Consider the following 72,089-nt stretch of genomic DNA (forward strand, 5'->3'; position numbering starts at 1 on the left):
ACAACCTACACTACCTTTCAAAAGTTTGGGGTCACTAAGAAATGTCCTTGTTTTTGAAAGAAAAGCTATTTTTCTGTCCATTAAAATGACATAAAATTGATCAGAAATACAATGTAGACATTGTTCATGTTGTAAATGACTGTTGTAGCTGGAAACGACAGATTTTTGATGGAATATCTATCAGCAACCATCACTCCTGTGTTCCAATGGCAAGTTGTGTTAGGTAATCCAAGTTTATTATTTGAAAAGACTAATTGATCATTAGTCAGAATAGAAAGAGGAGTGGGAGGACCCGGTGCACAACTGAGCAAGAGGACAAGTACATTAGAGTGTCTAGTTTGAGAAACAGATGCCTTACAAGTCCTCAACTGGCAGCTTCATTAAATAGTACCCGCAAAACACCAGTCTCAACTTCAACAGTGAAGAGGCGACTTCGTGATGCTGGCCTTCTAGGAAGAGTTGCTAATAAAAAGCCATATCTCAGACTGGCCAATAAAAATAACACATAAAGATGGGCAAAAGGACACAGACACTGGACAGAGGAACTCTGCCTAGAAGACCAGCATCCCGGAGTCACCTCTTCACTGTTGATGTTGAGACTGGTGTTTTTCAGGCACTATTTAATGAAACCTTTTTTAAATGATAAACTTAGATTAGCTAACACAATGTGCCATTGTAACAAAGGAGTGGTGGTTGCTGATAATGGGCCTCTGTACGCCTATGTAGATCTTCCATTAAAAATCGTCCGTTTCCAGCTACAATAGTCATTTACAACATTAACAATGTCTACACTGTATTTCTGTTATTTTAATGGACAAAAAATGTGCTTTTCTTTAAAAACAAGGACATTTCTAAGTGACCCCAAACTTGAATGGTAATGTATAATGCTGTCATCTGGATGATTCGGACATTGGCACTGGACATTTCTGTATTTAAGTGATAGATTTGTGGTCACTACAGCTGTACACATCTACTTAATCTGCTATCAGATCATATGGTTCTATTCGCATTTCCTATGGAGTTTGTGGAGGTTTGGGGGAAGGACAGGACCCCTGGCTCTCAAAGCTTGTCGCTCTTCCTGGCCACTGTGGACAAAACAGACAATTAGCAAGGGTTAGTTCAACAAGAGTTGGCTAGGTCTGCAAGGATGCTATTGGTTTGGGTTTTAATATCAATTTTCTAAAGTACCTGGATTGAAGAAAGCATTAACAATAGATTTGTATCCTACAGGTATTTTAGATTTAGAGGAACGCCATGTTATAGGTCGAGTATTCCTCCAGTTCTTGTTTCTTTGTACAAGCTAAATAGAACGACAAGGCTCTTTGTTTAATGCACAACCACAAGATGAAGTCTTTTCCCTATGCAACCGATGGGTCTAAATTCAACTACTCGTCTGTCAATAAGGATTTCTCCGGATAATAAAGATTGGAATGTTTCATGCATTTTTCAAGGATATCGTCTCGTGTTCATAGACTGTTTATAGATTGTGCTATTAAAACTTCCATTCTTTACTACTTCTGACGAGCAATGAAAAGGGATGGCCCACCACTATAATATGTGGTCCCCAGTTATGGGAACACAATGTAAATAATTAAAGCTAGTGCCCCCATCCAACCATCCTGGGTGGATATCAAGGCACCAACTCTCCAATTACTTTAAATGCTTCTAGTTCAAACTAGCCCTTAAGTTTCTAGAATCAAATTGGTCTTTGTTCCAGTACAGACAACATCCTTGCGTCTTTGTCATGCTGCACTATTACACATTTCTGTTGAAATTGACAGGGTTATTTCCACAAGCTCTATGATTGGCTGCAAAACCTCTGGCTTTATCTGCTCTCTCAGAAAACCAGAGTGATGCAGCGAAGCATTGTGGGAGCTCTGGAAAGTCCTGCAATTGACTTGCACCTCTTACTTTGAGGGAAAAAAACGAACAGTCCTCTACCTCTCCCAGGGCATGCCAGTGCGTAATGGGCTTGCGTGGGTAGGCCAGCATCTCGTTCCAGTGGTACCTCCCCAGGCCCTCAGCATCTGGCCCCGTCCGACACACACCTATCACCTCGTTGTGGCCCACCCTGTGGACATTACACACACACACACACACACACACAATATCTTGAGTGCACAAAAAATATATGACACCTAAAAGCTGAGTGCTAGTTTGATGAAATAATTCTAAACCTAGGCTTGGTAATTACAGTGAATTATGTGGCTCCTGAGCATTCTGGTAAGTGGTCATGATTATATTGTCTAGCGACGCTTGCAGGATTTGAGTGAAAAGTTCTGTTGACTCAAAGTTAGAACCTTACTCCTTCCTCCTTTGATGCAAATGTTTTTAAAAATGCTCTTGTTTGTTGACTATATACACGGAGTATACCAAACATTAAGAACACCTTCATATTGAGTCGCAACCCCCCTCGTTTGCACTCAGAACAGCCGCAATTCGTCAGGGCATGGACTCGACAAGGTGTCAAAAGCATTCACAGGCATGCTGGCCCATGTTCACTTCAATGTTTCTCACAGTTGTGTCAGGTTGGCTGGATGTCCTTTGGGTGGTGGACCATTCTTGATACACACAGGAAACTGTTGAGTGTGACAAACCCAGCAGCATTGCAGTTCTTGACACAAACCGGTGCGCCTGGCACCTACTACCATACCCTGTTCAAATGCACTTAAATATGTTGTCTTACCCATTCAGCCTCTGAATGGCACAATCCATGTCTCAATTGTCTCAAGGCTTAAAAATCCTTCTTTAACATGTCTCCTCCCCTTCATCTACATTGATTGAAGTGGATTTAACAAGTGACATCAATAAGAGATCATATATTTCACCTGGATTCACCTGATCAGTCTATGTGATGGAAAGACCAGGTGGTGTTAATGTTTTATATACTCAGTGTACGTGTGTACTGTACAAGCATGCTTATGACCACCATATGTGTTGAATTGTGGGTGTTGCGTTGTATGGTTTCACTCACCGGTCATAGTCCATCACCATGATGGACAGGCTGACCTGTTCCACATTCTCTGGGGGGATGTCAAAGATGATGGCCTCGTTGTACACCGGGTTCAGTGTGCTTTTCTTGGTGGTAGTTTTCCGCTTCTTCAGCCTCCGTCCGTCACAGAGCAGGGAAACCTTTACATAGGGATCTGTGTGCCACAAATAGCATCTCCATGAAGTCAGTCGTGTAGATTGCAGGAAATGGCAACCAGTGGGGTGTATTCATGGATGGCAAGGGAAGCCAGGCTTCCCCAAATATTTGACCAATAAATTTTATATATATATATATATTGTAACGACCATGGGTTTGTAAGCGCGGAAATCGACCCTGCCGCACGAGCATGCTTTTGCGGCACAGTCGATAGTGTGCCGGACCTCGGGCTAGGAGGTTGAGGGTTCGAGACCTGCTCCCTGCCTGTTTCATTACAATATATATATATACACTGCTCAAAAAAATAAAGGGAACACTAAAATAACACATCCTAGATCTGAATGAACCCACATGCTTCAAGAGGGCCACCATTGTTCCTGTTCCCAAGAAAGCTAAGGTAACTGAGCTAAACGACTACCGCCCCGTAGCACTCACATCCGTCATCATGAAGTGCTTTGAGAGACTAGTCAAGGACCATATCACCTCCACCCTACCTGACACCCTAGACCCACTCCAATTTGCTTACCGCCCAAATAGGTCCACAGACGATGCAATCTCAACCACACTGCACACTGCCCTAACCCATCTGGACAAGAGGAATACCTATGTGAGAATGCTGTTCATCGACTACAGCTCGGCATTCAACACCATAGTACCCTCCAAGCTCGTCATCAAGCTCGAGACCCTGGGTCTCGACCCCGCCCTGTGCAACTGGGTTCTGGACTTCCTGACGGGCCGCCCCCAGGTGGTGAGGGTAGGCAACAACATCTCCTCCCCGCTGATCCTCAACACTGGGGCCCCACAAGGGTGCGTTCTGAGCCCTCTCCTGTACTCCCTGTTCACCCACGACTGCGTGGCCATGCACGCCTCCAACTCAATCATCAAGTTTGCGGACGACACAACAGTGGTAGGCTTGATTACCAACAACGACGAGACGGCCTACAGGGAGGAGGTGAGGGCCCTCGGAGTGTGGTGTCAGGAAAATAACCTCACACTCAACGTCAACAAAACTAAGGAGATGATTGTGGACTTCAGGAAACAGCAGAGGGAACACCCCCATCCACATCGATGGAACAGTAGTGGAGAGGGTAGCAAGTTTTAAGTTCCTCGGCATACACATCACAGACAAACTGAATTGGTCCACTCACACAGACAGCATCGTGAGGAAGGCGCAGCAGCGCCTCTTCAACCTCAGGAGGCTGAAGAAATTCGGCTTGTCACCAAAAGCACTCACAAACTTCTACAGATGCACAATCGAGAGCATCCTGGCAGGCTGTATCACCGCCTGGTACGGCAACTGCACCGCCCTCAACCGTAAGGCTCTCCAGAGGGTAGTGAAGTCTGCACAACGCATCACCGGGGGCAAACTACCTGCCCTCCAGGACACCTACACCACCCGATGCTACAGGAAGGCCATAAAGATCATCAAGGACATCAACCACCCGAGCCACTGCCTGTTCACCCCGCTGTCATCCAGAAGGCGAGGTCAGTACAGGTGCATCAAAGCGCTGGGACCGAGAGACTGAAAAACAGCTTCTATCTCAAGGCCATCAGACTGTTAAACAGCCACCACTAACATTGAGTGGCTACTGCCAACACACTGTCAATGACACTGACTCTACTCCAGCCACTTTAATAATGGGAATTGATGGGAAATGATGTAAATATATCACTAGCCACTTTAAACAATGCTACCTTATATAATGTTACTTACCCTACATTATTCATCTCATATGCATACGTAGATACTGTACTCTATATCATCGACTGCATCCTTATGTAATACATGTATCACTAGCCACTTTAACTATGCCACTTGGTTTACATACTCATCTCATATGTATATACTGTACTCGATATCATCTACTGTATCTTGCCTATGCTGCTCTGTACCATCACTCATTCATATATCCTTATGTACATATTCTTTATCCCCTTACACTGTGTATAAGACAGTAGTTTTTTGGGGGGAATTGTTAGTTAGATTACTTGTTCGTTATTACTGCATTGTCGGAACTAGAAGCACAAGCATTTCGCTACACTCGCATTAACATCTGCTAACCATGTGTATGTGACAAATAAAATTTGATTTGATTTGATTTGAATGAAATATTCTTATTAAATACTTTTTTCTTTACATAGTTGAATGTGCTGACAACAAAATCACACAAAAATTATCAATGGAAATCAAATTTATCAACCCATGGAGGTCTAGATTTGGAGTCACACTCAAAATTAAAGTGGAAAACCACACTACAGGCTGATCCAACTTTGATGTAATGTCCTTAAAACAAGTCAAAATGAGGCTCAGTAGTGTGTGTGGCCTCCACGTGCCTGTATGACCTCCCTACAACGCCTGGGCATGCTCCTGATGAGGTGGCGGATGGTCTCCTGAGGGATCTTCTCCCAGACCTGGACTAAAGCATCCGCCAACTCCTGGACAGTCTGTGGTGCAACGTGGCGTTGGTGGATGGAGCGAGACATGATGTCGCTCCATCCACCAGTCCATAGCATCAATGCCTTCCAGTCCATAGCATCAATGACTTCCTCTTGCAGGAACTGCTGACACACTCCAGCCACATGAGGTCTAGCATTGTCTTGCATCTCGGTACCTAATGGCAGTCAGGCTACCTCTGGTGAGCACATGGAGGGCTGTGCAGCAGCCCAAAGAAATGCCACCCCACACCATGACTGACCCACCGCCAAACCGGTCATGCTGGAGGATGTTGCAGGCAGCAGAACGTTCTCCACGTCGTCTCCAGACTCTGTCACGTCTGTCACATGTGCTCAGTGTGAACCTGCTTTCATCTGTGAAGAGCACAGGGCGCCAGTGGCGAATTTGCCAATCTTGGTGTTCTCTGGCAAATGCCAAACGTCCTGCAAGGTGTTGGGCTGTAAGCACAACCCCCACCTGTGGACGTCGGGCCCTCATACCACCCTCATGGAGTCTGTTTCTGACCGTTTGAACAGACACATGCACATTTGTGGCCTGCTGGAGGTCATTTTGCAGGGCTCTGGCAGTGCTCCTCCTGCTCCTCCTTGCACAAAGGCTGAGGTAGCGGTCCTGCTGCTGGGTTGTTGCCCTACGGCCTCCTCCACGTCTCCTGATGTACTGGCCTGTCTCCTGGTAGTGCCTCCATGCTCCGGACACTACGCTGACAGACACAGCAAACCTTCTTGCCACAGCTCGCATTGATGTTCCATCCTGGATGAGCTGCACTACCTGAGCCACTTGTGTGGGTTGTAGACTCCGTCTCATGCTACCACTAGAGTGAAAGCACTGCCAGCATTCAAGTGACCAAAACATCAGCCAGGAAGCATAGGAACTGAGAAGTGGTCTGTGGTCACCACCTGCAGAACCACTCCTTTATTGGAGGTGTCTTGCTAATTGCCTATAATTTCCACCTGTTGTCTATTCCATTTGCACAACAGCATGTGAAATTTATTGTCAATCAGTGTTGCTTCCTAAGTGGACAGTTTGATTTCACAGAAGTGTGATAGACTTGGAGTTACATTGTGTTGTTTAAGTGTTCCCTTTATTTTTTTGAGCAGTGTATATATATTTTTTCTTCTTCCGTCTCTCTCTCTCTGTGTTTTCATATTTTTCTTTCAATTTGCAAGTGGCTGAATCTCACTGGAGAAATCATCCGAGATTGGAAAACAGCACCTCTCTGTCTCAGTATGTGTAGCCCATGTTTCTGATGCTGTCTGGACCAAAAGACTATAACATGTTGGGGAGATGGGGATTTGGACTCTGTACAGGCCACTGATTATGAAGGCGATTTTGATCTAACTATAAATGAGTATGTTGTGCCACTAACCTGATACTATTGAGTTCAATATGTAGCCTAGTAGGCTCCGGTTAACTAGCTAGCTAACTTAGCTGGTTCATTGCTGCCAATGCTAGGAAGTTAGGCTAGCAAACATTTTAGCTAGGTAGCTATGACAACAAAAATTAAAAGTTTACTTTATGACAGATCCATAGACCATTTTGCCAACATGAAAGAGAGGAGGATGGCATTGGAGTTAGGGTTGCATATTTTCGCTGTATTTTTCAAATGTTCCATCTTGAGAATAAATGTTCCATCCTTCAGGGGTAAATCTCAGTAACAGGGTTCCTGCCAATCAACCCTAATTGGCGTTCAACTAGTCTACAAGTAGGGTGAGTCAAAATGTTTTGTTTAACTTGCGCGCACATGCACGTACACACACACAGACAGAAATACATACCATGGACTGCCACATGATATTTAGAAACATTGATTGGACTAAATTGTTTTTGGTTTCTTTAAGTTTGTTTTCAGTATATTAAACTAAGCATATATAGCCTTGTTGATTGGATGATGTTTACATGTTTCAGTTGAAATGGTGCTGGAATATCGGAGGCAGGGCTCCCGTTGTTTTTGTGCTGACTTGCGGTAACTCCGTGGTTCTAAATCAGTAGTTGTTTCTTAACTGTCGAAAACATGAAATTGCTTGATCATGTTGTAGGTGATAACTGTTGGTTACATTCAATATGCTTTGTGGACTTCACCGGACAGATGTTGCTCTCCGGTTTTATGATGACACTAACATATGTGTAGTTTAATTTTTTCCGCCACTGTGTGACTGTTGTCACGGCCTTCTTGAATATCATGGCGGCGCATGAATGAATGGGTTATAGAGCAAACAATGCAATTATCACAACAGGTTGTAATATGGCTTTTTTTACTGGCTTGGCTTGCTCAGCGATTTTATCCTTGCACAGCTACTGATGGCAACATTCAATTATTCAGTTTGGCTAAATTCAGTGTTCTTTTTTTGACAAGGTATCTTCTATTACAATTTCACCACAAACAATGACAACACATGAAAGAAGTATCTCCCTGCCTACTCTTATCTAAGGCACAGCATGTTGCCTCACGCAACTATGCCTTCTGATTCGCTGCTTGCTCCTTTAGAGCTTTACAGTCGTCCCTCATTGTTATTCAGAGAACCATCGTGTTTTAAAGCCCAGCCTAAATGGCTGCGAGTTTTGTATTGTTGTTGTGGTTGTTACCTGAGGAGCCAGTGATGTCCATGGCTTTGAGGTTCCGGCACTTGATGACGGTCAGTGTCATCCGACCTGCTGTGGGCAGGTAGCATAGAGAGTACATGATCTCCCCCAGATCCACACTCTCCTGGAGAAAGACAAGGGGAACACTGCGTCAAGGAAAGGGCACTGTTGCTGTAGAATAACTCTTTTAGGAAAGCAATTAGCCCAAATTGCTTTCGACAAAGTATGAACACCCAGAGGTGTCCTCAACTGAGAGAGAACATATAGATTTTCTTACAATGGGTAATTCATCACGAAACTAGAACAAATCTAATTTGTAAGCATTACCAGCAGAGTGAATGTGTATTCAAAATGGTCGCCCTCGGCTAGTGATTTTGCAGGATGTACAAAATTTTGAGTAAAATGAGGACTGTGATTGGTCACATTCAGGGTTTTAAAGCGCTACCAATGCTAATTTTAATTTGGGAGCACCAGTGCGCCTAGAAAAAAATCTGCCAGATAATAATTGTTGTAATGATTAGGCTTCGTTGTTCCACTGTTTCCGAGTGCCCTAGATATTTGTGACCGTGTTCGTTGAACCATTACTACAGTGAAAACTGTTTGTCTAGCCCAAACCGTCCGAAAGTTTTGACCCATATTACCGGCGCTACATTCAATGATCTGGCATGCGTCGGCAACACCTGAGCAGATGAAAGGGCCCCATGTTGTGGGCCATTCTTAAACTACTCACGGGCTGTAAACACCTTGCTCAGTCATGTTACCTCATTAGCTAGCTAGCTAACAACCTGATACAAATGTCAAATATGTCAACAATTCTTCCTTCAAAGGACCAATTCTATGGATTACATTTAGTGAAAATCCAAAGTAATGGTATTGTTTGGTTCTAGTGTCGTGAGGAATCACATCAAAGTTTATTTGTCACGCGCGCCGAATACAACAGGTGTAGACCTTACAGTGAAATGCTTACTTACAGGCTCTAACTAATGGTGCAAAAAAAAGTTGTGTGTGTAGTTAAGTAAAGAAATATAACAGTAAAAAGACATTTGAAATAACAGTAGCAAGGCTATATACAGACATCTGTTAGTCAGGCGTATTGAGGTAGTATGTACATGTAGGAATCGTTAAAGTGACTATGCATATATGATGAACAGAGAGTAGCAGAAGTGTAAAAATCAAATCAAATCAAATTTTATTTGTCACATACACATGGTTAGCAGATGTTAATGCGAGTGTAGCGAAATGCTTGTGCTTCTAGTTCCGACAATGCAGTAATAATCCAACAAGTAATCTAACTAACAATTCCACAAAAAAAACTACTGTCTTATACACAGTGTAAGGGGATAAAGAATATGTACATAAAGATATATGAATGAGTGATGGTACAGAGCAGCTTAGGCAAGATACAGTAGATGGTATCGAGTACAGTATATACATATGAGATGAGTATGTAAACAAAGTGGCATAGTTAAAGTGGCTAGTGATACATGTATTACATAAGGATGCAGTAGATGACATAGAGTACATTATATACTTATACATATGAGATGAATAATGTAGGGTATGTAAACATTATATTAGGTAGCATTGTTTAAAGTGGCTAGTGATATATTTTACATAATTTCCCATCAATTCCCATTATTAAAGTGGCTGGAGTTGAGTCAGTGTGTTGGCAGCAGCCACTCAATGTTAGTGGTGGCTGTTTAACAGTCTGATGGCCTTGAGATAGAAGCTGTTTTTCAGTCTCTCGGTCCCAGCTTTGATGCACCTGTACTGACCTCGCCTTCTGGATGATAGCGGGGTGAACAGGCAGTGGCTCGAGTGGTTGTTGTCCATGATGATCTTTATGGCCTTCCTGTAACATCGGGTGGTGTAGGTGTCCTGGAGGGCAGGTAGTTTGCCACTGGTGATGCGTTGTGCAGACCTCACTACCCTCTGGAGAGCCTTACGGTTGTGGGCGGAGCAGTTGCCGTACCAGGCGGTGATACAGCCCGCCAGGATGCTCTCGATTGTGCATCTGTAGAAGTTTGTGAGTGCTTTTGGTGACAAGCCGAATTTCTTCAGCCTCCTGAGGTTGAAGAGGCGCTGCTGCGCCTTCTTCACGATGCTGTCTGTGTGAGTGGACCAATTCAGTTTGTCTGTGATGTGTATGCCGAGGAACTTAAAACTTACTACCCTCTCCACTACTGTTCCATCGATGTGGATAGGGGGGTGTTCCCTCTGCTGTTTCCTGAAGGCCACAATCATCTCCTTAGTTTTGTTGACGTTGAGTGTGAGGTTATTTTCCTGACACCACACTCCGAGGGCCCTCACCTCCTCCCTGTAGGCCGTCTCGTCGTTGTTGGTAATCAAGCCTACCACTGCTGTGTCGTCCGCAAACTTGATGATTGAGTTGGAGGCGTGCGTGGCCACGCAGTCGTGGGTGAACAGGGAGTACAGGAGAGGGCTCAGAACGCACCCCTGTGGGGCCCCAGTGTTGAGGATCAGCGGGGTGGAGATGTTGTTGCCTACCCTCACCACCTGGGGGCGGCCCGTCAGGAAGTCCAGTACCCAGTTGCACAGGGCGGGGTCGAGACCCAGGGTCTCGAGCTTGATGACGAGCTTGGAGGGTACTATGGTGTTGAATGCCGAGCTGTAGTCGATGAACAGCATTCTCACATAGGTATTCCTCTTGTCCAGATGGGTTAGGGCAGTGTGCAGTGTGGTTGAGATTGCATCGTCTGTGGACCTATTTGGGCGGTAAGCAAATTGGAGTGGGTCTAGGGTGTCAGGTAGGGTGGAGGTGATATGGTCCTTGACTAGTCTCTCAAAGCACTTCATGATGACGGAAGTGAGTGCTACGGGGCGGTAGTCGTTTAGCTCAGTTACCTTAGCTTTCTTGGGAACAGGAACAATGGTGGCCGTCTTGAAGCATGTGGGAACAGCAGACTGGTATAAGGATTGATTGAATATGTCCGTGAACACACCGGCCAGCTGGTCTGCGCATGCTCTGAGGGCGCGGCTGGGGATGCCGTCTGGGCCTGCAGCCTTGCGAGGGTTAACACGTTTAAATGTTTTACTCACCTCGGCTGCAGTGAAGGAGAGTTCGCATGTTTTCGTTGCAGGCCGTGTCAGTGGCACTGTATTGTCCTCAAAGCGGGCAAAAAAGTTATTTAGTCTGCCTGGGAGCAGGACATCCTGGTCCGTGACTGGGCTGGTTTTCTTTTTGTAGTCCGTGATTGACTGTAGACCCTGCCACATACCTCTTGCGTCTGAGCCGTTGAATTGAGATTCTACTTTGTCTCTATACTGACGCTTTGCTTGTTTGATAGCCTTGCGGAGGGAATAGCTGCACTGTTTGTATTCGGTCATGTTACCAGTCACCTTGCCCTGATTAAAAGCAGTGGTTCGAGCTTTCAGTTTCATGCGAATGCTGCCATCAATCCACGGTTTCTGGTTAGGGAATGTTTTAATCGTTGCTATGGGAACGACATCTTCAACACACGTTCTAATGAACTCGCACACCGAATCAGCGTATTCGTCAATGTTGTTATCTGACGCAATACGAAACATATCCCAGTCCACGTGATGGAAGCAGTCTTGGAGTGTGGAATCAGCTTGGTCGGACCAGCGTTGGACAGACCTCAGCGTGGGGGCTTCTTCTTTTAGTTTCTGTCTGTAGGCAGGGATCAGCAAAATGGAGTCGTGGTCAGCTTTTCCGAAAGGAGGGCGGGGCAGGGCCTTATATGCATCGCGGAAGTTAGAGTAACAATGGTCCAAGGTTTTTTCAGCCCTAGTTGCGCAATCGATATGCTGATACAATTTAGGGAGTCTTGTTTTCAGATTAGCCTTGTTAAAATCCCCAGCTACAATGAATGCAGCCTCAGGATGTAGAGATTCCAGTTTGCAAAGAGTCAAATAAAGTTATTTCAGAGCCATCGATGTGTCTGCTTGGGGGGGAATATATACGGCTGTGATTATAATCAAAGAGAATTCTCTTGGTAGATAATGCGGTCGACATTTGATTGTGAGGAATTCTAAATCAGGTGAACAGAAGGATTTTACTTCCTGTATATTTCTGTGATCACACCACGTCTCGTTAGCCATAAGGCATACGCCCCCGCCCCTCTTCTTACCAGAAAGATGTTTGTTTCTGTCGGCGCGATGCGTGGAGCAACCCGCTGGCTGCACCGCCTCCCATAGCGTCTCTCCAGTGAGCCATGTTTCCGTGAAGCAAAGAACGTTAGTCTCTGATGTCCCTCTGGAATGCTACCCTTGCTCGGATTTCATCAACCTTGTTATCAAGAGACTGGACATTGGCGAGAAGAATGCTAGGGAGTGGTGCACGATGTGCCCGTCTCCGGAGTCTGACCAGAAGACCGGTTGGCGGGTGGTTAGCCAATGTGCAGGAGGACTGGTTGTTCGGGCTAATTTAGGTAGTATGTACATGTATGTATAGTTAAAGTGACTATGCATATAAGATAAACAGAGAGTAGCAGCAGCGTAAGAGAGGCGTTGGGGGGGGGCACACAATGCAAATAGTACGGGTAACCATTTGGTTACCTGTTCATCTCCTTAGTCTTGGTTATGTTGAGGGATAGGTTGTTATTCTGGCACCACCCGGCCAGGTCTCTGACCTCCTCCCTATAGGCTGTCTCGTCGTTGTCGGTGATCAGGCCTACCACTGTTGTGTCGTCAGCAAACTTAATAATGGTGTTGGAGTCGTGCCTGGCCATGCAGTCGTGTGTGAACAGGGAGTACAGGAGAGGACTGAGCACGCACCCATAGGCAGCTCCAGTGTTGAGGATCAGCGTGGCAGATGTGTTGCTACCTACCCTCACCGCCTGGGGGTGGCCCGTCAGGAAGTCCAGGATCCAGTTGCAGAGGGAGGTGTTTAGTCCCAGGTTCCTTAGCTTGGTGATGAGCTTTGAGGGTACTATGGTGTTGAACGCTGAGCTGTAGTCAATGAACAGCATTCTCACATAGGTGTTAATTTTGTCCAGGTGGGAAAGGACAGTGTGGAGTGCAATAGAGATTGCATCATCTGTGGATCTGTTTGGGTGGAATGCAAATTGGAGTGTGTCTAGGGTTTCTGGGATAATGGTGTTGATGTGAGCCATTACCAGCCTTTCAAAGCACTTCATGGCTACGGACTTGAGTGCTACAGGTCTGTAGTCATTTATGCAGGTTGCCTTTGTGTTCTTGGGCACAGGGACTATGGTGGTCTGCTTGAAGCATGTTGGTATTACAGACTCAATCAGGGACATGTTGCCAGTTGGTCAGCACATGCCCGGAGCACACGTCCTGGTAATCCGTCTGGCCCCGCAGCCTTGTGTATGTTGACCTGTTTAAAGGTCTAACTCATGTCGGCTACGGAGAGCATGATCACACAGTCATCAGGACTGTGTGATCATAGTTTAAAGTGGCTAGTGATACATGTATTACATAAAGATGGCAAGATGCAGTAGATGACATAGAGTACAGTATATACATATACATATGAGATGAGTAATGTAGGGTATGTAAACATTATATTAAGTGGCATTGTTTAAAGTGGCTAGTGATAGATTTTTTTACATGAATTTCCATTATCAAAGTGAGCTGGAGTTGAGTCAGTATGTTGGCAGCAGCCACTCAATGTTAGTGGTGGCTGTTTAACAGTCTGATGGCCTTGAGATAGAAGCTGTTTTTCAGTCTCTCGGACCCTGCTTTAATGCACCTGTACTGACCTCTCCTTCTGCATGATAGCGGTGTGAACAGGCAGTGGCTCAGGTGGTTGTTGTCCTTGATGATCTTTATGGCCTTCCTGTGACATCGGGTGGTGTAGGTGTCCTGGAGGGCAGATAGTTTTCCCCCAGTGATGCGTTGTGCAGACCTCACTACCCTCTGGAGAGCCTTTCGGTTGTGGGCGGAGCAGTTGCCGTACCAGGCGGTGATACAGCCCGACAGGATGCTCTCGATTGTGCATCTGTAAAAGTTTGAGTGCTTTTGGTGACAAGCCAAATTTCTTCAGCCTCCTGGGAACAGGAACAATGGTGGCCCTCTTGAAGCATGTGGGAACAGCAGACTGGGATAAGGATTGATTGAATATGTCCGTAAACACACCAGCCAGCTGGTCTGCGCATGCTCTGAGGACGCGGCTGGGGATGCCGTCTGGGCCTGCAGCCTTGCGAGGGTTAACACGTTTAAATGTTTTACTCACGTCGGCTGCAGTGAAGGAGAGTCCGCAGGTTTTGATAGCGGGCCGTGTCAGTGGCACTGTATTGTCCTCAAAGCGAGCAAATAAGTTATTTAGTCTGTCTGGGAGCAAGACATCCTGGTCTGTGACGGGGCTGGTTTTCTTTTTGTAATCCGTGATTGACTGTAGACCCTGCCACATACCTCCTGCGTCTGAGCCGTTGAATTGAAACTCTATTTTGTCTCTATACTGACGCTTAGGTTGTTTGATTGCCTTGCGGAGGGAATAACTACACTGTTTGTATTCGGTCATGTTTCCGGTCACCTTGCCCTGGTTAAAAGCAGTGGTTCGCGCTTTCAGTTTCCCGCGAATGCTGCCATCAATCCACAGTTTCTGGTTTGGGAATGTTTTAATAGTTGCTGTGGGTACGACATCGCCGATGCACTTTCTAATGAACTCCCTCACCGAATCAGCGTATTCTTCAATGTTGTTGTTGAACGCAATGCGGAACATATCCCAATCCACGTGATCGAAGCAGTCTTTAAGCATGGAATCAGATTGGTCGGACCAGTGTTGAACAGACCTGAGCGCGGGAGCTTCTTGTTTTAATTTCTGTCTGTAGGTTGGAAGCAATAAAAGGGAGTCGTGGTCAGCTTTTCCAAAAGGAGGGCGGGGGAGGGCCTTATATGCGTCGCTGAAGTTAGAATAACAATGATCCAGGGTTTTACCAGCCCTGGTTGCACAATCGATATGCTGATAGAATTTAGGGAGTCTCGTTTTCAGATTAGTCTTGTTAAAATCCCAAGCTAGAATGAATTCAGCCTCAGGATATGTGGTTTCCAGTTACACAGAGTCAAATAAAGTTAGTTCAGGGCCATCGATGTGTCTGCTTGGGGGGGAATATATACGGCTGTGATTATAATCGAAGAGAATTCCCTTGGTAGATAATGCGGTCGACATTTGATTGTGAGGAATTCTAAGTCAGGTGAACAGAATGAACTTGAGTTCCTGTATGTTATGATCACACCACGTCTCGTTAATCATAAGGAATACCCCCATACAGCTCTACCCTTTAGCTCAGTGCGAATGTTGCCTGTAATCCATGGCTTCTGATTGGGGTATGTACGTACAGTCACTATGGGGACGACGTCCTCAATGCACTTATTGATAAAGCCAGTGATAGATGTGGTGTATTCCTCCATGTCATCGGAAGATTCCCGGAACATGTTCCAGTCTGTGATAGCAAAGCAGTCCTGTAGTTTAGCATCTGCTTCATCTGACCTTTTTTTTTTTATAGACCGAGTCACTGGTGCTTCCTGCTTTCATTTTTGCTTGTAAGCATGAATCAGGAGGATAGAGTTGTGGTCGGATTTACCAAATGGAGGGCGAGGGAGAGCTTTGTACTCGTCTCTGTGTGTGGAGTACAGGTGATCTAGAATTTTTTTCCCTCTGGTTGCACATTTAACATGTTGATAGAGATTTGGTAGAACTGATTTAAGTTTCCCTGCATTAAAGTCTCCGGCTACTAGGAGTGCCGCTTCTGGGAGAGTGGTTTCCTGTTTGCTTATTTCCTTATACAGCTGACTGAGTGCGGTCTTAGTGCCAGCATCTGTCTGTGGTGGTAAATAAACAGTCACGAAAAGTATAGCTGAGAACTCTCTAGGCAAGTAGTGTGGCCTGCAATGTATCACACTATACTCTACTTCAGGCGAGCAAAATCTAGAGACTTCCTTAGATTTCGTGCACCAGCTGTTGTTTACAAATATGCACAGAACGCCCCCCCCTCGTCTTACCGGAGTGTGCTGTTCTATCCTGCCGGTGCAGCGTGTATCCCGCTAGCTGAATATCCATGTCGTCATTCAGCCACGATTCCGTGAAGCATAGGATATTACAGTTTTTAATGTCCCGTTGGTAGGATATTCGTGATCGTACCTCGTCTAGTTTGTTGTCCAATGATTGCACGTTGGCGAGTAATATTGACGGTAACGGCAGCTTTGCTAGTTGCCTTCTGCGGGTCCGGACGAGGCATCCACCTCAATATAATGTGTTTATGGATCAGTTTAGACTGGAGCACTACTGTAGTCTGAGCAAAGAGCCTCAGATGGTCTGACTTGAAAGAGAAGAACATTACTCGATGTACTGACGTGGTGTGATTGTACTGATACCAAATCGGAGTCAATAAAAAGTCCCCTAAGGTGGCACTCCAGAGATAAGATTTGATTGGCCAACCAGCCAACCGGAGGACTGACTGGGAGGCATCTCACTAGTGCACAGATGTGTGTTTACATACACTCTTACAAAAAAGGGTTCCAAAGGGGTTCTTTGGCTGTCCCCATAGGACAACCCTTATTGGTTCCTGGTTGAACCCTATTTGGTTCTAGGTAAAACTATTTTGGGTTCCATGTAAAACTCTCCGGGGAAAGGGTTCTACATATAACCCAGTAGGGTTTGACCTGGAACAAAAAGGGTTCTACCTGGTACCAAAAAGGTTCTTCAAAGGGTTTATCCTATGGGGCCAGCCAAATAACTGTTTTAGGTTCTAGATAGAAAAAAAGGTGCTAAGACTGTAGTTAGTGCTAAGACTGCAGAATGTCACCATATAAAAATAGACTTAGAATAAGGGTGGCATAAGAGTTGCTCTCCATGGACAGAATCCTTACTTGAGATGTTTGCGCGAAGTCTTCCAGTGTCATCAATGTATTGACATGCAGGAGTTTCACAATAACAATGTAACATGTGAAACAGAGGATGTCTTCCCAGTCCTAGAAGCTCTCACATACAGGCAATAGGACTTCCCAAACCCAGCTCCTCTGGCCATTCAACAGATGTTCTGCTCATCATAACAGAGCATCAATACCCCCCCAGCCCTCCATCCATGGTGTGTTCCAAAGCACCACCCCCACCCACCTAACCATTGTGGGGTCCAACTGCCTTTGTGTCCCCTACTGTCAATCTCAGCATGAACACCCACACAAACAGCTGCAAGGCGGGAAAAACTCAACGTCTCATCAAACCGTGACCCTCATAGGCAGGTCACAGGTTGTTTTAGGCATTGACACCCCTCTCATTTCCCTGCCATGTTTCTACCCATCCTATTGACACAAAAGGCCACATGCATAAAAAGACATCAATCTAGCCCAGGGAAATTAGGTTCTGAAATACAATACATACTAATCTTCAGCTGAATGTAATGTCATTTGTTGTGGCAAATTACTTTCTTGCAATTTTGCTTCCACATTAAATAGAAAATTGCTTGAAGTGTAAATACAGAGGGTTTTTCGAATTAGGCTAATTTCTTGTGTTTTTTCTGTTCATATGTAGTTGCATACTTTTTTTTTTTGAGAATTCAAGGAAGGAGGCAACACAAAGTACACAGTACTTTGGTACACCAGAGCACATGATAGAGGTCTGTAACATCAGGAAAACAAGTTTCTCAAGAATAATCAGTTCATTGTTTGTCAGACAGTGATGAGTACAGTCACCGTAAATGATCATCTCCAAATACATTTCATAAAGGAAGACTCTTTTAAAAGGACTCTCATTAATGTAAATTAAAAAAGGTGGAATGAAACACTGTCAAAATAAAATGTATGGCAAACTGCATTTGCTATGAGTCATTATCCATTCAAACATCCTTATCCTCATTCCCCTCTGGACGGCAGTTCAGGCAATGTAATTGCCTAGGGACAGTATCAACAAAATCAATGCTGGAAGGTGAGAGAAAATTATCCCAAGATGGACATAAATAACAACCGAATACCAGACAAAAGATATGTCTAACAATCAACAACAATGTTGGGAGACAAAATAGATCCTTGAATATTTACAATAATTGCTTAATTTTTCTTCTATCCTGTCGGCAAGCTTAAAAGAAGTCTCACATTATATTCAATAGCCGTGTTCAATTGTAGCTCTCATGTTCAACACTATCAACAACAGTCAAAGTAGCAGTGAACTTGATGTCTGTATGGATGCTCAAGCTTTTGAACGTGTAATTTCCTCACAGCACACAGTAAACATTATGTAACTTTCCTAGTTCTCCTTCCTGGAGACAAACTACACGTTGAAGTAAACACCATGACTGTTGACATGGGCTAACTGCATTAATGCCCAGCCTGTCCCCCTCCAATGGCTAAGAACCCAGTCTTTAAACCCACCTGCCTTTCAAGTTAATCCACTCTTGTTCTGTTTTCCACAGTACACCGTTCAGAGATCAACTGATTAATTAACCATTAATCCATCTCCATGACCATCAGACACAATAAATACCACCCAAACAATAATATTCATAAACAGAAGCTGTTGAGTAAACAAACTGTGATAAAGCTACCGAGGCGTAAGAAGTGTGTGGGCCCAGATAAAACTGCACTATCATACCCAAGTATGTCAGTGAAGGGATAAAGGTGAAGAACAAAGGAGAATTGTGCCCATGGCTATATTTAGGTCTACAGTGTGTACTTCAGTTTTCGGAGGTGTTGTGTGGGTGCTTGGATTCTAAATTCACTGCTCCTGGCAATGGGGTTATTCAACACATGCAACTTACCAGTCATGTAATACAGTGCGGATGATTCCAGGACTTAAAACCTCATCCAATCAAATAATTCACAGACTTGAAAATGGAGAGATCATTGTCAAGTGTTTCCCTAAAAAAGTCAGACCATGTGCAGTGCACGACCCCTCAGAAATGATGCAAATGTTAACTATGGCAGACTGACCACAGCTCCACCCTGAAATCTACTCCACCATCATTGAGTCATTTTTGAGTCATTTAGCGGGTGCTTTTATCTAGAGCGACTAACAGTTACGACTTACAGAGCGATCAGTTGTTGAGATCACTGATCCAATGATCTCCACACATACTGATATCCTCCATGTACTACACCTATCTCAACTAGCTGAGGCCCAGCCCACTCACCGTAGTCGCAGCGTGAATGTCCTTCCACACCACTGCCTCCCTCGAGAGGTCGGAGAGCTCAAAGAGGTTGTCCACCACCACCTCGCCGATCATGTCGTGGCTGGTGAAGCGGTCAAAGTCGTAGACACTGAAGTGCAGTTTGCGGTTGCACAGCTGGTCGTACTCCACGGGGAAGCAGAAGGCTTCGTCGAACGTGGGGTTGAGCGTCTTGCGGTGGACACGCGTCTGGAACTTCTTCTGCCTCTCTGGCAGCAGGTAGATCTTGACGTAAGGGTCGGAGGTGCCAGTGAAGTCCTTGGCCGGCAGTTCCAGGGCCTTGAGGATCGTGACCACCAGCGCCTGTTCCTCGTAGTCATAGAGCAGGGAGAAGCTCAGCTTACCGCACGTCTCCACCGGCTCGTGGGTCCCGTCCTCGGAGTCCACAGACTTCTGCTTGTAGAGCTCGGGCTTGATGCGGCCGATGCTTACGGTGGACGACTGGCGGATGGGGATCGTGTCCATGCTGAAGTCCACACTTGTCACGTTCATCTGGCGAGGCAGATGGCGGCGGAATGAATTGTGCCTGTTGAAAAAGGACATCAGTCATCTATGGTTCCTGGTACCTTTCAATCGGCAGGTTTCCATTGACCCAGGGTTATTAGACAAAAGCAATGTTGCAACAAAAACAACAACATTGAGATGTGTAATGGAAACAACAGCTATGGAAATGTACTAAAGATTGGCAACATTTTTATCTGTTTGACAGGGTGGATTTTTCTTAACTTTATTGCGACAAATGATAATGGAAACTGTGTTTTTTGAATAAATGAAGGTATGTGCGGCACGTGATGTCATCACAGAACTTTAAAACTTCACTCCACATTTCATTGTAAATGCATACTGCTGGCTAAATCTACCTTCATATATTCAAATGTTTCTTTGCAAGGACAAGGATTGTTCTGACTTTCAAGAATTCCTGAATTGCGTTGCCTTGTTTTTCTGGTTGGCTGGATGGAAGTATCACCATCCAATTATCTACATGAGTGCAAATTTCACCATGGCATGGACTTTGGCGATACATTGGCAAATGAGAATACGGCAAATATTAGTAATTTCTTGCATTCTATTCATGCTTGCTTTTGCGGGCTACCTGAGACATGAAACAGAAAGGTGGGATGGCATACAAGCTGTCGGCAATTTTCCTAAATGGATCATTTGAACACTTAAACCACTATTTTTATATTCGCCATTCTGGGGGCGAATAAAACACAAAACATTTAAATGGAAACACACCGTAGCAGGCAATTGTCTCCTCTATTTTCTATACAAACTTTCTAAATGTAGACAAAAAAATCTAAGGAAACAGTTAAAGGAAACATAGCTAGTGATTCAGGAGAGAGAAGTTATTAAATCTTACTCTTATTGAAATGTTGGAAACCAACAGCTTCCATAAGACAAAAGATGCATGGTTGTGTGTGCGGCTGCAATTATTTTTTCATGTTGATGATACTAGTTTACTATTCTTCAGAAGTGTTTTTACAATTCCTTGTTTCTTCTTGTAGTTCTAGCATTACTGTTAATAGGAAAATGTTTGTTGTACATTTTTTTTATACTTTAAATGTTGTTAAGCTATTCTCTCAGCATTAACGAGAAAGATGTTACCGGCTTTGGGTTTAAAGTGATGGGAGTTACTTTATGATTGAACTCTTACGGAGCTACGTGACTGAGTGAGTTTTTCACAGGACTTCTTTTGGAAAATAACAGTACCTGAGATACCTTGAGCCCAGGTCCATCTACTGATAATAACTTACATACTTTTGAGCAAACCACTGCTCTGTACTTCTCCTGGTTGTCACCTAGCAACTGATAACACCCCCCTCCCCTACTGACGCCAATAAGAAGATCACAGTAATCCGACACGGTTAGTATTGGTACAAATTATACAAATCTGGGAAACACAACACATATGGGATATGAAAAAAAGATCACGTTATATTCAAACCTCATATGAAGAGGTGCCTTGCATGTTCTAACACATTTTCTGGGACATAATAAGACACAATGTTCTTTGTGAAGGATACTTTGGGAATCCTATTATTTCAGACAAGGGACATCAATTTACAACCTCCCATGATTCCTACAGAATTCAGCGAACGGCATCCAAGAGGATGAATAGTATACACTGGAAGAGTTGATAATGGAGGAGGCTGGCGGATTTCATCCACATTTGTCCACATATTCCTCCCTGTTGTGTCAGCCCTGACCCAGAATCAGTTTTAGCAGGCCTGCCATCCCAACTCCAGTAAAGGCATTCTCTCTTTCTCTACCTCTCCCTACATATACTTCTTCACCAGAGCCACATTCATTATTTTCTTCCATAAGATAACCAATTTTATATCCTCCACTTTCTCAATCTTACAGGATCAGGGATGGGCTCTCAGTCTCAATACTCACATTGAGCCTGTGTGGCTCAGTTGGTAGAGCATGGTGCTTGCAATGACAGGGTTGTGGGTTTGATTCCCAGGGGGGACTAGTATGAGGAATAAGTACAAGAATGTATCCATTCACTACTGTAAGTTGCTCTGGATAAGACAGTTAAGAACATGTTCTTATTTACAATGAAGGCCTACCCCAGCCAAACCCTAACCCGGACAGCGCCCTATAGGACTCCCAATCATGGCCAGTTGTGATACAGCCTGGAATCGAACCAGGGTCTGTAGTGACGCCTCTAGTGCTGAGATAGAGTGCCTGAGACCGCTGCACCACTCGGGAGCCCACCAAAATATGGTACTTCTCACATGTCTCAGAGATCTCTGTTTCCGCCCGTAAAAAAGGAACCAATGAAAATCTCTCATAGGGAAGAATGTTGTACAGTAATACAACAGCATGACAAATCTCTAATCTCATACCACCTGGCGCTGTGCATGGATGTAACATATGATGATGTGATGTACTGATATATACTGTTCTGTAGCATTTCATCAGAGATGATTGGTGGAGGTATGTCTGAAAATCACAATTAGAGTAGACTAGTACATTCTGTACAAGACTCTCTCTCTCTCTCTGACTTTGCCCTTGCCTTTGTTTAGAGTGTGTCTGCACAATGCATGAGCAGTGAATACTGATGTAGCTGTTGGAGAGGATCGATGTTAACAGAATGTATCTGTTGCTCTTCTCCATGGTAATCACCCGCTCTGCAAGTCACATGTTTGCAAAGCCTCATAGATTTGCCCCGAAGGCCAGAGTGACACCAAGCGTCTCCTCCCACCTCGTCTCGCATTAATACGTTGTCCACGTCTCCTAAAATGGATGCTTCATGCAGTGTATCATCATCAAATTATTCCTAATTACTTGGGTGTACTATAGATGCAGTCCTTACTTGTGTTGTGATTATGATGATTTGTATTGAAAATTTGTGCTTCAGATTCAGCCGAACTGATGCATATATATTTAGATATTCGTAGCCCTTTCCTGCAGTCAAATGACCTAGTGGCCTCATGGGTGGAATGTTATTACTATTTTTCATAATTTCATAATTAATAATCATTATTAAAAAAACAGCTGAAAATCTGGTGTTTCTATGTCAAACAGTTTATTTTTCAGTCTATATTTTCAGTTATATTTCAGTCTTCAACAATGTGTATATATTAAGTGTAATATTGGGATGCAAACTCCAAATTGTATACATTTCAACTCTATATCTGACATGGTACAGTTGTCTTTTTTTAAGCCTATAACCATGTGTGTGAGGTGTACACTTTTGTTTCAAAGTAGATTTGTATAAGACTACCAAAAAACACTGTGTCCCCGATTTAGCCCACTGCAGTAAAATGTTTTTAAGTGTCTTACTCAGAGCACTGGGAAACATACTTTCAAGAGATATAAACAGTAACATGATGATAGACCTGCCATCAACTCTACTGATCATACGTTTCAATCATATACAGTGCCTTGCAAAAGTATTCATCCTCCTTGGCGTTTTTCCTATTTTGTTGCATTACAACCTGTAATTTAAGTAGATTTTTATTTGGATTTCATGTAATGGACATACACAAAAGAGTACACATTTTTGAAGTGAAATAAAAAAATTACTTGTTTCAAAAAATTATAAAAAACTGAAAAGTGGTGTGTGCATATGTATTCACCCCCTTTGCTATGAAGCCCCAACATAAGATCTGGTGTAACCAATTACCTTCAGAAGTCACATAATTAGTTAAATAAAGTCCACCTGTGTGCAATCTGTCACATGATCTGCCACATGACCTCTATATATACACCTGTTCTGAAAGGCCCCAGAATCTGCAACACCACTAAGCAAGGGGCACCACCAAGAAAGCGGCACCATGAAGACCAAGTTGAGGGGACCAAGTTGTGGAGAAGTACAGATTAGGGTTGAGTTATAAAAAATATTTGAAACCTTGAGCACCATTTAAATCCATTATTAAAAATGGAAAGAATATGGCACTACAACAAACCTGCCAAGAGAGTGCCACCCAGCAAAACTCACGGACCAAGCAAGGAGGGCATTAATCAGAGAGGCAACAAAGAGACCAAAGATAACCCTGAAGGAGCTGCAAAGCACCACAGCGGAGATTGGAGTATCTGTCCAAAGGACCACTTTAAGCCGTACACTCCACAGAGCTGGGCTTTATTGAAGAGTGGCCAGAAAAAAGCCATTGCTTAAAAACAAAATAAGCAAACACGTTTGGTGTTTGACTAAAGGCATGTGGGAGGCTCCCCAAACATATAGTAGGAACACTGGTCAGATGAGAATAAAATGTAGCTTTTTGGCCATCAAGGAAATTGCTATGTCTGGCACAAACCCAACACCTATCATCACCGTGAGAACACCATCCCCACAGTGAAGCATGGTGGTGGCAGCATCATGCTGTGGGGATGTTTTTCATCAGCAGGGACTGGGAAACTGGTCAGAATGATGAAGGAATGATGGATGGCGGTAAATACAGGGAAATTCTTGAGGGAAACCTGTTTCAGTCTTCCAGAGATTTGAGACTGGGATGGCGGTTCACCTTCCAGCAGGACAATGGCCCTAAGCATACTGCTAAAGCAACACTCGAGTGGTTTAAGGGGAAACATTTAAATGTATTGGAATGGCCTAGCCAAAGCCCTGACCTGAATCCAATCGAGAATATGTTGTATGACTTAAAGATTGCTGTACAACAGCGGAACTCATCCATCTTGAAGGAGCAGTTTTGCCTTGAAAAATGGGCAAAAATCCAAGTGGCTAGATGAGCCAAGCTTACAGAGACATACCCCAAGAGACTTGCAGCTGTAATTTCTGCAAAAGGTGTCTCTACAAAGTATTGACTAAAGCAATGTTGCGATGTTCATAGTTGAAGTGTACCTATGATGAAAATTACTGGCCTCTCTCATCTTTTTAAGTGGGAGAACTTGCACAATTGGTGGGTGACTAAATACTTTTTTGCCCCAATGTATTTAATTAGCTCTGTCTGCCCCCTTCGTCAGTGTGTAATTCATGAAAAGTGCCAGGCTCGATAAATTGCATCAACGTTCCTAATGACAAACTAAAGCAAGTGTCAATAATGGCTTCCTGCAGGAGATGGAGTGCAGCTGCTCAGTGAGTCTCAGTAGGACGAGTGCCTCACAGCACGTCAGTTCTCAACCTGCGGTGGCGCTAATTACAGACGCGCTCGTTTAAACACAGTCCCCGAAAACAAAGAGACGAGGAGCTGATTGTTTCATTACCGGGGTCGCTTACCGCTGTTGCCATGGCAGCGTGACTCACGCCCGCCCAACACAAGACGTGGCCTGGGGTGATTACAGGGTTTTTGTGTGTGTGAGGAGCAAGGGGGCGTGCTGTCGCCCCGTTGATGAGCACCATGGGAGAACTGGACGCTACTGAGCGTCCAGTTCGCACGTGTTGTGCCATTTTAAGGTAATTCGTCACAAATTCTCCTGAACTGTCTTGACATTTGTCATGGCTATACTTGATGTGTACAGATCAAGTGTCATCATTTGCCACTTTATGCCACCTGTCACTTGCTTGAAAGCATCATGTACATAACCGTCACTCACAGGAGGTTGGTGGCACCTTAATTGGGGAGGACGGGTTTGTGGTAATGGCTGGAGTGGGATAAGTGGAATGGTATCAAATATATCAAACAAATGGTTTCCATGTGTTTGATGCCATTACATTTGCTCAGTTCCAGCCATTATTATGAGCCGTCCTCCCCTGAGCAGCCTACACTGCCTTCACTATAGGTGTGCACAGCTCTGTGCATGCCTATGACACAACATAACACAGAAATCCTTGGACCCAGTGCAACCAAAAATGTACACCAACAGAATGTTAAGACCTAGAGACAGGAAAGTGACAGGGACACTACTCTGGGAGAAGTCCAATAATGTTACCTGGAGGACGAGGTGGGGTCGGTGGTCTGCCTCTGAATCTTGGCCTGCTGGCCCAGCCTCTCCCTGAGAGCCGTCTGCACCTCAGCAGGGATGTCTGGGGATGTCTGGCTGATCTTCATGGCCGCCTCTAGCAGCTTCACAGAGCTGCAACGCCCGTTCACCTTCACCACTGGCACAGGCTTCATCTCCTCCTCCATTGGTGCCACCTTGTGGAGGGGTGTGTGGGGCAGGGGGGCTGGCGGAGGGGCCTCAGGGAGCCCGACACGGGGGCCATTGTCGACGTGGGACGAGAGGGCCTTGCTCCTCCAGATGGGCCAGCACAGCTTCCAAAAGACAAAGAGAGAGACTACCAACAGGGCGAGTCCACAGAAACCCACGACAACAGCAAGGAGACTGATAGAGATGTCTACGAGCGACCACAGGGATCAACAGTGACAGATAGAGGGAGAGAGAGGACGGGCAATTGATGGACGGAGCGTGACAGACAAACATGGAAGAGAAAAAAGAGAAGAGAAAAAGCAAGCTGTAAAAGAGGCTGCAAATGCCCTCGTTTGGTAAAGATCAGAGGAAGTTAGAAAGTCATACAGCGTCATTGCAAGACATTCACATGGACAGGAAAGACAAATAGCTCTTCATGGCCATATTTGATCAAGTTGACAAATCAACTTTCAGAAACCACAATCCCTTCTTCTGCAACTATATATAATGGTTCAAGGCTTTATGCACAAACCAAGATGTACCACAGGCTGTTACAAAATGCATTATGCATTCCATTGTGTGAATGTTACACAATTGTATGGTTTCTTATAAATAAAGTTGGACAGTATACGCCTGTGTGTGGATTGCAATGTGCAGGAGATATGTCCTTTCTCACTGATATCTCTGCATGATGTCATGTTCTTTGCTGTGTTCTGTCTCCGTGTTATTCCCTCTCCTGTTGCTCATTCACTCTCACAAGGACACTTATGCTTTGTGGTGCACCATCTCAAAGCCAAAGCCTACGTGAAAACAAGAATCCAGATCTATAGGCAACAATCAGTCCACTTAATATGACGTGACACTAAAACCATGTATTTCTTTTTCAGGCTAATAACTTTTAACAGGCATGCTAGACTGCTGAGATAGACTACAGTTCATTTGAATTTGTTAGCAAATGTAAGTGTAGTTCTGGAAATTACACAAGCTGGTAGGCCTAGGCAGTTATCACTTCAAGTAATATAAGACATTATGTAACTGTGTTGTAATTATCACGGATTTAACTCCATTTAGTTTAGAAGAGCAACAATCTACTGCAATAAATGCAATCTAGCTGAAAGATTGATTGACTGACAGACTGACTGACGGACCAATTGAATTTCCACCTGTTAGGCTTTTACTCAAAATCAGAGACATTATTGCATCAGAAACAACACTGCTACCTCACATCAACCCAGCGGGAATAATGACATGTTACGATATAGCTTATTATTTATGGTAAACTCTACAAAAAAACATATGTAGAATTTAGAACTGTTTCAACATCTTGTCCAAGCCTTACCATAAAATGAAAAGGCTACAACATAACTTTCGCCAAATCAATGAGAGAGACATTATCAAGCAAACAAATGGGTTTATTTGACAGAAGGGGATCTGTGTTTAGAACACGAACTGGTAGCCAACAGTATGACTAATTTCAGACATGCCGGTCAGTTGGCGCATGGTGGAGTGAATGAAGGCAAGATCACTGAGAACACATCTCCTCTTTCAACAAGCTATCAGTCACACACAATCAGACTATCACACCATCAGATTGCACACGCCAGAACCAAGCACAATGACATGGGAAAACGAGCATACACTGATGCTGCAACAGGTGCAGTCTATTCCCTTTGCAGACACAGATGTGTCACCTGTTGAGCGTAGCTCAAAGCGACATGAGGACACAGCACAACCTCCAGGATTATTAAACATTTTAAACATGTTTTCCCCTAGAAGTTATTCTAGTCCTATACTTAGTCGCGCATTTTATATGATTATATTGCAGCCCTTCAAGGGGAAAGTTGAGTAGGCTGAAGTTGAACTTAACACGCATTTTACTGTTCAACTCATCATTCTTACACAACCTTGTGCACCAGGTTGACGCCAGAGAAACCAAACCATGACACAATAGAGGGATGCAAGCTTTAAGGAGAGGGACAGGAAGAAAACGTTGCTTTTGACCTATTTACCTGCGCTCTCTTTACCTTGTATGTTGCTCTCCAAGGGAAATATAGCCGAGCATTTCTCCCCATCTACATGCCCCGCTAGACAGAGCTCCGTGACGATCTGAAGGGCCCTTTGGCACAAGCTGAAGTTGTCCTCCGTTCGGACACTCATGTCTCTTCTGTTAAGCCATTGCACGCTGGAGGAGCCGGGAGGGCGGTGATTCATTTGGCCACCTTGCGCGCCGCTGAGTGCAGCCTCTCCGCGCCAAAGATCAGAGCGCACGAGGCGTCCACATCCATATCCACTGCGCAATGCCGGGACTGATTTACAGCGCGCTTCTTGTGTTTGAACAAAAGATTCTTCAGCACTTAATGTCCACCAGCTACTGTCCAATAGGAATGAAGCACCGGTTAAGCAAGACCCTAGTGTTGGAATTACACGCTATTGCGCTGACAAATAGCCTTTTGACATCATTAGATTTGGACTAATACCAGTGAAGCTTGACATTACTTCTGTGAATGCCCACAATTTCAAGCAGAAGCCTGAATAGTCTTCCAAATATTATTCCGGTGCCTAAAGTTTACTATAATGACATCTACAAATACTATTTTAATTAACCTTGGTTGAATAACAAAGATTAGTTTCCTCAACCTACATTATACTACTCTTTTTTTTGAGAGGACAAATATTCCTTTCAGAAACACATAGTCATGTTAATATCAACCTAATACCAGAATCTTAATTAGCCAACTGAATTACCAAAAGAGCCCACAGATATTGAAAGGGCAAAGTAAGAACAGTATCAACAAAATAGTCACAGGGGACAACAGCTTGAAATCGAATATTACAGTACCAGTACAATTCAAAAATTTAAATATGTGAATTACATATGCAACAACGCAATCAGTTTCACAGCCACAGAGCCATGAAAAGGTCGGTTCTTTTCATGAATATTAATATATTTTGGGAACATGCATGGGGCAGTTTTCACTTATAAATGAATTTATGCAATTGCTAAAGTAGGATCCTTTGCCAAGAATCTATAATGCAACACAATGACAGCTCATGACCAGGAGGAGGTAAGGTGCCACTCAGGCAACGGCAGAGGCAGACAGTCTCCTAGACAACAGGACATTAATAACGAGCAGCTTCCTTGGGAAAAATTAACTTCCCCTATCAGTGTTTGCTGAAACTGTTGAGAGCAATGGTGTATGGGCAGAACTGGCCCCCACATTGTTCATTCATCTCTCTCTCTCTCTCTCTCTCTCTCTCAAACACACACACACACACACACCGTCTCTTGCAGTCTTGGTAGGCAAAGTGGCAAATATTTAAATATGGGTGATAAGGCAACTGTCAGGGACTAAGGGCTTGAATACTAATAGTGTAATCTAATATATTTTTATGGCAGTCACAGGGTACCATTCTCTGACAGATTTCCACTGGAACATTCTCTGAACATGTCCTTGACTGTGCCCAAAGGGTTGTGGAAGGACAACACTGACTTCTATTTGTGAGACTATTTTGTCTGTCTCTATCTTATGTCTTTCTCTGTATGGTCTGTCCCACTGACAGCTGCATTCATCACAACGTCCACTGTAGCCATATTCTACAGTCACATTTACATTCTACAGGCATATTCTAACAACTTGTCAAGTAGTCTAGGTGAATGGAATAAGGCAGAGTCAGGCGCAGGACACAAGTATGAGTAAAGCCACGATATTTACTAAAATTCAACAATAATCCAACTAGGATAAACATGAACAATTCAGATCACGTATACGGAACATCTTGACAAAAACAATCACGCACAAAACAACAGGGGAAGCCAGAGGGTTAAATAAGGAATGCTGATTATCGAATGAAAACCAGGTTAGTATAATGAAGACAAAACAAAAACGAAAATGAAACATGGATCGGTGGTGACGAGAAAGCCGGTGACGTCGACGGCCGAACGCCACCCGAACAAGGAGAGGGACCATCTTCGGCGGAAGTCGTGACACAACTATATTCTTTAAAGACGTCCTCCAGTGATTTTTGAACTATTACTGTTGAAAAGTTTTATCCCAAGTATAAATACAGTGAAGTACCACACTAAAGGGTACAAAATAAATATTTTTCAGGTAAATGTTGTTTTTTAGACACCTGCAAACTTCAAGGAGGCGGGCAGAGCATTCAAGGATCTGGTCTGATGGGAATCCATGATGTCATTAGCCTTCCCCCTTGATTGAGTAAATATAGAGGACAAAAGAGGAAAGGCCCATCCCCCCCACTTGTGCTGTCATGACATACCTGGACCACCTATTGCGATGTTACTTTTGTTAAGTAAACCAGGTGTTAAATGAGGTGAAGAGGAGACTGGAGTATCACTTTAAAATAGTTTGTTTTGATGGTGTCACGACTTCTGCCGAAGTGGGCTCCTCTCCTTGTTCGGGCGGCGTTCTGCGGTCAACGTCACTGGCTTTCTAGCCATTGCCGCTCCATTTGTCATGTATCCATTTGTTTTGTCTTGTTCCCTGTAAACCTGGTTTTCATTCCCCAATCAATCTACATCTATTTACTCCTCTGTTCCCCATCATGTCTTTGTGTAAGATTGTTTGTGTTACGTGTGTATTGTTGACGCGCCAGACTGGCTTGTTTTTTCCGTGTTATTTTCAAGAAGATGTTTGTTGTTAAACATAATTCTTGTGACTGTTTTGGGCGTTTTGCACTTTTGCCTAAATAAAGTGTGCGCCTGTTCACAAATCTCTGCTCTCCTGCACCTGACTTCGCTACCAGTACGCACACATCTGACAGATGGTGAAGACATTGAGCAATGAGATTTCAACCTTTATTCACCCACTCAAAAAGGCAACACTTATTTTATTTTATTTTGGTACTTCAGAGTTTGAAAACTATACTTGACCAGTAAATCAACTACATTTAGATATTGGAGCAGCGTTGAGAATGATCTGACTTGACCTAAACACTGATTTTGACCCCATAACTAATCTATGAAGTCGATAAGCTGTTTAGAAGCAGTTGCCATTTTGGGATGTAGGGTTCTTTACATTAAATAAGGATAAGAGCCTGAGCTAAGAATTGGAAAACAAACAGTATCAACTAGGAACTTTCTGATTTTGCACACTCTTGAAACGCACCCTGATGTGTATAAAACAATTCTACTCATGCTGCAAAATGTATCTTCTAGATTTAGGGTCTATATTACTGTAGGGTATAGTCATTCTGTGTTACACAGTTAGAGCTGTAGCTTTGAACAGCATTCTGTAAACCTTTGTCCTTGTAAAAACAAATGCAAAAAAAAAAAAGAGTCAAGAATGGTTGAAATGAAAAAGGATTGCACCACAAAATAGATGTAAAAGCCCTTTTTTTTTGAGGGACAAAAAAAATCTATTTCTGGAACAGGCTTCTGGAAACCAAAATGTGATATACAATAAATCAACAAAATGTACTGTCAGAACAGGCATTGATGCTTTAGCTTCTTAAGAACTCTCATTGGCCCACCCACTGGCCCCCTTGCGGTCAGGTGCATATTTCAGGCAGGTTGACATCGTCTGTAATATATCCTCCTCTGTCGCCTTTGACTCGCCAAGACATACCTGCTGTAAAGGGGGAAAACAAATATTAGCTCGACAAGGTATTCACATGTCATGTAAAAGGCCATGATTTGTACTCCACTGTACCTATAATGACACTGCAAATGTTGGAGTCCTCAAAGGCCCTCTTCCATTTGTTACCTTTCATAGTCATCGTTGACATGAGGCCATTTGTCAGGGTTCTGTATAGAACACAAGGCCATTTTTCAGGGTTCTGTATAGAACACAAGGCCATTTGTCAGAGTTCTGTATATAACACAAGGCCGCTGTCAGAGTTCTGTATAGAACACAAGGCCATTTTTCAGGGTTCTGTATAGAACACAAGGCCGTTTGTCAGGGTTCTGTATAGAACACAAGGCCATTTTTCAGGGTTCTGTATAGAATACAAGGCCATTTTTCAGGGTTCTGTATAGAACACAAGGCCATTTGTCAGAGTTCTGTATATAACACAAGGCCGTTTGTCAGAGTTCTGTATATAACACAAGGCCATTTGTCAGGGTTCTGTATATAACACAAGGCCATTTGTCAGGGTTCTGTATATAACACAAGGCCATTTGTCAGGGTTCTGTATATAACACAAGGCCATTTGTCAGGGTTCTGTATATAACACAAGGCCATTTGTCAGGGTTCTGTATATAACACAAGGCCATTTGTCAGGGTTCTGTATATAACACAAGGCCATTTGTCAGGGTTCTGTATATAACACAAGGCCATTTGTCAGGGTTCTGTATAGAACACAAGGCCATTTTTCAGGGTTCTGTATAGAACACAAGGCCATTTGTCAGGGTTCTGTATAGAACACAAGGCCATTTTCAGAGTTCTGTATATAACACAAGGCCGTTTGTCAGGGTTCTGTATAGAACACAAGGCCATTTTCAGGGTTCTGTATAGAACACAAGGCCATTTTTCAGAACACAAGGCCAGTTTGTCAGGCCGTTTGTCAGAGTTCTGTATAGAACACAAGGCCATTTGTCAGGGTTCTGTATAGAACACAAGGCCATTTGTCAGAGTTCTGTATAGAACACAAGGCCATTTGTCAGGGTTCTGTATAGAACACAAGGCCGTTTGTCAGAGTTCTGTATGGAACACAAAATATGTACTTTACATACGTACACACCACTACTTATTTTAAAAGTGAAACACATATGGTAATAGTTTACCAATGCATTGCTCTCTCCACCATGTCTGGGATGTCTTTAACCCCCAGCTTTGAGATCTAAGATATTTGTAATTTTACAAAAGGACACTAATGGATTTTTCCATCCAGTACTACATGACAATATGTCATTCAACTCATGCCAATTAAATATTTAATTTCTCACCATGCATTTTTGAAAGTCATTTTCCATTAGCTGCTCTTCCATCTTTAGTAAATCTTTCTCCGTCTCGTTCAGGTTGAAGTTGAATTTCTCAACCAGACTTGGGCGACTGTCCTTTAAAATGGTCACAGATCACACAAAGGAGATGTAGGACTCTTTTTTTTGAAATTCCGAAACAAAGTAGTTGTACATTTGTTCACTTCTAAACATAACAGCCTAATTTCAATGTCATAAAACATTTGCTTAAAAATAATTAATCATACTTGCGTCCAGGATAGGAAAAGGGTCTGAGCCTTTGCAGTGCTTTGGTGAGGGGGATCTCTCATCTGAAGAGGCAGGAGACCTCTGTCTCCCACATTACCTATCCCCGGAGCATGAAGGCTCAAGATTCACAGAAGTAAAATATTGGACAATATGGCAATTCTTGGTACAATTAGAATACATTTCCCAAATACATCAATCAAGAATGAGAATAAGGGGGTGACTGACGTTGTGAAGGGTCCTCACTATAATCGCTTGGTGGCTTGTATTTTAGTTTGCCATTTCCCCATCCCCACACTTGATGGCTTGAGTGGTATTTTAGTTTGCCATTTCCCCATCCCCACACTTGGTGGCTTGAGTGGTGTTTTAGTTTGCCATTTCCCCTCACCACCAATACTTGGTGGCTTGTGTTTTAGTTTGCCATTTCCCCTCACCACCAATACTTGGTGGCTTGTGTTTTAGTTTGCCATTTCCCCTCACCACCAATACTTGGTGGCTTGTGTTTTAGTTTGCCATTTCCCCTCACCACCAATACTTGGTGGCTTGCGTGGTGTTTTAGTTTGCCATTTCCCCTCACCACCAATACTTGGTGGCTTGTGTTTTAGTTTGCCATTTCCCCTCACCACCAATACTTGGTGGCTTGCGTGGTGTTTTAGTTTGCCATTTCCCCTCACCACCAATACTTGGTGGCTTGCGTGGTGTTTTAGTTTGCCATTTCCCCTCACCACCAATACTTGGTGGCTTGTGTTTTAGTTTGCCATTTCCCCTCACCACGGACACTTGGTGGCTTGTGTTTTAGTTTGCCATTTCCCCTCACCACGGACACTTGGTGGCTTGTGTTTTAGTTTGCCATTTCCCCTCACCACGGACACTTGGTGGCTTGTGTTTTAGTTTGCCATTTCCCCTCACCACCAATACTTGGTGGCTTGTGTTTTAGTTTGCCATTTCCCCTCACCACCAATACTTGGTGGCTTGCGTGGTGTTTTAGTTTGCCATTTCCCCTCACCACCAATACTTGGTGGCTTGCGTGGTGTTTTAGTTTGCCATTTCCCCTCACCACCAATACTTGGTGGCTTGCGTGGTGTTTTAGTTTGCCATTTCCCCTCACCACCAATACTTGGTGGCTTGTGTTTTAGTTTGCCATTTCCCCTCACCACCAATACTTGGTGGCTTGTGTTTTAGTTTGCCATTTCCCCTCACCACCAATACTTGGTGGCTTGCGTGGTGTTTTAGTTTGCCATTTCCCCTCACCACCAATACTTGGTGGCTTGCGTGGTGTTTTAGTTTGCCATTTCCCCTCACCACCAATACTTGGTGGCTTGCGTGGTGTTTTAGTTTGCCATTTCCCCTCACCACCAATACTTGGTGGCTTGCGTGGTGTTTCAGTTTGCCATTTCCCCTCACCACCAATACTTGGTGGCTTGCAGGGCGTTGTAGCCTTTTGCTTCTTAAGTCTTGTTCACATTGGCAGTTTGAAGTGACTCGATCCTATTTTTTTGCGTATCTTATTTGTATCCGTTCTTTTTCCTGCTGTCTGGACAGCCGAAAAGCACATGGAATTTGCTATTTCAAGCCACATTTCAAACCACTTTCATATATTGTTGCTTGCTAGCTAGTCTAGTTTGACAAGCACATGTCACATCTTATCCTTTGAGGCTTTAAAATTCTTCTGACAGTATGAAAACGTCCATGGAAAGCATTTTTGTCACCTTAGCTTGCTACATTCTGTAACTTCTAAGTGATAGGATGCTAGAGTACCACCAATCAGCCTACACCACTGTGCACACACCCATCGTTACTATGACAACTAGCTTAGGCATGTCAGCAAATGACTGCTGTCTGAACACACAAATCCTATGTGGTCACTTGTAACTTACAGTTTGGACAGTCAGTATTCCAGAACGGATTTGAAAATCAAACCTGATTTGAGCATTCACACCTACAGTGTGAACAAAGCTTTAATGGCACTGGTTTTCAGGCGCTTCAGAACAGATTTTAGTGGGGACTTGGGTAGGCCCAGAAAATGTACACACATTTGTAAGGCAATGTAAAAGGCAACCTAAACACAATCTAATTTCAACCAAACTTTAAACCAAAATGATAAATGGAGAGTTTCATACTTGCGTCACTGGAAAAAGGTCTGATCCTTTACAGCGATTTGGTGAGGAGATCCCTCAATTAAGAAGGTGACCGAACCCTCATTCTCCAGGATTCATCCATGTGAGAGAACAAGATGATTCTCTGCAATAAAAGATTGGACAACATAATGCCAATTGTTTATACAATTAGAATACCTTTCAATTTAAGTCATTTTCTACTTTTTTTTGTACTTTTTACTTTTTGCATTTTCAAGTATAATGTATCTGCTATTTATCTAATGTCAGTTTTATCCTCAGAAGTATGAAATTACTTCCATTTCAGAGAGGGTGTGGACCAATCTTTTATTGCTTTGTCCTATTGATTTGGGGGCCACCACACAGCTTGGTCTTTGATCCAGTGCTCTGGAATTACACCTTCCTTCTCATTTTCCATCCACTCTGCTCTGGCCCACATCCTCTGAGATGACAACCTGGGGAAATAGACAGTCAATATAATATAAGGCCTAATTGCAAACCCAACTATTCCAATAGATGTGATCTTCCTTGGCAAAACTGTGCAACAGAGAGATCACTGTGTATTGCCTATGATAGGGCAGACACTGCCTTGTTGTGATAAGGCCCTGGGGATAAATAATTGATCTTGCATTTGCAGATAATTGAGATACTTGCAATGTTGTCTTTGGAGTCTTTGGAGGCACATGGAAGTAGTTGTCAGTTTGAGTATGGTCAATGACATCACAGACAAGGTTTCCATCATCTCTTATTTCTTTGACAAATGCATATTGGTCCTGGAGGAGGAATCAACCATCTCATATGTTTTTCTTGATGCAAGGTTGGATGTTCTTGGCAGAATGTTTCACTTTGCTTGATTCAGACAGTCACTTATACCAATGGATTATGCCAGTGACCGAGGCTGTCGGGCAAATTGTTTTTGGTTTTCTGAGATGGAGACAGTCTGTATATTCTAGGGCCTCGTTCAAGGAAAATCAACATCCTCCTCACGACACCCAAGCACACCATATGCATAGAATCTAATGGAAACCCTGAAATACAAGAAACTTCAGCATCTATCAATGGAGATGTATATCTCTCCACAGTCCCCAGGTCCAGAACAGAGGCTGAGAAATGCACAGTATTAAATAGAGCCACAACTAAATGGAACTCTGCCACCTCTGGTAACTCAAGCTAGCAATTAAACCAGATAAGAAAAACTATGAAAGGACACTTTACGGCACGACAGGGACTGTGAAGAGACACACAGACATTTTTATGCATGTTGTGTTGTTTTCTGCATTGCATTATTATCAAGGCACAAGGCGAGACCCAGATGCAGACACAGGAAGCAGATGGTTGGAGTCTTACAATGTTTATTAATCCAAAAGGGGTAGGCAAGAGACTGGTCGTGTGCAGGCAAAATGTCAAAACCATTTCAGAGTCCAACAGGTACCGAAGGGCAGGCAGAATCAAGGTCAGGGCAGGCAGGATGATCAGGCAGGATGATCAGGCAGGTGGGAAAGTTGTCCAGAGTCAGGCAGGGGTCAAAACCGGGAAGACAATCAATAGAGAATAAAAAGGGAGTACGGGGAAAACACGCTGGTTGACTTGACTAAACATACAAGACGAACTGGCACAGAGAGACAGGAAACACAGGGATAAATACACTGGGGAAAACAAGCGACACCTGTACGGGGTGGTGACAATCATAGGGACAGGTGAAACAGATCAGGGCGTGACTATTATGTATTGTATTATGCATGTGATACGTGGTTGGGATATGGCTGTGATATGTGGTTGTCTCGCCTGGCTATCTTAAGATAAATGCACTAGCTGTGGGTCATTCTGGATGGGAGAGGTTGCTGAATGGCTAAATTGTAATGTAAGTGTAGTGCTATGTTCACTGAGTATACCAAACATTAGGAATACCCTAATATTGAGATGCACCCCACCCTTTTGCCATCAGAACAGCCTTAATTTCTTGGGGCATGGACTCTACAAGGTGTCGAAAGCATTCCACAGGGATGCTGGCCCATGTTGACTCCAATGCTTCCCACCGTTGTGTCGAATTGGCTGGATGTCCTTTGGGTGGTGGGCCATTCTTGATGAACATTCTGTAGTAAAATGTTGAGCGTGAAAAACCCAGCAGCGTTGCAGTTCTTGACACAAACCGGTGCGCCTGGTACCTACTACCATACCCCGTTCAAAGTCACTTCAATCTTTTGTCTTGCCCATTCTCCCTCTGAATGGCACAGATACACAATCCATGTCTCAGGTTAAAGCCTTGAGACAGTTGTCTCAATTTCCATGTACTCTTATAATCTCCACCCGACACAGCCAGAAGAGGACTGACCACCCCTCAGAGCCTGGTTCCTCTCTAGGTTTCTGCCTTTCTAGGGAGTTTTTCCTAGCCACCCTGCTTCTACATCTGCATTGCTTGCTGTTTGGGGTTTTAGGCTGGGTTTCTGTATAGCACTTTGTGTCATCTGCGGATGTAAAAAGGGCTTTATAAATACATCTGATTGATTTGAAGTGGATTAAACAAGTGACATAAATAAGGGATCATAGCTTTCACCTGGATTCACATGGTCAGTCTGTCATGGAAATATGTTTTGTATACTCAGTGTATATTGAATATAGCATGAAAAACAGACAATGATTTAACAGTGAGAATATGCAGAAATGTCTCAAATATGATGAAAATGTGATGTCGATCTGATGTTGCATGTTTATTGCATTTACAACACCACGTAACATGAATTGTGTTGTAATTTCCACATAGATTCTACATGACATTTTCAACCATTCTAAGTGGAATTTTCAATGCAATTTCAACATATACGTCGTTTTTATAATTATGTTGAAATTAGATTGATGTAACAACCTGTTAGTCATTGTTTTAAAGTTAAAGTTTTAGCATAATTCCAATGTTTGCAACGCTGGTTGAAATGGTATGAAAACTACTGGTTGATTACTTTTTTGCAAAACCAAATATGTTTCAAACATAGATTCATCGTCACAATATGTTGAAAAATTACATTGAAACGAAGTTGCTTCAACCAGTTTGTCCCCAGTGGGTACTGAGGTTGTTGATGGAAAAAACCCAAGAGTTTTGCATTAAAATATGTCTATTTTGGGGCAGAGCCAGCTAGACCAACAGAGATTGAAAAAGGCTGAAATTGCTACTTAGAATGTGGCAGGAAAACAGCCCTTAGAGTCATAAATCAATCATCTGAGGTTTTTTGGCGGCTGCGAGTTGAGAAGATCCCTGTTAAAAGCCATTGTTTGTAAGGCGGAGAGAGACCTGTGATGACTATTAAATGATGGAGGCAGGCTTTTGTGCTGCATAAATACAGGAGTGAGACAGCCCAGCTCACGGCCATTGAAGGAGGATGGGGAAAACACTGTATTCTCAGGTCTGTTAGCTTGGAGGACTAAAGGGTTATGTGAATGTCAAGTGTCAAGTGAAATATCAATGGATTTGTCAGTGAACTAACAAGAGTTAGAGAGGTGTTCCGGTTCCTAAATGTATTCAAGGACATGCTCAATGACATTTACTTGTTTCTCCATGAGCCAAAAAAATGCTTTAGTAAAGGAGTGGTGTGTCATTTCTGTATAAACCAACAGTAATTGTCATGAGAAAGAGTAACTTTTTAAACACTGAACCTTAGTAGTGAAAGCCAGCCTCCCTCTGGGTCTTGAATTGATGCCGTGGAATTGCATCCGTTGACATTAACTGAGGCTGAGGAATGATTTAATCATTATCATTCATGACCAGAAACAGAGGCCTCCATCTCTCTGTGTTGAACACTGAAACAGAATCACAGCCTGTGTGTGCCAGTCAAATTACAGCTGTAATTGATTATTTGGGAGACGATGACAAAATCAGAAATCTGGTGCAAAACACATTTCGGGAAGAGCTCCGGCTTATGCAAGAACGAACAGGCATGAATACCAAATAGACTTCACTTCACTTTTAGAAATGGTTGTATAGAGACATTCCAGAACATGGTGATCTCCATCTTCCTGGGAGGCGTGAGGAGTTTTAGGCACAGCCCCTTAATGACTATAGAAAGAAGTTGTGCCGGACTGCCACTGGCGGAGTATAATGAATGTTCTCATTTTCAGCCGTTTTCAATTTGTGTCATTATGGCTCCCGGCCGCTGCCACGTCGCCACCATGTTAAGTTCAGCAGTGAGGTTAGATCAATTTGTTTGCTAAACAGTATAATTGTGCTTTAGCTCCATTGGCAGCACACACTTAAAAGGGCCAATTTGAGGAACATGGAGAGAGTCTCGCACAGAGAAGCCAAAATTGCTCTCTTCTGAAATTGCACAGCAAAACTATTCATTTGGAGAGAGAATTTATATATTTTCTCTAAACACTAAAAGCCATTAAATCTGGGATTTGTTGACATTTCAGTGAGAGCGTTTTCTGCATATTTAAAATCCTGAACAATGTGCTGAGGATTATTTCTCAATATTTGCTCACTGGAGAGAATTAACCTGCTGTATTAATGTAATTTTTAGAAGTAAACACTTCTGGACTCCAGCTTCTGTTTCAGTGAACTGCTGTGTTTGCTGGCGTAGGGAACTGTTATCATGAGACAAACATGTTGAAGTAGTTGATTTGGAGCGGATTATACACCTTCTACCCAAATATTGGCTTCAGCTGAAGTATGAAATTGACAGGATAGGCTAGGCATAGAGGTATGCGTCAACAAGCTACAATCGATGTGATTAGAGCTCTATAAAAATCTAATTCCCTTCGGTAAGGGACTATTTTTTTTAACAAAACATTGACGTCTTCTGACATTTAGCTGGACAAATGAGTTTTCTCCAGCACGCCTGTGTTACTGAGATATGAGGGGATGCCGAGTCACAAACCTATTGCTTCTGCCATCAGAGTCCCAGCAGACTTCCGAAGACCAATAACATTGTTCTGTTGTTGAAAGGCAATGATCCTAATAGACTATGTCCTCGGTCATTATTTAATGTCAAGCCTTACTGTACTTCAAAGGTTCCCTGTGTTCCTTGTCATGTCAATCAACCTCCGTTTTTTCCCGTGTCTATTTCTGTCTTATTCGTGTTCTTTGTTATTCACTCTTTATTGAAGTCACTGCCTTCCCTGATGAAGATGGTAGAATGTTTAGAGATTTGGTGACATACTAGGTGACAGATGACACAACAGAGCCATCGCTCCTAGCATGGGTTGTTAATCAACGGCTGTGTTAATGACTCATATAGATTCATCTGAAATCCTCTCCACCTCATGATTCAAGTACAAACACACACATGTGCACTAACATCAAATCCAATTGTACTAGTCACATGCACAGGTGACTAATACGCATGTCTACAGATGTGAGTGCTACGGGTCTGTATTCACCTTAGTTTTCTTTGGCACTGGGACTATGGTGGTCTGTTTAAAACATGTTGGTATTACAGACTCGGACAGGGAGAGGTTGAAAATGTCAGTGAAGACAGCTGGTTGGTCAGCGCATGCTCGCAGTACACGTCCTGGTAATCCGTCTGGACCTGCAGCCTTGTGAATGTTAACCTGTTTAAAGGTCTTACTCGCATCGTCTGAGGAGAGCGTGATCACACAGTCTTCCGGAACAGCTGGTGCTCTCATGCATGTTTCAGTGTTATTTGCCTCGAAGTGAGCATAGAAGGAGTTTAGCTCGTCTGGTAGGCTCATGTCACGCTCACGCACATACACACACCCTTGCATACCCCCACACACCCTAAACTCACTACTGTATAAAAGCAAGTCTTCATACTTTGCCTGTTGTGACACATCTCATTATAAGTAAAGAATACTTGCACCCCAGGTAACACAGCCTTCCCAATGTTCCTCCTCATCTCAGCAACAGTCCTAATTAATATAGGGTTATGTAATGGCCTTGGCAGTGATTTACAGTAATTAGGCCACTGAAAGGTTAATTGCCAGGTCTGCTCCCACGTCCACTGCAGTCAGACAACTCACTGAACTGGCTCATTGCCTTTAATACTGATACTTACCACTGATGAAGCAGACCTTCTCGGTCATTGCAAAGAGAACATGGTTCTGACCGAAAAGGTTCTTTGTTCATGTGAAAAAGTATACATGTAATATTGTACACTTACAGTATTTGCAATGCAATGAAAGATACTGTAAGTAAGATTCTTCAGGTGTTGCAGAAGTGAAATCTTGCTAATCTGGTATTCATCAGAACAAATTAGATTAAAACCCAGTCATATCTGGTTGTGCATTGGCAATGGATGTTGCTTTGACTGAAACATCTGTTCACATTGTCAATGAAACTTAATCAACTAGTTGAGACCTCCTTCACTGGCAAGTCTCACCCGTCATTTCAACTTGAGTGACCAGTCTGCCTGAAGATTTTTTAATGTATGTTTTAATCGCTTTGGTAATTTGTATATAATTGCAACAGGTGTAATGTCTGTAATCTAATGTAAGAAAATCAAACAAATGAAATGAATGAAAATAAACATAAGATTTGGCATTACAGTTATTGCTTTGGTACTATTTTCACAAGTATGTGGTACATTTTCACAACACTTAGTACAGAACTGGTCACAGAGCCAGTCTTTCATTCAGAACCTGTCATTGTGCATTCATTTTGATTGTAAATATATCACCACACAACCATTGATTTAAAATGTTACGAGAACATTAGTTTAAACACCAAAAGACAACATAATGATAGCTTTTCAATGTAGTCTTTTTAACTACCAGTTAATCCAATAGAAAGCAAGATATGCGTTTCAAGTCACCCTTAGAAGTGCTTAAACTAATATGCTACAATACTGTAAATTACGACGTTTTTACATTGGGTAATGTAAGTGTATTGCCTAACAAAATTGACAGAAAGTATAAGGGCACAAGGCGAGACCCAGATGCAGACACGGGAGGCAGATGGTTTGACTCTTTGGTATTTATTAAACAATCCAAAAGAGTAGGCAAGAGAATGGTCATGGACAGGCAAAATGTCAAAACAAGTTCAGAGTCCAGGAGGTACAGAGTGGCAGGCAGGCTCGAGGTTCAGGCAGGCAGAATGGTCAGGCAGGCAGGTACGGAGTCCAGAAAACAGGCAAGGGTCAAAACCGGGAGGACTAGCAAAAAGAGAATAGAAGCAGAAGTATGGAAAAACAATCTGGTTGACTTGAAAAACAGACAAGACGAACTGGCACAGAGCGACAGGAAACACAGGGATATATACACCAGGGAAAATAAGCGACACCTGGAGGGGGTGGAGACAATCACAAGGACAGCTGAAACAGAAAATCTATCATTTCCATCATATGTATGCAATGTGTAATCAAAGGTGTGATCAATGAAGACATCCTCTACACTGAATCATGCAGAAGAACGTTACATTTTTCAGATATGATTGCAACATGGTTGTACCGTCTGTAATCAAATGTAAGAAATGAAATGAAACAAACGAAATAAGTAAAAATCAAACAAGTTTAGCACTAATTCATTTTCATCAAGCCCATCTTGAGCATTTGGGTATAAATTCTCATCCATATCTCAGTATATTTACTCATTGTTAATGTACAGTGGGGGAAACCTTTTGGCAGGGCAATTCCAAGCTTGACATTGGTCTGCATTGATCTCCTCTCATGCCTCATCCATGGCCAGAAGGAGGGTGGCACACTCATGGGGACGATCGATTGTACACCTTCCACCTCCATGCTGAAAATAATTCCTCAGTAGGGTTGAGGAAAGGAGAGTATGGGGGCAGGTATAGGGTCACCAAACGGGGATGGGCCCGAAGCCATGCCTGAACCACCTCTGCATCGTTGAGCCTGACACTGTCCCAAACATTGAAATGGGTAATCCCTTCCCCTTAACAGGCCTGCTCAATTGAATTGAGAAACACAATGCGGTGTGCAACGTTATAGGATCCAAGTCATGGCCTACGTCCTACCACACCATCTTCAGTGACAGCTGCAACGTGTTTCCTCCACGTTGTCCAGGCACTTGGACGGTCGCCAGTTGGCCGATGAGGTTCTGCCCATGGCACTGAGTTTTGGCCAGGTTGAAGCCCACTTCATCAACAAAGAAACTGTGTACTTGGGATGGTTCAATCAAGCACCATCACCCTCTAAAAATATATTTGGGTTAGTTATTTTTTACACTATAGTTACAATATGATATTGTGAAGTAGCATGTGCATCAAATAGTAACAGTAATACAGTATATAGTGCTGCACCTGAACATACTCTTCCCCCAGTTTTTTCACCCGATTTCTCTCAAAAGGCACAAGGTAAATGTGTTGCATAGATACCTGGTGGCTCTTCAAAAGGCGGACGATGTTTGGTAGGCTGATGGATGCCACATTGGCAAAGGTGTCATAGTTCTCCTCAATGGCCTCCTTTGTTTTGGACAGCTGTATATCATTCCTGGTCCTCACCATTTCCACCACTGCCAAATCCTGTTGGTTGGTCAGCACACGGCCACCACCATGGGGTCTTCTGTCAATTCTGAAGGTAGAACAGAGTATACTGTCAATTGATCATACTGTAAGAATACTGTAACATGTTTTGTGAATTTACACGCGTTTATAATATGCACACTACCGGTCAAAAGTTTTAGAACAACTCCTCATTCCAGGGTTTTTATTTATTTATAGTCTTTCTATATTGTAGACTTCAAAACTATGAAATAACACATATGGAATCATGTAGTAACCAAAAAAGTGTTCACCAGGCTCCCCTGCCTCAGCCGGATCACCAGGCTCCCCTGCCTCAGCCGGATCACCAGGCTCCCCTGCCTCAGCCGGATCACCAGGCTCCCCTGCCTCAGCCGGATCACCAGGCTCCCCTGCCTCAGCCGGATCATCGGACTTTCATGCCTCAGCCGGATCACCAGGCTCCCCTGCCTCAACCGATCTGTCAGGTTCCCACGCCACAGCTGACTCGACAGGTTCCCGTGCCTCAGCTGAAGTGACAGATTCTTGCGCATCAGCAGGGTTGACCGGTCCGCTCCTGATCCCCAGATTCGTCCCCTTTGACAGCGTCCTACGGCTGGAGCCGCGTGTCGGGGAGGGGGCACTGTCACGTATGCTCCCTCTCCGGCCTCTAGGTCATCAGGCTGCTGATTATCCCACACACCTGTCACCATCGTCTCACGCACCTGCGCTATATGACACTCACCTGGATTCCATCACCTCCTTGATTATCTTCCCTATATCTGTCACTCCCTTTGTTTTTTTTCCCTCAGGTGTTATTGACTCTGTTTAATGTTGGTGTGTTGTTTGTTTTGTGTTTATTGTTTCTTTTATTTATTAAAACACTCACTCCCTGAACTTGCTTCCCGACTCTCAGCCCACTTGTTTACAAGTAGTCACCTGGAATGCATTTCAATTAACAGGTGTGCCTTCTTAAAAGTTCATTTGTGGAATTTCTTTCCTTCTTAATGCATTTGACCCAATCAGTTGTGCTATGACAAGGAAGGGTGGTATACAGAAGATAGCCCTATTTGGTAAAAGATCAAGTTCATATTATGTCAAGAACAGCTCAAATAAGCAAAGAGACTTTAAGACATAAAAATCAGTCAATACAGAACATTTCAAGAACTTCAATTGCAGTCGCAAAAACCATCAAGCGCTATGATGAAACTGGCTCTCATAAGGACCGCCACAGGAATGGAAGACCCAGAGTCACCTTTGCTGCAGAGGATAAGTTCATTAGAGTTACCAGCCTCAGAAATTGCAGGCCAAATAAATGCTTCAGAGTTCAGGTAACGGGCACATCTCAACATCAACTGTTCAGAGGAGACTGTGTGAATCAGGCCTTCATGGTCGAAATTGTTGTAAAGAAACCACTACTAAAGGACACCAATAAGAAGAAAAGACTTGCTTCGGCCAAGACATAAGAGCAATGGACATTAGACCGGTGGAAATCTGTCCTTTGGTCTGGAGTTCAAATTTGAGATTTTTGGTTCCAACTGCCGTGTCTTTGTGCGACGTGGTGTGGGTGAACGGATGATGTCCATATGTGTTTTCCCCACCATGAAGCATGGAGGGGGAGGTGTTATGGTGTGGGGGTGCTTTGATGGTGACACTGTCAGTGATTTATTTAGAATTCAAGGCACACTTAACCAGCATGGCTACCGCAGCGATACGCCATCCCATCTGGTTTGGTCTTAGTGGGACTATCATTTGTTTTTCAACAGGACAATGACCCAACACACCTCCAGGCTATGTCAGGGTTATCTGACCAAAAAGGAGAGTGATGCATCAGATGACCAGTCCTCCACAATCCCCCAACCTCAACCAAATTGAGATGGTTTGGGATGAGTCGGACCGCAGAGTGAAGGAAAAGTAGCCAACAAGTACTGAGCAAGACTGTTGGAAAAGCATTCCAAGTGAAACTGGTTGAGAGAATGCCAAGAGTGGCTATTTGAAGAATCTCAAATATAAAATATATATTGATTTGCTTAACACTTTTTTTGGTTACTACATGTGTTATTTCATAGTTTTTTATGTCTTCACTATTATTCTACAATGTAGAAAATAGTAAAAATAAAGAAAAACCCTTGAGTAGTTGATCTTTTCAGATTGAGGTGAACTAATTTGGCAGCCTCTGCCATGGTAAGGCCTCTGTTTACCATATGGTCAACGACGATGGCTCGGACTTCATTAGGCACAACCGTTCCCTGCCTTCTGCCTCCCTCTCTCTGATGTCCACCTGTCTGACGAGGCCCATGCCCACCTCTTTTTTAAATTTTTTTTATATTTTACCCCCTTTTCTCCACAATTTCGTGGTATACAATTGTTAGTAGTTACTATCTTGTCTCATCACTACAACTCCCGTACGGGCTCGGGAGAGACGAAGGTCGAAAGCCATATGTCCTCTGAAACACAACCCAACCAAGCTGCACTGCTTCTTAACACAGCGCGCATCCAACCCGGAAGCTAGCTGGAGGAGACACCGTGCACCTGGCGACCTGGTTAGTGTGCATTGCGCCCGGCCCGCCGCAGGAGTCGCTAGTGTGCGATGAGACAAGGATATCCCTACTGGCCAAACACTCCCTAACCCGGACGACGCTAGGCCAATTGTGCATCGCCCCATGGAGGTCAAAGAGGTGGGCACGGGCCCCGTCAAAGAGGTCAAAGAGCTGGGCACGGACCCCGTCAAAGAGGTGGGCATGGGCTCGTCAAAGAGGTGGGCATGGGCCCCGTCAAAGAGGTCAAAGAGGTTGCGGCCGGCTACAACAGAGCCTGGGCTCGAACCCAGAGTCTCTGGTGACACAGCTAGCACTGCGATGCAGTGGCCTAGACCACTGCACCACCCGGGAGGCCCCCCACCTCTTTGACCTCTTTCACAGGCCCATGCCCACCTCTTTGACGGGCCCATGCCCACCTCTTTGACGGGGCCCATGCCCACCTCTTTGTCGGGGCCCATGCCCACCTCTTTGACAGGCCCATGCCCACCTCTTTGACGGGCCCATGCCCACCTCTTTGACGGGCCCATGCCCACCTCTTTGTCGGGGCCCATGCCCAACTCTTTGACGGGCCCATGCCCACCTCTTTTGTCGGGGCCCATGCCCACCTCTTTGACGGGCCCATGCCCACCTCTTTGACCTCTTTGTCGGGGCCCATGCCCACCTCTTTGACCTCTTTGTCGGGGCCCATGCCCACCTCTTTGACCTCTTTGACGGGGCCCATGCCCACCTCTTTGACGAGCCCATGCCCACCTCTTTGACGGGCCCATGCCCACCTCTTTGTCGGGGCCCATGCCCACCTCTTTGACCTCTTTGACGGGGCCTGTGGCCACCTCTTTGACCTCTTTGTCGGGGCCCATGCCCACCTCTTTGACGGGGCCCATGCCCACCTCTTTGACGAGCCCATGCCCACCTCTTTGACGGGGTCCGTGCCCAGCTCTTTGACCTCTTTGACGGGGCCCGTGCCCACCTCTTTGACCTCTTTGATGGGGCCCATGCTGAGCCTTTTTTATAGGGCACATGCCCACCTCTCTGACAGGCCCCTTGTCCTAGAGCTCTTTGATTTCTTCCTCTCCCTTGCTGTCTATCCCGCTCCATGTTGAAAGAAATTGCAAGTCTTCACACACACCCTTTTATAAGGTGACCAATTGTGGTTACCACTATGTGAAATCAATTAGCAATAACAAGTAATCATTATGTATGTATTAGATGTTTACACTATACAAACACATTTTTAGTTCTGTAGTTCTCAAAATCCATATATAGTAGGCAATCCAGTTAACCAAACGATTGAATTATTAACCATTAAGCACAGTTGGATTAAGTGATGGTCAAATGTATTTAAGCAAATGAGAAGAGAATCATATGAAAAGCATTTCTTTATGAAAGGCAATTACTTCATATGAAAGGTATTTCACGATGAAACACTGATTACGTTTGGTGGGAAGATCACGGTGTGATTTTATGTATTGAACTTAGTCAATTGAAGATGTGCTTAAAGTTTTTTGATGATCTGTTTGAGTTATGTACTAGGAGTTGTGGAATTTTACCACATACTTGTGAAAGCAATAAAAACAAAACGAATATAGAAACTTAATTAATATAACACTATTTTATGTATCTCTATGGATACAGCACTTCAAAGCTATGTTCTCAACAAGTTCCATGTTCATACTCCAAGCCCACAAGTCATTTAGAGCAAATAATGACCTCAAACCGTTACAGCTTTACAGATATAATGACTTGGTATAATAATGTAAAACAAAGTAGTTGACTGTCCAGGGAAGCTATTGAAGAATGCATATTCACTTTAGGTTGATATCACACTATCTCTGTACATACTGCATATTCACTTTAGGTTGATATCACACTATCTCTGTACATACTGCATATTCACTTTAGGTGGATATCACACTATCTCTGTACATACTGCATATTCACTTTGGGTTGATATCACACTATCTCTGTACATACTGCATATTCACTTTAGGTTGATATCACACTATCTCTGTACATAATGCATATTCACTTTGGGTTGATATCACACTATCTCTGTACATACTGCATTTTCACTTTAGGTTGATATCACACTATCTCTGTACATACTGCATATTCACTTTAGGTTGATATCACACTATCTCTGTACATAATGCATATTCACTTTGGGTTGATATCACACTATCTCTGTACATAATGCATATTCACTTTGGGTTGATATCACACTATCTCTGTACATAATGCATATTCACTTTAGGTTGATATCACACTATCTCTGTACATACATAAGGTTGCATATTCACATATTTTAGGTTGATATCACACTATCTCTGTACATAATGCATATTCACTTTGGGTTGATATCACACTATCTCTGTACATAATGCATATTCACTTTAGGTTGATATCACACTCTCTCTGTACATACTGCATATTCACTTTGGGTTGATATCACACTATCTCTGTACATAATGCATATTCACTTTAGGTTGATATCACACTATCTCTGTACATACTGCATATTCACTTTAGGTTGATATCACACTATCTCTGTACATAATGCATATTAACTTTAGGTTGATATTACACTATCTCTGTACATACTGCATATTCACTTCGGGTTGATATCACACTATCTCTGTACATACTGCACATTAACTTTAGGTTGATATCACACTATCTCTGTACATAATGCATATTCACTTTGGGTTGATATCACACTATCTCTGTACATAATGCATATTCACTTTGGGTTGATATCACACTATCTCTGTACATACTGCATATTCACTTTAGGTTGATATCACACTATCTCTGTACATAATGCATATTCACTTTAGGTTGATATTCACTATCTCTGTACATATCTCTGCATATTCACTTTAGGTTGATATCACACTATCTCTGTACATACTGCATATTCACTTTAGGTTGATATCACACTATCTCTGTACATAATGCATATTAACTTTAGGTTGATATTACACTATCTCTGTACATACTGCATATTCACTTTAGGTTGATATCACACTATCTCTGTACATACATTCACTGATATCACACTATCTCTGTACATACTGCATATTCACACACTATCTCACATTAACTTTAGGTTGATATCACACTATCTCTGTACATAATGCATATTCACTTTAGGTTGATATCACACTATCTCTGTACATACTGCATATTCACTTTAGGTTGATATCACACTATCTCTGTACATAATGCATATTACTATCTCTATTACTTTATTTAGTACATAATGCATATTCACTTTAGGTTGATATCACACTATCTCTGTACATAATGCATATTCACTTTAGGTTGATATCACACTATCTCTGTACATAATGCATATTAACTTTAGGTTGATATCACACTATCTCTGTACATAATGCATATTAACCTTAGGTTGATATCACACTATCTCTGTACATACTGCATATTCACTTTAGGTTGATATCACACTATCTCTGTACATAATGCATATTAACTTTAGGTTGATATTACACTATCTCTGTACATACTGCATATTCACTTCGGGTTGATATCACACTATCTCTGTACATACTGCACATTAACTTTAGGTTGATATCACACTATCTCTGTACATAATGCATATTCACTTTAGGTTGATATCACACTATCTCTGTACATACTGCATATTCACTTTAGGTTGATATCACACTATCTCTGTACATAATGCATATTAACTTTAGGTTGATATCACACTATCTCTGTACATAATGCATATTCACTTTAGGTTGATATCACACTATCTCTGTACATAATGCATATTAACTTTAGGTTGATATCACACTATCTCTGTACATAAGGTTGCATATTCACATATTCAGGTTGATATCATTCACTATCTCTGTACATAATGCATATTAACTTTAGGTTGATATCACACTATCTCTGTACATAATGCATATTCACTTTAGGTTGATATCACACTATCTCTGTACATAATGCATATTAACTTTAGGTTGATATCACACTATCTCTGTACATAATGCATATTCACTTTAGGTTGATATCACACTATCTCTGTACATAATGCATATTCACTTTAGGTTGATATCACACTATCTCTGTACATAATGCATATTAACTTTAGGTTGATATCACACTATCTCTGTACATAATGCATATTCACTTTAGGTTGATATCACACTATCTCTGTACATAATGCATATTAACTTTAGGTTGATATCACACTATCTCTGTACATAATGCATATTCACTTTAGGTTGATATCACACCATCTCTGTATATAATGCATATTCACTTTAGCCTCTTAAAGATCGGACCCTTTTTTTCCCAATTTTCACCTATGAGTGCCTTTACTTCTCAGCATCTGGCAGGAGGAGACGGACACACACGTGGGAGCATACACACACTCTTTCTCAGAGATGGACACACACTCTCTCTAAAAGATGGACACGCACACAAACTCTTTCTCAGAGATGGACACACACACACTCTCTCTCTTTCAGAGATGGACTCTCTCTCTCTCGCTTTCTCTCGCTCTCTCTCTCTCTCTCTCAGAGATGGACACACACTTACTCTCTGTCTGGATGAGGTGATCAGAACTGAGAGTGCCACACTGGGCTGTTCATAACAATTATGTCCACCCGGCTGCCATGCACAACCCCACAGGTGAAGTCATAATGGAGACCTGAGGCCGCTCTTTGCAGTCACAGCTATTTACATTAATATTGGAATCTGAGCAGTCAGGAGCATCTGCATGGAGGCCAGGCTAAATACCCATTCCACTGGTTAGAATTGGATACAGAATGCCAATGTATGTGATACTATAAGTATATCACTGGTCACACTGTTGTGTTTATCTTGTCATCTATCAAGCAAGAGTGAAGTATGTATTCAATCTTTTGTTTACATCTTCATTAGTCGTCCTTTCAAATCTGAAATGCAGGCATGAGAAGAATTATCCCACATGCCTTTATCCTAGCCTTAGTGGACAGCCTCAGCTGGTTCAGTCTTTTATATCTAGTTTTTACACAGGTTTCAAATTGAGTTTATTCTGGAGAGGAGAGTTCAGACAGATGAGATATATTGTGTCAAAACTTGCTAAGAATAGAAAGTAAGTACCCGCGTTTACAAGACAGAGCTGATCTTACTCCCAGGAAAGGCCTGCTCGCTCCAAAGACCTCTCCATCACGGTTGACAACTCCTTGGTGTCCCCTCCCAGAGGTCGAAGAACCTTGGCGTGACCCTGAACAACACACTGTCATTCTCTGCAAACATCAAAGCAGTGACTCGCTGTTGAAGGTTCATCCTCTACAACATCCGTAGAGTATGACCTTTCCTCACACCGGAAGCGGCGCAGGTACTAATCCAGGCACTTGTCATGTTCTGTCTAGACTACTGCTACTCTCTGTTGGCTGGGCACCCATCAAACCCCTGTAATGTATCTAGAATGCTGCAGCACGCCTGGTGTTCACCCTTACTAAGTTATCCCCTCCTCCGCACACTCCACTGGCTTCCAGTTGAGGCTCGCATCATCTTCAAGACCCGAACCTTACGAAGAAGCAAGGGGAACTGCCCCTCACTACCTTCAGGCTATGGTTAAACCCAACATCCCAACCCGGGCAATCCGTTCTGCCACCTCTGCTCTCTTTGCCCTCCCACCTCTACGAGAGGGCAGCTCCAGCTCAGCTCAGCTCAGCCAAAGCTCTTCTCTCTCCAATGGCACCCCAATGGTGGAACAAGCTTCCCACGTAATGTCAGGACAGCTAAGAGTACCTGCCCAGCTTCTGAACATCTGAATAGCAAATTATTTAAATGGTATCTTAAATAAATCTCACAGAAATGACTTGAGAAACATATTGTTTGTGTCTGACTACAGAATAACATTTCTGAATCACTAAACATGTGCACTTGTGCTAAGTCTGCAGTCTGCAGTCTGCCTGTTATTTTCAGAAGGGGATAAGTGGCCAGAACAACAAAGCTTCGCGTAAACAACTAAACTGTCTTTATTTATATTGAAATAAAATAAAATTTTATTGGTCACATACACATATTTAGCAGATGTTATTGCGGGTATAATGAAATGCTTGTGTTCCTAGCTCCAACAGTGCAGTAGTATCTAACAGTGCAGTAGTATCTAAAAACGATTCACAACAATACACACAAATCTAAAAGTAAAATAATGGAATGAAGAATAACACAAACATTTCGGGGGTAATAATGTAAGAAATAACACACAAAAAAAACAAAATACTGCAAAGTTGCTTACAACCAGAGCTGCCATATCTGTCGGCGTCATCGCCATAGAACAATTGTAAGTAGTTATAGTTGAAAAAGTTTAGATAAATGGAAAGACTGATTGATTGCTTGATAGGATAGGATAGCTTGAACAGTTCAAGAGTTACTATTACTGTTGCTGGATAATTTTATGCTAATTTAAATTGTTATAATTTATAGGATACATTTAAAAAAAAGTTGTTTTAATGTCTGTAACTGAAAGTACTAAAGAGCTGTAGCATTTAAAATGTCTTCCACTGTGTTGTTATGGTTGGTGTAAAATTAGGAACGTACCGTAAGCTCACTCCACAGCTAGCTTGAAATATCAGCGATGGATCTTTTTCGTTAGCTCAAACGATTGGTACTTTTTCAAGTAGGGACCTACCGTAAGCTCACTCCACAGCTAGCTTGAAATGACGCAGATGGAGCAATCAAATGAAATCTTTTTCCATTGATCAACGGCTGGTATGTTGTCAAGGAGGGAAGTCATGTGTGTTTGCGAGCAGAGGATCACTGGTTTGAGCCCAGCATGAGGACAGGGACAGTGTGTGAAGCTATACTGTTAGCTGCACACTGACATACAGTTGAAGTCGGAAGTTTACATACACCTTAGCCAAATACATTTAAACTCAGTTTTTCACAATTCCCGACATTTAATTCGAATAGAAATACCCTGTCTTAGGTCAGTTAGGATCACCACTTCATTTTAAGAATGTGAAATGTCAGAATAATAATAGAGAGATAATATTTCAGATATTATTTTTTTCATCACATTCCCAGTGTGTCAGATGTTTACATACACTCAATTATTATTTGGTAGCATTGCCTTTAAATGGTTTAACTTGGGTCAAATGTTTCGGGTAGCCTTCCACAAGCTTCCCACAATAAGTTGGGTGAATTTTGGCCCATTCCTCCTGACAGAGCTGGTGTAACTGAGTCAGGTTTGTAGGCCGCCTTGCTCGCACACGCTTTTTCAGTTCTGCCCACACATTTTCTATGGGATTGAGGTCAGGGCTTTGTGATGGCCACTCCAATACCTTGACTTTGTTGTCCTTCAGCCATTTTGCCACAACTTTGGAAGTATGCTTGGGGTCATTGTCCATTTGGAAGACCCATTTGCGACCAAGCTTTAACTTTAACTGATGTCTTTAGATGTTTCTTCAATATATCTACATAATTTTCCTGCCTCATGATGCCATCTATTTTGTGAAGTGCACCAGTCCCTCCTGCAGCAAAGCACCCCCCTATAACATGATGCTGCCACCCCCGTGCTTCACGGTTAGGATGGTGTTCTTTGGCTTGCAAGCCTCCCCCTTTTTCCTCCAAACATAACAATGGTCATTATGGCCAAACAGTTCTATTTTTGTTTCATCAGACCAGAAGACATTTCTCCAAAAAGTATGATCTTTGTTCACATATGCAGTTGCAAACTGTTGTCTGGCTTTTTAATGGCAGTTTTGGAGCAGTGGCTTCTTCCTTGCTGAGTGGCCTTTCGGGTTATGTCGATATAGGACTCGTTTTACTGTGGATATAGATACTTTTGTACCAGTTTCACCAGCATCTTCACAAGGTCCTTTGCTGTTGTTCTGGGATTGATTTGCACTTTTCGCACCAAAGTATGTTCATCTCTAGGAGACAGAACACGTTTCCTTCATGAGCAGTATGACGGCTGTGTGGTCCCATGGTGTTTATACTTGCGTACTATTGTTTGTACAGATGAACGTGGTACCTTCAGGCGTTTGGAAATTGCTCCCAAGGATGAACCAGACTTGAAGTCTTGGCTGATTTCTTTTGATTTTCCCATGATGTCAAGCAAAGGTGCACTGAGTTTGAAGGTAGGCCTTGAAATACATCCACAGGTACACCTCCAATTGACTCAAATGATGTCAATTAGCCTATCAGAAGCTTCTGAAGACATGACATAATTTTTCCAAGCTGTTTAAAGGCACAGACAACTTAGTGTATGTAAACTTCTGACCCACTGGAATTGTTGTACAGTAATTTATAAGTGAAATAATCTGTCTGTATACAAATGTTGGAAAAATTACTTGTGTCATGCACAAAGTAGATGTCCTTACCGACTTGCCAAAACTACAGTTTGTTAACAAGAAATTTGTGGAGTGGTGGAAAAACTAGTTTTAATGACTCCAACCTAAGTGTATGTAAACTTCCGACTTCAACTGTATTTTTCACTGGTGCCATGACCCGGATTGGCAGTTGGGCTCAGCTCAACGGCCGGTGTCACTCACTGTGTAGCGAGTTTAGAAGGGGTGAGTGTAACGGAGTTAAGAATATACCGTAAACTCACTCCACAGCTAAGTTGAAAGGTTGCTGGTGGAGCTATCACATTAGATCTTTTTCGATAACTCAAGAGGTTGTTTACATTTTCAAGGAGAGCGGTCACATGTGTTTGCTAGCAGAGGAAGCTATACTGTTAGAAGCACACTGATGCCTGTTTCATTTGCATTGAATCTGTTACGTTTTATGATAATTTATGCAAATTTAAATGGTTTATAGTTTATAAAGGTGCTAGAGAATTAATTTGAAGTTAGAATAGCTTGAACATTTTAAAGTTGGTCTTGTAGCTTAATTGGCCAAGGAGTAGGACCATTTTGAATAGCTATCACTGTATTCCAACTGTTCTCATTCAACCCCATGACAATTTATGCAACTTTAAAATGGTTATAGTTCAAAAAGTATAAATAGTATAAAAATCTGAATATAATCAATCAAAGTTGAGCCATCTGCACATTTCAACATTGTTGATAGCTCAAATGTTTCAAGAGGAGTAGTGTCTAGAATTTGTAAAAACAACTACAACAAAAAACGTTCAAGTTTATGGCCATTGAAATGTATTGGAGTTCATGTTAATATTGTTGTAGTTCAAAAAGTATGAATAACTTAAAGCAGGGGTGTCCTCTATTCATCGCTTCTGGAATTTTCGATGCTCCCTGTCACATGGAATGACCCTGGAGAGACGAATCAGGTACGCGGAGTCTATATTTAATGAGGAACGAGACAGGAACAGCGTCAGCATACAAGAAAACAAAGACAAAAAACAATTAATGCAATTAAGTGGGGTACAGAGCTGGTGAACTGACAAATATAGGGGAGGTAATAACAGGTGATGAGTGAGTACAGGTGAGTCCAATATCGCTGATGCGCGTGACGATGGGAAGGCAGGTGTGCGTAATGGATGGTAGGAGTGCGTGATGCAGGGCAGTCTGGCACCCTCAAGCGCCGGGGCGGGGAAGAGCAGGACCAGGCGTGACACTCCCTGAATGTGTAGCTTTCGTTTTGATCACTGTTAGCAAGCTGGACAGAGTGAAAAGAGTATAAATGCAGGTCCATTATCATTGCTATGGCCCTGTGGGTAGGTAAAGCAAGAGATGATAGGTGATACAGTACGTACTGTATGAGAGCCTTTGCTGTCAGTCATCCAATGATTGATTTAGTCTCATGGCACCTTTTTGATATGAAGAGTGAGGGTCATGAGTTCATGTGAGACAAATATGTCTACTATGTGGTTTATTGGGCTTTGATTATCCCACCTTAAATTTTTAAGCTGCAGGCCCAGACCCAAATTTAGAGATATGCATGTATAATTATACTGTATATAGCTATATGCAGGCCTAGCTGTTTGTTAGGGCTCTTTATGGGAGCTGTTCATGTGAACACCTCCACTGTGGCAATAACGTCAGGTTACAAGGCCTTCAAGGTTGAAGTCTGAATTGGCCTATTACAGCACACACTGCCCTGAAGCAGACAGCCTTCCCTTCCCCTAGCCAGTGCACAGCCAGACAAAAAGGTTTCTGCTGCAGTAATGTATTCTGCTTGAGGCCTTCCAATCAATAGTTGTGTCCTGGCTGCTCATCCGATCACACCCACAGTGACCGGGCCAGACAACTGAGAAAGCTCTTACTGTAATTTATGTCATTTGGTCACCGCTTTATAGAATGGATGCTGTAATATATGGTGTGTTCTAACAATGCTGTTATCCAGCTATTTCACCCTTGGGTGTTGTAATACTACAGATGTAGGATCTTAATTTGATCACTACACCGCAGGAAATGCAGATGAGCGTTGTGATATACATAAATTCACTTAAAACCCACACTTACACACAGTTATTAACATCAGTACACTTTTCACATAGTCTACTTTTGTCCAGCTAATAGTGTAACTACCAATCAAGCAACATTATGAACTAAATGTTCAAATCCTGTTGCAGTAGGATTATTTTTGCTCTGGCAACACTGGTCAAATTAAGAACCCAAATATGTATCACTGCTGGTGTTTAAACAAATATTATGCTCAAACATAAAATTTCTGCATTTCTGACAATGGATGGATAAGGATAGTCTGTCAACTTTAATTGAATTAGTCCGTTTATTTGCTTATAATCAATGAGGACTTCTGCTGTCTATATCAGTGTGTGCATCTTGTTCTGTGTGTGCAGGCATGTGTCTGTCCATGTGCGTGTGTATGTCCACCCCCCAGCCCAGTGTGACTCTAGTGCAGACACTCACAATTTATTGAGCTGTCGCCATGGTTACCCCAGTGGTCAATATCAGGTTTGACTGATGGAACTCCTTCCAGGTGCTCCAGGATTATAATAAAAAATTATAAACTGGGGTGGTTGGTTTTAGCCCTAAATGCTGATCGCCTGAAAGCTGTGATATATCAGACTGTATACCACGGGTATGACAAAACATTTATTTATTGCATTGGTAACCAGTTTATAATATCAATAAGGCACCTTGTGGTTTGTGGTATTGTGGCCAACATACCACAAACCCCCTCATGCCCTATTGCTTAATTACAGCGTGCCGTGGCGTTAATCTCCTTCCGCCGTTTTGTGAGCAGCTGCAGGTAGGCTAGTGCCTGCTATCTAGCTCCCAAGGAGAAAGAGCATGTCTCGCAGAGCATTTTCCAACCCAACCGCCGGTTCTGAGATCAAGAATGTGGATGTTGTGGTAATGGTGTCATGCAAGAGAGGATTTTGCCTGACGGGCCCTGTAAATAAAGCCGGGAACGAACAAGCACACTTTCATTTATTCCATCTGGGCTCGCTTTGTCGAAGACATTGAGCTGAAGTAATAAGATGTTTCCGTTGAGAAGAACAAGATGTAATGGCAACTGGATTTGTGTTGTGTTTGTGCATGTGTGTAGGCGTGTGCGTGTGTGTACACTGTGTACACAGTATGTCTGTGCTCTGCCAGTGCCACCATGTGTGATTCCAGTTCGCTGAGTTCAATTCCTCCACTGTCCTTCATGTTTAATGTCAGGGAGCGCCTTGAGGAATGGAATGGTGGCTTTGATTGGGAAACCTCATGCAGCAGGGTGATTCTCATGAAACTGGCACTTGGAAATAAAAACATTTGACGAAAAAGAAATACATCATAAAAATGACTAAGATTAGGAGCTGTATTTATCTATTTCACAATTATTGTTATGTTTATTGATCAGATGTTACCACAATTTCCACAACAACCAAGTCAAAAAAACAACAGTTTTCAATGTCCAAAAAAGTTAGAAACAAACATTGCTCCCCTACTGAAAAGGCCCGAGTTAAACATAACACTGAAAACAAATATATTTCAAATCAAATTATTAACATGTATTTGGTCATTTATCTCATTACCGCAACACATAACCTTTTCTGAAATTCTGAATTATTTGTGTATACATGTCATTTTTATGTACACATATTTGGTTAAAGAACAAAAGGAATCAGATTAAGCCATAATTGCTAAAGAATACGTTTAATTTTTCCTAATATTTCCTAAATATTGGTGCATTACATTAATGATAAGCAGCTTCCGGAGATAACAATGAATATTTTGGTAATGAGTGTTGCAGTTTGCCATTACATTGAGAAACTGTACTGAGCTCTATTAGAGATTCATCATCAAATTATGTAATTTGGGATCGTATTGGCAAATGGCAGAACACGATATGCCTATAAAGTATCTAAATATGGGCTATGGACCAAAAACTGGCTTGGGATATCAAACAAATGTATAGGTGAGTGCTAAAACAGGTACGCATTTTAAAGGTTTTACGGTAATGAGAAACAAGTCTACAGACACTGTGATTTTAGGTCATAAATATTACAGTTGAATGTAAACTTCAACTAGTATTTATAGAAAAACTACAGCAACATATAGTTTTATTCAAATAAGTTTGGTTTTTCTGAAGTAAAATTGTATAAAATCACCAGAGAATTTTTTATACGGATGCATTACGATAATGAAAATTTGGGGTGAACATGTTAGAATTGTATTTAAAATAAGACATCATAAACTGAGCACCTTAGTCTTCAGAATGATACACTATACAGTATATACAAAAGTATGTGGATACCCCTTCAAATTAGTGGATTTGGCTATTTCAGCCAAACCATTTGCTGACAGGTGTATAAAATCGAGCACACAACAGCCATGCAATCTCCATAGACAAACATTGACAGTAGAATGGCCTTCCCGAAGAGCTCAGTGACTTTCAATGTGGCACCGTCACCGTGCTTCCCTGGTCAATTGTAAGTGTTGATATTGTGAAGTGGAAACATCTAGGAGCAACAACAGCTCAGCCACGAAGTGGTAGGCCACACAAGCTCACAGAAAGGGACCACTGACTGCTGTGTCCTCAGTTGCAAATCTCAATACCGAGTTCCAAACTGCCTCTGGAAGCAACGTCAGCACAAGAACTGTTCGTCGGGAGCTTCATTAAATGCGTTTCCATGTCCGACCAGCGGCACACAAGCCTAAGATCACCATGCGCAATGCCAAGCGACGGCTGGAGTGGTGTACAGCTCGCCACCATTGGACTCTGGAGCAGTGGAAACACGTATTCTGGAGTGATGAATCACGGGTTTAGAGGATGCCAGGAGAATGCTATTTGCCCAAATGCATAGTGCCAACTGTAAAATTTGATGGAGGAGGAATAATAGTCTGGAAATATTTTTCATGATTCTGGCCTCTTAGTTCCAGTGAAAGGAAATCACACTACAGCATACAATGACATTCTAGATTATTCTGTGCTTCCAACTTTGTGGCAACAGTTTGGGGAAGGCTCTTTCCTGTTTCAGCATGCCCCCATGCACAAAGTGAGGTCCATAAAGAAATGGTTTGTCGAGATCGTTGTGGAAGAACTTGACTGGCCTGCACAGAGCCCTGACCTCAACCCCATCGAACGATGAATTGGAACGCAGACTGCGAGCCAGGCCTAATCGCCCAACCTCCCTAATGCTCTTGAAGCTGAATGGAAGCAAGTACCATCAGCAATGTTTCAACATCTAGTGGAAAACCTTTCCAGAAGAGTGGAGGCTGTTATAGCAGCAAAAGTGGACCAACTCCATATTAATGCCCATGATTTTGGAATGAGATGTTTGACGAGCATGTGTCCACATACTTTTGGTCATGTAGTGTAGTTCATTGTTGCAGAGGCATCATAGTTTTGCACCTCAATTTGCTGCTAACATGGTTAAACTGTCATTGAAATGACGTGGAAACAATATTGATTCAACCAGTGTGTGCCCAGTGGGTAGCAATTCATTTGTCAGCCTTTGGAGTGGATACATCCCTTTAGACAGGTTTTCTGAGACTATGACAAGAAAAGTTGTACAAAGCATCATATCAGATCTAAAATAAAGTTTATTCAAGGTTTGGGTGTCTTTGTGAATGAAGCTGAATGTTTTTCTATTGAAATATCACAGCTACACAACGTTGCACATCATCCTCAAGATGATGTGTTTTCTACATTTGGAATAGCAGTATTAGGAATGGTGGAAAGGGCACAAAACAAACTGAGTAGGACAAAGCCCTTAAGAATGAGGCATCACTATTCAAAGCTCTTTCATATATTCAACCTTTCGTTGCGCATTCTTTCCCTCTGCACACCATCACTGAGCTCCCATCAGACGAGAGACAATGAGAACAAATGTACAGCCTGGAACATATAATCTCTTCTTGTTCCCTGGCTTTATGTTCCTTAAAAAAGACAGGGGGTCTATTTGATAGGCGCACAAGTGCAAGGAACTGGCTTACCAAAGACTGGCTTACTTACCAAGACAAATGATTCTTGAAACCATATCGACTGATATTTGTATTCACACTCAGACGTATCTCCCCTCCCCCGCACCTTCACCAACAACCACCAAGAGAGAGAAAGCTTATTCATATACCCTGGCTCAGATGTCTGTGTGAAGGGAGAAGCCGCATGCTGAATCTCCCCTTCAAAGGACACTTCTGAGGTGGTTCTCCGCTTTGGTGGCCCGGAGGTTATTTCTGGAGAAATAGAGGTGAAAGCTGTGGAGGCTAAGAGGGTAGTGCCTAACCGATCCTCCATGTCTGTTATGTAAGGATGTATAAAGTGTTGAGACTGAAGTTATGTAAGATACACGTCACCTGCTCTGCCGGACACAAGGACCCATGGAACACCACTTCTCTCTGTGAAGTTGTTTATTAAACTTCAAAACTCAAAGACTGAGGTGGTTCATGTTAGGGATCTATCTACTCTATGTGGGGCAGCAGGTAGCCTAGTGGTTAGAGTGTTGGACTAGTAACCGGAAGGTTTAGACCCTTCTCATTGTTCTAGAATTGCCTTTCCTTGCCTGTCTCCTTTTTCCCCTGTCTACAGAGATAAGCTGGCAGAGGTAGCCCAAAGATAATGACATTTACTCCCATCTGTTGATTCCCTGATGCTCCCTGATTTCTGGAGGTTCTGAGAAACACCACCCTGGCCTGACAGAGAGATGGACGAGAGACAAGGGGCGCATCTCAGCCAGGTCCTCTGGCCTGCCGTCTGGTCAGATAGGGTCATGATGCTATCGCCTCTCTCACCCTTCTTAAGCCATGTGTGAAGCTTGCCACAACATCCGGGACAATAAGCTACAGTGAGGGGATGGGCGGATAGCAGCGCCTCGTAATCCAGGCTGTTTCTATCTCCTTTTCCTTCGATCGCCTCATCAGGAAGAAATGGGGAATGAATAGAGTAGCAGACAGTTTCTCGGGCAAAGACCAGAGATCTGTCTCGTGTTTCTGGAGTGTTTTCTCCAGTTGTGTTTGATGTTTTTATACGTCTAAAGTGCTCAAAGGAAACAAAATGGGCTAAATGTGCTGCGAGTAAAAGATTGTCCAGCTTTTTCTTCTGTGTTTTGTCCTTTTGAGAGCAAAAATACTTGATCCTTTCTACTCCTTTAGAAATCGTACTAGAATTTACAACACTTCCAACTATTTCGATAGATTACATTATTTTACTGGGTGAAAGGCTGAAATACTCATGTCATCACCATGGAAATCATTTTTGTATCATTTGCTGTTTATGACTACATCATTTGCCACTGTACAATCAGGGTATGGCATGATGGACAGTACTTGTACTGTTCACCCTTGTCCTCAACTGCTGGATAAGGCCCTGAGTGTTTAAGAACACCGTGCTGGTTTCTTTAATAACACATCTATAGAGAAACCCTTTCTATGGAAACTCTTTCTATTAGCCGTAAACACTCCGGTTCTTTATCTGACTAGCAGGACTTGGAGAGTGAAGAATGCTACACGCTTTTGGCACTTCACAGGCAGGAGACGGGCTACACTACGATTCATGAATAAACCGTCACAAACTGATGCCATAACGCAGATATGGAAATCCATACATGTAATGGAAAATCGACGTTTACTTACAGATATTACAGTGCATGTCCACGAGGAAAGACATTGGCATAAAGGGTGATAGCTAATCTTCAAGAGTAGAATATTTACAGTACAAAGTGTACTGGTAATCACAGAAGTGATATGCCAAACTGGTAATGAGGTGAGTAATAATGTAAGTAATTGTCGGACATGAGTCAAAAAAGGACTGACTAAAAGAACATGACCAAGATACTTAGCTGTACTTAAAGTTCAAAAGACGTTGTGTACAGACTGAAATGGCAAGCCCTATGAGTCACCCTGTGATAGGAGCAGCAGTGTGCTGGGATCATTTATTTAATGATACCTCATCTCATGATAACTAAAGTAGCCTAATTTGTATGTATTATATGCATAATGACTCGTCTTTGTTATTCATTACTAGGGTAAAATGGAGGCTCTGGCGTTTTTTCCCAGGGCCTTTCAGAGGAGGAGCTGATCTGTGTCCTCTCCTCTCATTTTCCAGGACAATCCAATTTCCGTTCTTTCGTTCGCTCTTTCGTTCTTTCTTCTCTTTTAAATTGATATTTTTTTCCAGTATGAAGGACGTTAGTGGTTGTTTTGCGAGCCAATGCTAACTCATTTCCAAAATCCTGAAGTATCCCTTTAAGGTTGTCTAAGGAATATTGACTGTCTACTTATGACTGAGATCAGTATATTGACACCCTCAGTGGTTGTCATTGTTCAGTGCTGGAGACCTGTCATTCAGGGACAGGAGATTGAAAACGGCACAAAACTGGATCAGCAAAAACTTCTCCTGCAGACAGTGGTAGATCTGCAGTTGCTCACTGTTAGATGAGTAATGTGCCTCAATCATGATGAGCTCGCCATGTGTGGTACATTGCTCTCCTAACAATGAGCTGGTGTAGCATACTTCTGTACATATAGTGTATGTGGACACCTCTTCAAATTAGTGGATTCGGCTATTGCAGCCACACCCGTTGCTGACAGGTGTATAAAATCAAGCACACAGCCATGCAATCGCAATAGACAAACATTGTCAGAAGAATGGACTTACTGAAGAGCTCAGTTACTTTTCAACGTGGCACTGTTATAAGATGCCACCTTTACAACAAGTAAGTTGGTCAAATTTCTGCCCTGTTAGAGCTGCTCCGGGTAACTGTAAGTGCTGTCATTGTGAATAGGAGCAACAATGAGTCAGCCGCGAAGTGGTAGACCACACAAGCTCACAGAACGGGACCGTTTGGAACTCACTATTGTGTTCTAACCTGCCTCTGGAAGCAACATTGGCACAAAAACTGTTCATTGGGAGCTTCATAAAATGGGCTTTCATGACCGAGCAGACACACACAAGCTTAAAATCACCATGTGCAGTGCAGTGCCAAGCGTTGGCTGAAGTGGTGTAAAGCTCGCCGCCATTGGACTCCGGAGCAGTGGAAACGTGTTCTCTGGAGTGATGAATCACAATCCACCATCTGGCAGTCCGATGGAGGAATCTGGCCAGGAGAACGCTACCTGCCCCAATGCATAGTGCCAACTGTAAAGTTTAGTGCAAGAGGAATATTGGTCTGTGCCTGTTTTTCATGGTTTGTGCTTGGCCCCTTAGTTCCAGTGAAGGAAAACCTTAACGCTACAGCATAAAATTACATTCCAGACGATACTTTGCTTCCAACTTTGTGGCAACAGTTTGGGGAAGGCCCTTTCCTGTTTCAACATGAAAATGCCCCCATGCACAAAGTGAGGTCCATATAGAAATGGTTTGTCGAGATCTGTGTGGAAGAACTTGACTGGCCTGCACAGAGCCCTGATCTCAACCCCATCGAACACCTTTGGGAAGAATTGGAATGCTGACTGCGAGCCAAGCCTAATCACCCAACATCAGTGCCCGACCTCACTAATGCTCTTGTGGCTGAATGGAAGCAAGAAAGCCAGAAGAGAGGAGACTGTTATGGCAGCAAAGGGGGGACCAACTCCATATTAATGCCCATGATTTTGGAATGAGATGAGCTCCACATACTTTTGGTCATGTAGTGTACTTCTTGCATACTTCTGGCAATATGCAAGGCAACTTGAAATTAAAAACGAACTTTGAAATTAAATCACCTCTTTGTTTTCCTTGTAATACGATTTCAGAGAGTTTTCGATTAAATAAGTGAATTTCTTGAACCTGAGTAAATATGATTTAATCACCAAATCCCTGTTAATTCCATTTATTCTGGCAGTTATTAAGAAAGCAGCAGTATGCATGTGGCTGGCTGAGGCTCCATGTTTATCCACCTGGCTGGGTTGGCTGTCCTGCACCTCACCTGGCTACTGGTCTTCCTCTCACGCCAGATGTGGACTTAGTCACGGCCACGGAGAATAGCCCCCGCTGAAGGTGAACCTGGCTGCAATCAGGTAGGTTGTTGGTGTTTTTGAGGTTAGAAGAGTTGCAGTACTCTGTCCCATTGAAGTTTTACCAGTGTGTGGACTGTAAATAAATAGAACGAAGAGGTGATTTAATTTCAATGTTTATTTTTAATTCACGTAGAGTTGGGCTTCTTGCTTGGATGAAGCTCAGGTTTTGTATTATGTCTCGTTCCAAACTTCCACAATCGACACACACATTGCATGTGGACTGTTCCTTAAAATCAAATCAAATCAAATCAAATTTTATTTGTCACATACACATGGTTAGCAGATGTTAATGCGAGTGTAGCGAAATGCTTGTGCTTCTAGTTCCGACAATGCAGTAATAACCAACAAGTAATCTAACTAACAATTCCAAAACTACTGTCTTATACACAGTGTAAGGGGATAAAGAATATGTACATAAGGATATATGAATGAGTGATGGTACAGAGGAGCATAGGCAAGATACAGTAGATGGTATCGAGTACAGTATATACATATGAGATGAGTATGTAAACAAAGTGGCATAGTTAAAGTGGCTAGTGATACATGTATTACATAAGGATGCAGTCGATGATATAGAGTACAGTATATACGTATGCATATGAGATGAATAATGTAGGGTAAGTAACATTATATAAGGTAGCATTGTTTAAAGTGGCTAGTGATATATTTACATTTCCCATCAATTCCCATTATTAAAGTGGCTGGAGTTGAGTCAGAGTCAGTGTCAGTGTGTTGGCAGCAGCCACTCAATGTTAGTGGTGGCTGTTTAACACGTGCACATAATTATGTGTCAATTAGCGTGGATGTGTTTAACTATACTATAGACTATAAGTCCCCACAAGAATAGTTTTCTTTTTTTGGGGGGGACCAACTGCGGACATGTTGTTAGTCCCCACAAGGTCAAATGCTATATCTAGTGGTTTTAGGATTACGGTAGAATTAGTTTTAGGGTTAGGTTTAAGGTTAGGAGATAGAGTTGGGTTAAGGTTAGGTTTTAAGGTTAGGGTTAAGGTTAGGCCCTAACATTAACCTTAACCCTAACCTTAGGGTAAGGGTTAGGTTTAGGAAAATATCATTTTCAATGGTTATAAATTGTGTGCCCCCACAAGGTTAGCTAAACAAGAGTGTGTGTATCTGTGACAGTGTATGTGTGTGTGTATTTGCTTTGCATGCCTGCAAGTGTGTATTTGTGTATATCCAGTAACAAATCACTTATGCCCCTGTGTGTATTTCTCCTCCGTCAGTACCCATACCCTAACCTTTAAATCCAGATGCATTTCCTCCCCTTTCCTGGCTGGTTGGAAGGTGCTCATGCTGCCCTAAAGGTTAATTGATTTTCTTTCCCCTTGTGCAGCCTGCTCAAATCACACCAGGACAGGAGACTGAGTAATGGGGAAATATGCATAGCATGCTATACCGATTCTAACAGTTTGTTGAGCATTTGCCATATCCAGTGTTCAATCTAATCTGGACAGCACTGAACTACCATACACATTTTTGGAAGGACTGCACCCATTGTTTAGGAATCGATTCAGATTCAGGCACAAATTCAGATAGTTGTCGTTGATATTTCATTCTTCGACTGGATAAACCCAAACACCCATCCACACAAACACTTTCTCGCAGCCTCTTAGTTAACCAAAGCCTGCTTGGAGATGTATGGCAGTAGATGTCCAAGGGTTTGGTCCGATCAATCCGAGATATAGATGCATCAAGGCTTAAACAAGAGCCCCTATAATATTTCCACACTATATTGACATTGTTATCATCACATCAAACCGATTCCTCCTGTTACAATTCGTTTTTTGTTGTTGTGCACAGATCCTACTATTGTGCATATTGTGCTAAATGTATTTGTCATGGTATTATCCCAGACTCCGATGTTCCATACAGTAGGATCAGTGAGAGAAAGCCAGAGATAGAAAGAGAGAGTGCCAACCGTCTCAGACACACACAGGTGTCTCTGCTAACATGAAGCCTCTCTTTCTCTCTCTCTCTCTCTCAGCAACAGCGGCTTTTGTTTGTCTGACTTGGCACCCTCTCTGTGACAGCCGCTGTTCGAGAACTGTGTCCCAATAAGTAGCAACTGTCTTATTTGTGAGAACAGCATCAAACCTCTATGCACTCACACTAGCACACACTAGCGCACACTTGCACACACACACACACACACACACACACACACACACACACACACACACACACACACACACACACACACACACACACACACACACACACACACACACACACACACACACACACACACACACACACACACACACACACACACCTGCTACTTGAGAGAGCATTGAAGGATGAAAGCAGAAAAGCACTGTATCTGCCTCATGTCCAGGAGCTATTGAAACAGAAATCTGTTGATTTAATTTACTGCAGTGGGCTAAATCAGGGTCACGCAGAGTGTTTCTTGGTAGTCTTAAACAAATCTACTTTGAAACAAAAGTATACACCTCAGACAGATGGTTATGGGCTTAAATAGAAGGAACCTGTACCATGTCAGATATAGAGTTGAAATGCATTCAATTTTGAGTTTGCATCCCAATATTACATTTTATATACCCCATAGAAGAATGAAGTATAACAAAACTGTTTGACATAGAAAAACCGGATAAAAAATAACAAAAAAGTTTTATTAATGATGAAATAATGAAAAATATGAATAACATTCCACTCATGAGGCCACTAGAGGGCAATTTAGTCATTTGACTGCAGGAACTACGGCAGTCAAGGCAGTAGGCATGCAGTCCCCCTGCTGCCTACTGAGCTGACAGGTAATAAGTGTTTGAATGCGTTTGTGTCCAGGAACGGAGGGCCTGAGGGTATCGCAGTCCATACCTAGAGGAACTGCGTTCAGATGTCGGCGTTCGGCATGACTGAGTCCTCCAGGGGTGAATGCCAGCCCCTCTCTATTTTCAATGTCCATCCATCTCCTCTAATCCTGAGTGGCACGATGCAGAGACCTGTTTAGGCCCTCATGGATTGTGTCTACAACAGGGGGATAACAAAGCCCTCTTTTGTCAGCTGTTGTCTTGCAGCTAGGCTGGATCATTTGTTTCAGGGAAGTCAATCAACTAGTCAATTAGTCCACCCACACAGATGATTTCACACTCCCTGAAGCATGGAAGAGACGTTCAGTAGCTTATAACATAATGATACAGACAGACAAGTCTAGAGGAAAAAGGTTGTGTCTAGGTTGATAGAATTGTAGATCTGATCAACCGTTTTTTTATGGACACACACACACACACACACACACAAAAGTGTTACAATAAATGTAATGTTGATAATATACTTCTAAATGTGTAATTATAATATACAGTTCATTTAAATTGTTACCCAATATTATACTAGCACTACAGGAACAAAAACAAAATGTTTCAGTATATCTATGAGTCGACACATTCATCCAACTGACCATAAAACAGAGGGACAATGAAATATATCATCCCTTAAAAGAAAAAAGACAAAAAGCAGGGCGAGAGACCAAAAAAGCCTATTTCTTATATTGGCAGAGTCGTAATACTACCTGGGTGGCAGCATAAAAGCAATAAATAACATGTAAAAAAAAGATCCCCTTTAATTGATAACCAGTAAGTACTTACTCGTCCGAGTAAATAATGTTCCAGCAAAGTAAATTGCTAAAGTTCACATCTGTTTACATAATTCCAGTGTTTAAAACATTTATACAGTATTCCCCATTAACATTTAGCATTTCTATTAAACATTTTCACCTCTCAAGCTACTGTAGTTCTGTATATCTCAATTATCTCTTACCAAAGCAAGTGAAGTGAAATGCAATGGACGATGGGTAATAATTTGTTCTGACATCTCTAGAAATAGAATTAGAACACATACGTATATCTCTGTGCCTTTATCTCTTCCAGGGAAATTATTAAAGCTCTTGATTGACGTCGGACACAACAAAGCTCTCGATCATGTCTAAAGGAAAGGTGTTCAAGGTTAGACAATTTAGTACACCTATGATAACTGTAGATCGCTTTTTGTCACAGGACAGAAGACAGATCACAATTGCTGCTGCATACACTGCCATGAAATTAGTTTCTTTAGAGATGAATCACGTCTGGATATTTGAATTGCTTCAATGAAGAGAACTAGCTCAGCCTAGAATACTGGGAAGATGTACAGCGCACCAGTTTGGACTGCTGTTTCTATAAATGGCTTTGCCAATTAGTACAATATTTTCCAGATTGGAATGGCAAATCCATTACTGAGGACAGTGGTTCTGTCCTTCCCCCTATGCCTTCCAAGTATTCTCTGTGCATTGTTTTATAAAGGGCAGACTCTTTGGCAAATTCGTTTTAGACCCCCTGCCAGCCTCTTTCTTGGCCAATCGCCATTTATATTACTGCCAACAGGTCCAAGGAAAGTGCCAGTGTAATTACTGTGTGTACTTAGGGCTGTGATGTGGGTGCTCCTCACGAACACAAACAACATACAGATCTGCTATCTTAATTTGACTTGTGAATTAGTTTGTGGATTATAATTAATGGACAATTTTAAAGGGGTTGATACATTTTTCATTTAGGGAAAATTAAGTCAGAAATTTTAGAGTGGAAATTAAGAAGCCTTTTGAATCCTCGAACACACAACACGTTTGCATTTCTCTGCGACAACAGAGTGATCAAATTAAGATAGCACACCTGTACATGTACATGCACAGATGAATGCACATTTTCACACACACACACACACACACACGGTTGAATTAACATTTGTGCTCACAAACACACCTGAACACACACACTCTAACTCCTCTTCTCTATTTTAATTAACCTTCTGTCCCACTCGAATTCATTCACACTTCAATGGAGGGGGTGTGAAATCACCTCCAGAACCCTAAAGCTGCCCAACTATTGGCTGCTCCTCCATTGCCTCACCCTTCCTGATTGTCTCTCCCCTCCGCCCGACGGTTTGACGGACACATGTCCAAATGCCAGGTTAATAAACATGCATGTATATACAAGGATATACTGCTTTGTCAGGACAAGGCCCAAATCCCGTCATCTGCGTGTTGAAAAAGAGGGAGGAGGGCAGTGTGCCTTGTGAGAATTTGCCGATGAGTAGGTAAACCACCACTACCCTCCGTATTATTGGCCAACGTGCAATCATTGGAAAATAAACTGGACTATCTACGATTAAAACTATCCTACCAACGGGACATTAAAACGGTAATATCTTAAGAGACGACTCGGATATCTCCCATATCTCCCTCACTAACTTTAAGCTGCAGCTGTCAGAGCAGCTCACAGATCACTGCACATGTACATAGCCCATCTGTAAATAGCCTATCCAACTACCTCATCCCCATACTGTTATTTATTTTTTTGCTCCTTTGTACCCCAGTATCTCTACTTGCACTTTCATCTTCTGCACATCTATCACTCCAGTGTTTAATTGCTATATTGTAATTATTTCGCCACTATGGCCTATTTATTGTCTTACCTCCCTTATCTTACCTCACTTGCACACACTGTATATAGACTTTTTCTCTATTGTGTTATTGACTGCATGCTTGTTTTTTCCATGTGTAACTCTGTGTTGTTTGTGTCGCACTGCTTTGCTGTATCTTGGCCAGGTCGCAGTTGTAAATGAGAATTAGTTCTCAACTAGCCTACCTGGTAAAAAAAGGGGAAATAATAAATAAAATAAAATAGAGCTGACTGGCTTCTCCGTGCATCGGCAGGACAGAGCAACTAAGTATGGTAAGACGATGGGCGGGGGTGTGTGTCTATTTCTTAATAATTGCTGGTGGGTGATGTATAATATTAAAAAAGTCTTGAGAAATTGCTCACCTGAAGTAGAATACCTCATGATAAGCTGTAGACCACACTATCTACCAAGAGAGTTCTCATCTATATTATTCGTAGCCGTCTATTTATCACCACAAACCGATGCTGGCACTAAGACCACTCTCAATGAGCTGTATAAGGCCATAAGCAAACAAAAAAATGCTCATCCAGAAGTGGCGCTCCTAGTGGCCAGGGACTTTAATGCAGGCAAATTTAAATCCGTTTTACCTCATTTCTACCAGCATGTCACATGTGCAACCAGAGGGGGAAAAAACTCTAGACCACACACAAAGAATCATAAAATGCTCTCCCTTGCTCTCAATTTGGCAAATCTGACCATAATTCGATCCTCCTGATTCCTCCTTACAAGAAAAAACTAAAGCAGAAAGTACCATTGACTCTCTCAATATGGAAGTGGTCAGATGATGCGGATTCCACGTAACAGGACTGTTTTACTAGCGCAGACTGGAATATGTTCTGGGATTCATCCAATGACATAGAGGAGTATACCACCTCAGTCACCGGCTTCATCAATAAAGCTGGACACTAATCCAGACGCTTATAAGAAATCCCGCTATACCCCCAGACGAACTATCATATAGGCAAAGAGTCAATACAGGACCTTGATTGAATCCTACTACACAGGCTCTGGAGCTCGTCGGATGAGGCAGGGCTTGACAACTATTACGGACTAGAAAGGGAAACCCAACTGCGAGCTGCCCAGTGACGCAAGCCTACCAGAGGAGCTAAATGCCTTTAATGCTCGATTCAAGGCAAACAACACTGAAGCATGCATGAGAGCACCAGCTGTTCCAGGACGACTGCGTGATAACACTCTCTGTAGCCAATGTGAGCAAGACCTTTAAACAGGTTAACATTCACAAAGTTGCGGGCCAGACGGATTATCAGGACGTGTACTCAAAGCATGCGTGGACTAACTGGCAAGGGTCTTTACTGACATTTTCAATCTCCGCCTGACCGAGTTTATAATGCCCACATGTTTCAAACAGACCACCATAGTCCCTGTGCCCAAGAAAGCGAAGGTAACCTGCCTAAATCACTGCCCCATAGCACTCATGTCGGTAGCCATGAAGTGCTTTGAAAGGCTGGTCATGGCTCACATCAATACCATCATGCCGGAACCCTAGACCCACTCCAATTTGCATACTGCCCCAACAGATCCACAGATGATGCAATCTCAATCGCACTCCACACTACCCTTTCCCACCTGAACACAAAGAACACCTATGAGAGAACGCTGTTAATTGATTACAGCTCAGCCTTCAACACCATAGTGCCCACAAAGGTCATCACTAAGCTAAGGACGCTGGGACTAAACACCTCCTTCTGCAACTGGATCCTGTACTTCCTGATGGGCCACCTCCAAGTGGTAAGGGTAGGTAACAACACAGCTACCACACTAATCCTCAACACTGGGGCCCCTCAGGGGTGCGTGCTTAGTACCCTCCTGTACTCCCTGTTCACCCACAACTGCGTGGCCATGCACGACTCTAACACTATCATTAAGTTTGCTGACAACACAACAGTGGTAGGCCTGAACACCAACAATGATGAGACAGCCTATAGGGAGGAGGACATAGACCTGGCAGTGTGATGCCAAGACAACAACCTCTCCCTCAATGTGAGCAAGACAAAGGAGCTGATTGTGGACTACAGAAAAAGGAGGGCTGAACAGGTCCCCGTTAAAATTGACAGGGCTGAAGTGGAGCGGGTCGAGAGCTTCAAGTTCCTTGGTGTCCACATCACCAAACGAACTATCATGGTCAAAACATACCAAGATAGTTGTGAAGAGGGCACGAAACCCCCCTCAGGAGATGGAAAAGATTTGGCATGGGTACCCAGCTCCTCAAAAAGTTCTACAGCTGCACCATCGAGAGCATC

At 42.8% G+C, this 72,089-nt stretch overlaps 1 protein-coding gene across 1 annotated transcript; it reads right to left on the reverse strand.

Annotated features, from left to right (window-relative positions):
* Positions 1-815: 815 nt before the first annotated feature.
* LOC112267834 (synaptotagmin-10) lies at positions 816-28,201 on the reverse strand. The gene is made up of 7 exons (XM_024445986.2): positions 27,847-28,201; positions 25,625-26,030; positions 19,253-19,814; positions 8,187-8,307; positions 2,975-3,146; positions 1,942-2,071; positions 816-1,085 (listed from the first exon to the last, which is right to left on the reverse strand). Exons 1-7 carry the CDS (start codon positions 28,031-28,033, stop codon positions 1,014-1,016), a joined length of 1,650 nt encoding a protein of 549 aa, XP_024301754.1. The 5' UTR covers positions 28,034-28,201; the 3' UTR covers positions 816-1,013.
* Between the last annotated feature and the right edge of the window lie 43,888 nt (positions 28,202-72,089).

The sequence above is a fragment of the Oncorhynchus tshawytscha genome, linkage group LG15, assembly GCF_018296145.1.
Source record: "Oncorhynchus tshawytscha isolate Ot180627B linkage group LG15, Otsh_v2.0, whole genome shotgun sequence".
Classification (NCBI taxonomy): Eukaryota; Metazoa; Chordata; class Actinopteri; order Salmoniformes; family Salmonidae; genus Oncorhynchus; species Oncorhynchus tshawytscha.

Excerpts from the sequence above, each read along its gene's own strand:
- LOC112267834 (XM_024445986.2), bottom strand. The coding sequence starts at position 28,033 with ATGAATCACCGCCCTCCCGGCTCCTCCAGCGTGCAATGGCTTAACAGA. Across the intron at positions 3,147-8,186 it reads GGACATCACTGGCTCCTCAG|ATCCCTATGTAAAGGTTTCC; the intron begins GTAACAACCACA and ends TGTGGCACACAG. Across the intron at positions 1,086-1,941 it reads ACTGGCATGCCCTGGGAGAG|TGGCCAGGAAGAGCGACAAG; the intron begins GTAGAGGACTGT and ends TTTTGTCCACAG.